Here is a 72,089-nt window from a genome sequence, read left to right as displayed (position 1 = left end):
TCCGTTAAATGGTAGTTATTCATACAGTTAGGGAATTATGGTGGTAGTAATTTTCCTTACTATATATATATATATATATATATATATATATATATATATATATATATATATATATATATATATATATATATATATATATATATATATATATATATATATATATATATTGTTAGTTTATAATAGTATTAGTTAAGAATAATTTGTGTAGTATGTATGTGAGTAATTGGTGCATGACTGGTATGATATTTGACGTACAGTGTTGTCTTATCATTTTTTCATTTTTATTTGGACCAACTCTATTTCTTGAAACCAAGTTGTGCGTGAACTTGGAGGGTGAGCATTTGATAATGTAAAGAGTTAGGAGTTAATTAATAGTTTGTGCCTAACCTTTGGATGCCTTAACCCCTCACTTTATTTAACTAATTACCGTATTAATGGTCATTCACTTCCTATTCTTATAAACTATCCAAGTTCCCTCCATCCAACTTCTTACTTCATCTATAGATTATGGTAGTATGTCGTGAGTATTGGCTGCCAAATATTTCTATTTTTCCTCACAAAATTCCACTCGCAATTCACCTATTGTATTCAAGGGAAGGAGATTGACAGGGGAGCATTGTTCTTTAATTGGTCTTTCTTGTGTAACTTTTACTCTACCATAAGGTAACTAGCACAATCTCTTAAACTTAGAATTTCATAGTTATGGATGTCAGATTACGAATTAGAGTGGGATAAGTTGTATTTTTCTAAATATAATCATATACCTTACTGGTCCTATCGTATCTTATGTACATGTTAATTATATATGTGACGGTTTAGTTGGTTTTGTATGATGGGTTTGCGTGAGAATGAATGATTAATTTGTAAACTCGGTGGTTTGTATACTTGACTCACCTCACCTAATATCATGCCAAGTTGTTAGTCTAATATGTAGCCTAGTCCTAACTTCTAGCCACGTAGAATTATTAGGCAAATCATGTTAGTGGAATGCTTGAAACATACTTCCTTTAATTTTGTCATGCTTTTAGATTATAGGTAAGTAAGGAATTGAAATGTTAGCTCCAATCGTATGAATTGTTTTCTCTTAATTAATTACATGACTCATGTCACCTATAATCTTTCCATGTTGTGAGCCTATGATGTAGATTAATTCTAGTTGTTAGGGAAATGTTAGCCACGTGTTTATTCAGTTGGTGGAAGTGCACCCAAACATGCTGCTTTAATTTTTTTTATATATACTACTTGTATTGTATATGCTATTAAGAGATGATTAAAATACTACTACCATCAATTTGTTTCATTTGCTAATGGAATTATTTGAGTAATCATGGTTATTAAAACGAAATGAATGTTATTGGAGTGTTACTTGTTTTACGCATGCATAATCGTTAAATGTAAATAGTTAATATAATCATGCTGTGACGACTATGTGTAAAATGGGTGGAGTTTGCTTTGGTTCTTAAATGGGTACCATGTATAGCTGATCATTACTTAATTTGATTGATGATCACGAGTGTAAGGCCGTTTGGCTTCTCTACTATTTTTGAGTAAAGTATATTATTATTATTTCTCTTAAATTATTGAGTGTAAGAAGCCATTGGGCTGCGGGATTCAATGGTTAAAACATGCCAACTACTTGGGCCGCGGGATTCAAGTAGTATCACCTGGGTTAATTGTTGTCGTCCGGGAGTTTGGCCATTCTTAGACACAGACAGCTGGGGATCGTCTGGAGGTTCGCCCTGACAAACCTTAGAAAGTGGGCTGCGGGATCCACTAGCGTTCATTTCTACCTCAATTCACATTTGTTTGAATAATCACTTTAAATTTTATTTCTATGATTTGGGCTATCTTAAACTATGAATCTTAAATAATAACTCGTGTTATTTCTCTTAGGAAGCTTAATTGTTATGTTATGAATTGCCATGTTTCTTGGTTGCATTCTAATGGCATAATCTTTCATGTATGCTTTGTGATTCTTTGTTTTAGGGAGAACTGCTAGTTACTCCCTACTGATTGTGGAATTTTTGTTGTTGTTACAGATGCCGAGTGATTGTAGGATTATCAACATCTGGCTGGGTCAGTGAGGATTGGCTTTAGAACCTACCCTCTTTTGTTGGCCATCATAGACTTTTATGAGGACGGCGTTAGAGAGTCCTTCTATGTTATAGTATTTCTCTAGATCCTTTTTGGTTTGGTTGATGGAGGTTGTTACTAAAAAGACTTGATGTACCCCATATGATGTTTTGAGTGTAATAAGGCTTTATAGGCCGTGTTTGAACCTATTATTGTCTGTTTTGTTATGGAACACTAAATTTAGGTCTTTCTTTTGTAAATCTCTTTTTGTCTCTTGAGTGGCATTTCCGTCCTGATGTTATTTTCCGCTGGCATCTTTTCGTTGATAAGGACGGGGTGTTACACATGGTCTGGGTAGAAGGCTACTTCATTTTGAGGTGGCTCCATTAGGTACTACAAACTAGATAGGTGGAAGGGTTTGAAAAATGAAAATGGCTTAGTGTAGTGTTCATGAGAAGCCACAAACTTCCATTTTATAGCCAACAAATGTCTTAATAACATTAATTACAAATATCCAACTTTTATTTTTAAATACTTTTTTAAACATTTTAGTTACCAAGTAAATCGTTATTACAAATTTGTTTTTGGTTTATAATATAATTGGTTCATTTCTAATTAATTATATTTTTGGACAATGTTGTGTTATTCAACGATGAATAATCTCTTCATTTTACTTGTATACAAAACTCCAAACAAAATGTTTTTTTTTTTTCTAATACACAATAAAGTAATAATTTCTTCAATAAAAATGACTAAATAAATCTACAAAGTTATTGATAAACATATTTGTTTCAAAATTAAAAAAAATAAAATAAAATACCTATATACCTATATACATACAATACAAATTTGTTTTCATCTAAAGAGTAAATAGTTTATGGCTTACTAATTCGAGCACACTGCTTCTGGTGAAAATAAAAAATAATTGTTTTTAACGCCCCATTATTAATAGTGGTGCACCACTGAACACGTAATTATGTACAACATATTTAAGAAGAATGCAACATACTCATATAAATTAAGTAATTTTTTTTCCAAAATTGTAAGGAGATCTATGACTAGTCTTCATTTTATTAATCATTTTCCATCTTTATTAGCATCAATAACATGTTTTACTATTTATGCAAACTATTATACATAATTCAAATATTAATTTATTATATAAAGATACTAAACCAAAGATTGTCCAAATTTTAATATAATTGAATCGCATGAAAAACATCACACTTATAACGAACACAGGAATCGAAGTTGAACCAAAGTTTTTTTTTTTTTTGGGACAACATCACACGCTGTTTTTTGTAAACTATAATAAATGTATCCAATCCTATTTAAAACCTTATTGTTACTAAATAACAAACAAACCTTTAATTGTATCGGTATTAAGAAAGTTGAAAATTATTATTATTATTATTATTATTATTATTATTATTATTATTATTATTATTATTATTATTATTATTATTATTATTATTATTATTATTATTTGAAGACAAAGTTGAAAATTATTGCACAAAATATATTTTTATTTCAATATGGATTAACATATTAATGGACATCAATTGTTTCAAAGATTGAAAAGCATGATGTTTTTATTTAAATTGAAATAGTAGTTGATAGAATTCAAAACCTTGTTGGTATACAAACACACTATGATAATTGTCGATATTGACACGGTATTCCCCCAATACACAGCTTTCCCCAAGTAAATCCACCTTAATTGTACACCGTGAAATACATGAAGTTTGAAATGGTAACAATTAAGTAATTCATTCAGTATTCGTTAGCATTATTATTATGATTTTCATTATTGCATAATAACACATATTTATTATTAATAACTCGTCAACAATAGATTTTCATTATTGCATAATAACAAATATTTTTATATTTAGTGTCTAATTGTTGAAAACAAACTTATAAGTGTTATAGGGATATACATACTTATAGACTAATCTTAAAAGTTTAGGAAAAGAGGTAGTTATCATTAATGTGAACATGAAAGTTTATCAACGTTTAAAAATTGTCAAACACAATATCCATAAGGGGTACCTCATACATTTTAAAAGGGAGGGATATAATTACTAATTATTGACCAATTGTTTAACCAAATGCGTATATATTAATACCAAAAATATATATTTTTTCAAAGTAAAGACAAAACTTAACATAGAGGACTAAAGTTAGTTGTGAAGGGTTATAATTAAAACAGATGTAATTCAATAAAATAGGTTATCCGCTACTAATAATTATAGAATTTTGTCAACAATGAAATCAATGAAGTAAATTTTTTTTACAAATTGTAAGGATATCTCTAACTAGTCTTCATTTGATTATCATTTTCCATCTTCATTAGCATCTAGAATATTTTTAATAGGACGTTGTTATCTGCAAACTATTATATAGCATTCCAATATTAATAAAATACATAATGTTACTAAAATAATTGTGTCCGAAATTTAATCAAGCACTAGAGGGTTACAATTAAAACAAATTTAATTCAATAAAATAGGCTATCAACTGCTAATAATTATAGAATTTTGTCAACAATGATATAAAGATGGTAAATGTTTGTACAAATTGTAAGGAGATTTCTAACTAGTCTTTATTTCATTATCATTTTCCATCTTCAGTAGCATCAATAACATGATCTAAGATATTTATAATACAACGTTGTTAATTGCAAACTATTATATAGAATTCCAATATTAATAAAATACATAATGCTACTAAACCATTATGTTCACAATTTATACTATTTGATAATTGTGAAAAAAAGGGGTGTTATGACGAACCCAGGATTCGAACCAGGGACCTAATTGCACTGAGAACATACTAAATAATCAAAGTTGTAACCAAGATTGCGAGATATTCACCGTGTCAACAAGTATATTTTTTAAATGAATATAGCACACGCCGCTATTATTCGCAAACTATAATAAAGCTTGCCAATACTATTTAAAATCATATTGTTACTAAATCACAAACAAACCTTGAATTGTTTCGTTACTATTATAGTTGACAATTATTGCATGATATATGTTTAAATTTCAATATGGATTATAACACGTACACAGGGGCGGATCTAGCGGGGGTTCAAGGGTTCAACTGAACCCTGTTAGATCCGGGAAAAAAAATGGGAATATTATTTTCTTAAAAAAAAAACTGTAAAACTATATAAATAATATTCAGAACAAAGATATATAATTGAGAAAATCTTCGTTCATAAGAGGTTATGAGCGTCATTTCGCTGATAAGCCTAAGGTTAAAGTCGTCAAAATGTGTTTCTGTCTCTTAACTTCAAACTAGCGGCGTTATCGTATGGGATTTTGACATCCCGTTATTAATTTCCATCCCATTGCACCCCACCCTACTACAATAACGAGCTTCTGCATCTGGATGGCACTGTGAAATCAACAAAGCTAAGGGTTTGTCTGAAAGCTCTTGGCCTTTACACTATTGCTGTATACGGATGATAAATTATGGAGGAGGTGATGGCGGTGAGTCGAATTGGCGGCGACTATAATCTCATGAACTGAAGTTGTCCGCGAATGAGGAATGCAACACTAAGGTTTCAAAAGGTATGTCTCATAAACGAATTGTTGATATGCAATTTGTGGTTTATGGTTCGTGTTTATGTTTGCAATTTATTGTTTGTCTTCTATAAATTGTGGTAAGTAGTTAGTTTAACTTAATTGATATGTGTGTAATTGTGTTTTCATCGTTTTTGAAACTGTGGTTTTTATTCAATTAATACAGCCTATGTAATTGTTGCCGGTGATTCGTTCCCTTTGTTTGAACTGTATGATGATTGCGTATGCAATATATGGTTTATCGTTCGTGTCTGTGTTTGCAATTTATTGTTGTTTTGTATAAATTGTGGTGATTTAGTTTGTTTAATTTAATTGATATGTGTGTAGTTGTGTTTTGATCGTTTTGAAACTGTGGGTTGTATTCAATTAATACCGGCTGTGTAATTGTTGCTGGTGATTCATTCCCTTTTTTTGAAGTGTATGATGATTGCTAGACTGATTGTTCTGGTGTTTCAATCGAATTCATTTATATTGACTGATTGTGTCAAATAGTTTCTATATGGACTTGTATAATCGTGGACCCATTGTTCCGGTAGTGTGTGATTTATTTGTGCAATTCATAGTTTAGAATGCGCAATTTATAGATATATCATATGGTGCAAACTAATTGAAGTATGAATGATCAATGATATGATTTTTTAGCACTTTTTTGAATGAGAATGGATTCAGTGGACAGAAAAAAACGGAACTGCAAAAGGTGCAGAACTGAAAATAGTTCTGAGGTATATTCATTGAGTATTTTGTTACAACATATTTATCTGATTATACATTGGTCATGTGTGTAATCAACCTATATGTATAAACCTGCCTTCTTAGGATGGTATACCAGGTCACATGAAGAAGATTTATCCAGAGATATTCAAGGTATTTAGAAATGTTGTCGGAATAAGTAAATCGCTAACAAAGTTACAAGTTATTGTAGGATGATTCTTTAAGTGTTGGTGGGGAGGTGAAGAGAAAAGGTGAAGTGTTGGTGCAACATTTGAAGGCGCGATGTAGGGTAAGTTAGTTGATTTATAGTATGTTTGTATGTGGATTAAAAGTGGTAGGATAGAAGTTTGTTTGATTATGTATTCAAGTTTGATTGATTTGTTTTCCTTTAATGTCATTGTTAGCCGGCAAATACAAGCTGTCGGATAGAGTCTTTTGGTAGAATATGCCAAAAGTTTGATGAGCAACGTAGGCGTTGGGTTGGTGAAATGGGGTTTCTGAACTATAAAAATTGGTGGTTATATGAATCTTCCAAGACAGTTGGCGTATTGGTTGATGACTCGAATTGATCACTTTAATTGTACTTTAACTAGCCTAGATGGGAAAGTATTTAAGTTGTCTAAAAATCAGGTTCATTGGGTGTTAGGTATCCCTAATGGGGGTTTACCTATTCCGACGTACAAGTCGTTGGATAATGATATGAGTGACAAAGTCAAATTGATTTTGAAAACTTATGGTAAATCTTGGAATAACAAGTCAATAAAAACTGGCCGGGAGTACATATATGAGGCTATTCCAGTGAATAGTGACCTGATTGGTAGGCTGGAGGGGAAATGGGAGGAAGATCAAGCGGAAGAGTTCAAGACAATTTTTTTGTTGTTGTCACTTGAGATGTTGCTATGCCCTAATCAGTCGTCGAGGTTGGCCGCAGATTTGGTGCCCGCTTTATCGTGTGCTTCAAGAGCTGCTGGATATGATTAGTGTTCCCTTGTGCTGAAAAAGCTCATGGAAAGTGTAGCGATGTTTGCAAGACGTTTTTACGCATCAGGCGTAGCTAGTGGTTGCGCTGGTTGCCTCATTTTTATTGTGGTATGTGATCGGTTATTGTAATATTGTACACCATTTACATAAACTTATTTTACTTTACCCAGTGCATTAAGTATTGCATTATGGTTATACACAGGTTATGTATTTAGATCGGCTTAATAGACATCCGGTATGCTGGGGCTACTTCCCAAGGATGGAGGTTTGGAACATGGAAGAGATACGTTTGGCTATTAGAGAAGATCGTCTTCCAAATGGTGGTGACTTTAGACAGCTTGGGGTAAGATACTATAAAATATTTGTATAGGGTAGTGTTAGGTCTATTAAATCTTAGGTGTTGCTTATTAGTGTATGGTCTACTTAATCTTTGGTTTGGTTATTAGACTCTTGATGTGGCTTATGGTGAAATGCATCCTACGGAGGCAAGGGATACTAATGGGCCTGATGGCACATCCAAGGTGGAGATTGATTAAATCTTTATGTTTACATCCATTTAAGGTGCTAGGTTTATTTACATTTATTTTGACATTTGTAATAACTTACATGTTGAGAGATTGGGCAGTGGTAGTGTTTGTTATAGGGTTAAGGGTGCACGAAAACGGATACCCAGATGTAAGCTTAAGAGGTAAACACAGAAGCAGAAGTTTTAACACATAAATGTGCTGCTAATGTCCTAATTTATTGTTCTTAATCCCCCAACTTGCTTACCAAAGTGATACTGACCTTTATATATCCAGGTTGGAACTTGAATCTGCTATCTACAATGGTGTATCATCCCGCACTGAAATCAACAGCAACGTCATCATAACTAGAGATGTGAAGTGCAGGATAGATTTGAATACATGAAAGTTTGCCAGGTCATTTTTCAATTTGTTGTGAGTTTGGGCTGAATGTAACATTTCATAGTATGTGACTTGTGAGGTGTGAATATTAGGCTTTTTAAAAGACTAATGTAAATGGGCTTTAAAAGCCCAAATAAATTGCATATGTGTATTGGGATATTGGATATTGAAAATGAGTCATATATAATGGGTCATAAATCACGAAAAACAGGACCTCCTATACGGTTGGACCCATTACACAAATGTATTTGGGTGGGTGCAAATGAAATAGTGAAATTAAATAATAATGAATGTGTTTTGATAAAAACTAACACCCTTAATATGTTTGGGTAGTAAATTAAATTGAATCAAATTATCGGTTGGGTAGTAAATTAAATTGAATTGTTTGCCATTAATATTTGGATATCATGAGCAATGAATTATTTAAATATCGTATTAATAAGCCGTATCATGCTAAGTTAATTTGTTGAAGTATTTCATACATCATAGTTTTTGGTGTGGCTGGTATGAAATTATTGTAAGCCATTTATATTTGACTGATAATAGCCATTTTTGGATTAGTTGTATTGTATTTATACAATTTAAATTATTTGTGTATAAAATTTTAAGTTATAATTTCCAACTTATCAAGGCGAATGTAATATACTCCATAAGTCATAGTTTTGGTTATGCAATAAGTGTATGACATATATATAGTATAATTTATAAGGGCTTTGGGCCTAAGTTTCTTCAATTTTTTCTTTAATAGATACTAACATGGTATCAGTTATTTTGCGCACAAAAGAAAAGGTTAAGAAAATAGAATGCATAAAATTTTTCAAATAACTCATAAATTTCTGTTACATTGGGATCCTTAAGCATACCATTTGCAAAAAGAACCATTAATAGATACAACCATTAGCATAATGGCTATATTTTTTAAAACACTTCACTTTAACATCTAAGGCCCAACAATATTATATGCTTTCAATCATTACCAATGGACATATTTTTAAAACAACTTCACTGAACATCTAAGGCCCAACAATAATCATTAGCAAAAGAAGTAACCAACTTCATCTTCATATGCTTGGAGAAGGTGATCATGGCAATACCGCCGACGGTCTCAGTATGTGATACTCCATACACAGCGAATGGTGTCAAATACCCACAAATAAGACGTGCCATATGAACATAAACTCGAGTTTTCGTTAAAATAATCAAATGAGGCATATGCAATTCTATTGTAAACCTCATTTGTGGTAGAAATGATTCCTTTCCCAAATGACGGCAATTCCAAACTAGGCAACGTATGCCATTTTCCCCAACTCCATTCCAAATTCCTAAATGTTAATTTTCATGAACTTGGATTTTGACCTCCACATCTCTCCCATCCAGTACGTTTGAGGAGTAGGTTTTACACTCCATACAAATCTTAGAAAAATACATAGGAAATGGAATAGTAAAAATTTTAACATAATTCCTATAACTTGGGATGCTTAAGTGATGATCCCCATATGACAAATTACAAGTTTCCACAATAGCTGGTATATCTAAGGGAGGATCTACCAAGCTCATCACTGATTTTGGTATGACATGTTCGGAACCGCATCCCTCCTTACCACCTTGGGTAGATATCACCCATCTTACAAATTGCTTAACCCCTAATGGTAGCAAAGCCATATCGGATAAGTCCGGCAAGTGTATTGGCCTTACCCTATTGTTAGGAGTGATCAGTACTAGATCTCCCTTTAGCTTCATATTTCCTGCGATAATTTGTGCCAATGATGCAGCTTTAAGAAAAGTTATCTTGACCTTTCCATCCCCTGAAAGCACTGGTGAATCAATAACCCCTAGGATACCCTTACGTTGCCTTGAATGATTGAATGATATGGGAGGACAAGGTCGTACCATTTTCAAACCCTTTGTTTTAACAATTTGTGAACATGGTAGGAGTAACAAATTTTTGGTAGAGGATTTAGGGTTGAATGGTTTTATCATACTAACATGGATTGCTATATTGTTCTTAACCATTTTTACTGGCTATGCAGCAACTTAAGTGTGATTGAAAAATGAAAGGGAGCATGCTTTGTTATGTGGTTGATGATTTATATATATATATACACATGAAACCTACTACTACTTGGCGGGAAATGTATATTTTTTGGGGGGAAATGAAACAAATCTTGGGACTAAATTTTAATTTAGTTTGGCGGGGTCATGTGCCAAATATGAAATACCGTACTCCTTGTCCACTAGCATTTTGTCCACTACCCAAAGGTGGACAGTGACCTACATACTGAAAAACTACAATCCTTTTTTATCCACTATCAGAGGTGCCTTCTAGGGTTCCATGTGGATTCTATTTTGTCTAGCAGTTGTCATTTTACTTAAAGATTGTACTTATTTATTGTCAGTGGTTAAGAACTAGGGTAGTACTAAGTACCATATACTTAATAGCGTAAAATACCATTTGGAATGTTGTAAATAATGCTGCTTGGAATCAAACAAACAAGTTGTTCAATTATCAGCTATACTAGAATAATTAACATAACAAGTGTAGTTCCCGTGCGATGCACGGTTTAAAAATTAAAATTTTAATTTCATAAAAATGAAACAAAAATAATTCAATTAGTAAAAGTCGACATATTTCCATTACCAAATTAACTATTTTTTATATTGTTATTTAATTAATTGAAAAACGAATGACATGTGAAAAAAAAAAACCGAATAAATTATTATGTCCTAATAAAGAAAATTTATTTTCTATCTCCTTTGGAGGGAAATAAAAGTAAAATTTTCTTGTCATATTAACCGGTTTAGTGTGTGTTTTATTCACCTAATTTGAACCTTTCTCTTTCAATTATTAGACCTTAACATCTTAATAAAACTTATTCTAGTTGTAATTTGTACTTAGGTAACCTTTATTAAAACTTAGTAAAACTAAATTGAATTTATCTGTACAACCTAATATCTATTTTACCCGTCATATTTACTAATTTTTTTTTTACTTTATTTTATAAACAAGAAATACTCAGCTCGATTCCTTAAACAGTCATTTAACGCAACTACTTAGTAAAGAATTAAGAAGAATATAATACATTAATAATACTCTGAAATATGAATAGATGCATTAAGTCATATACAAAATACAGATATAAATAGTGTAATATTTTTATTTTCAATTATTTACTATAATTGAATTTAGTTATTTTATCTTTTGTGCTTCATATATATATATATATTTTTATTGTTTTACTATATTAAGATAAGCGATTCAGAGACAGACATTTGGCAGCTCCACATTTATCCGCTTCTCTTTTTGTATAGTATATAGATAGATAGATAGAAGATATATGGAAGGATTAGAAGCCTGGCTCCATTGATGCCATATTTTATAACTCACTAGGTATAGGTTTGAGTGAATAAGGCCACTCAACACTAATCACGATCGATACTTTGACAAAATCATCAATACATAAAACTGACTATATCTTGATACAATGATCAGAACAAAAAATTCATGGTGCTAGGTTTTTTTACTTATATGTCTTAAAATAACACTTCCTAGGTCATGAGCTACCATGTTATCAACAAACACTATAACACTAAACCACCATGTTATCCACAAACACTATAAGACTTGGAACCATTGTATCCCCTTTACAATTTACATGCCTCCATTATAAAATAATTTTCATACCAAGCCACCACGAGGAATCTTTGCAAATACAGGAGCTCTCAAAATATATTCCAAAATATAGATCATGTCTCAAAATGCAATCACAGGAGCTTCCAATTTAGTAGTATAATAACTTACAATATCAAACTCCATAATATTAATAATAAGTGCAACGGATCATTAACATACTGTCCTATTAGGCCAATGAACAATTTAAAGTCATAGAGTTGCTACTTATATCCAAAATACATACAAAAAACATCTTGTCAACTACGAAGGATCAAGTGAATGTAAGGGTAAATGATGGAGGATATGTACCTTGCATCTCAACCAAAGCCTTTTCATCTTGTAGGACCCCTTCACCCTTAATCATTTCCGCCACTCCTTTCTTGATGTCGCAAGTCTTAATCTTGTGGTTGCTATCAAACCTAATACGCATTGTTGCTTTCCACCAATTTTTCACATGCAATTCAACTTCTGTCGGGTCTTCAAGTTCTTGGAAATGGGCACGGGAAAAGGACACCGGAATGTTCTGATTCACATTACATATAAAAAATGTAAATAGGATAGGTTAAAGACATAATATTAATATCAACCAGAAGCATAATATCAATGACTTTTAAATCGGTGAGGTTAGGATAAACTCACGATTTTAGGTTTGCCCATGTAACCCTTGGAGAAGGTGAATTCGAAAAAAGGTGTGTTAAATAAAACCGCCTGGGGCACATACTCAGTAGAGATGACGTCACTGTCACTAATTGAACCATCATTGTCTATTAGTACAAAAGAGTCCACTACAGTTATTTCTTTATTGTCATGCCAAATCCTAACCATATACAGCATTTTGCAATGGTCTTCTAAGGTTAATACAATGCAGTCTTGCATTCTTAAATTGTTTGAGGTGATGAACTCATTCCATCCCTTCCTTAAATATGTTTCGAACTTCGTTGGACCCATAAACACATGTCTAAAGTGCACACGTGTAATACCCTAAATTTTTTCTATTTTAAGTTTCGGGACGAAACTTGTTTTAAGGAGGGTAGATTGTAATACCCGTATATTTTATGATTTTACAAATTATAAAATTAGAGTTGTATACTTTAAATTTTATTTTCTTATCTTATTTGATAGTATTTATATCCTTTAACCCTACATTATTATTTTATAATAATTAAAAAAAAAAAAAGAAGAGCCGTGTATTCTTTCCTTTGGCTGTGCGTGAAACAAATCAAACCAAGATTTGTTTTTTTTTTTCTTTTTATTCTCATCATCATATCTAATGTTTAATATGATGATGATAATAATTTATATCATTATGGTGAGATCAATAAAAAAGCTACACAAATTGCAACGTTACTTTATATAATTTGCCTTGAATATTGTCATTCTGTTGTACTTTGTCGAAGGTAATCACACAAACTTCATGTTTAATTATTATTTATTATATGTAATCACACAGGTTTATTTTAGAATTGTTTGTATAATTATTACTTTATATTATTATTGTATAATTGGATATTCATATGCTTGAGTGTATGTATAGATGATTGACGTATTTAATTTTATGATATGATCTGATTTAATTGTCTTGCTATTATTGTTATATTGATTGATTGTGTTATTTTTCTAGGGTTTTTAATGTTGTTTCTATAGGGAGTATTGTTTTATCGAGGTTTTAGGGTTGTTGATGCAGAGTATTATTTTTGGGTTGAGAATTAATTAATTTTGGGTACTAGTATTAGCCCTATAAGAGTGGAGATATTTATGAATCGAATTGTTATATTATTTGGGAACATGTGCCATTGTTGAGATATTGTCTATTAGTTTTTGAATGATTATTTGATCGATGTATGAGATCAAAAGGTTGAGAATTATATTTTGTTCTTGGGTTGAGGCTCGGAGTTATATACCTTAGTCCTTGGCATGTTGGTAAGAGGATGATAATCATGAGTTAAGAATGAGGTACAATCTTTATTATTTATTTTTCTATGGTCCCCTACAGTGGGAATTGGCCCGTATGTGGTCTGGTTCAAGGTGTTTTTCTGGTTATTGAGAGTATTCAAGTTTTTATACTTGTTGGTTTGTTATTCGAATTACTCATGTCCAAGGCTAGGTATAGAACAACGAGCATGGCACACTTATTGGGTATGATCGGTTAATTGAGTAAAAGGTTCGTATTATTATTCGAGGTTGAGTCGATAAAGGTTATTTTTCAGAGTACAATGTGTAATGTAGTTTTAAACTACATTATTTAATTGAGCTAGTGTTATCAATCATTCTATTATACTATATATTCTGATATTTGTATGATTACTCAGCTTTTTGCTGACGTGTGTGTTGTTTTGTTATCCTATTTGTGTTTGCGGCCATGTCTTTTTCTTATGGTGGCCCTGCGACGATCTATTTTGGAATTTGTCCTTAATGGTGAGCAGTCAAGATTGTTTAAGCAGGTTGATCAAGTGATCGTAGCTAAAGGAGCTCAAGTGTTTCGATTAGTGTTTTTTTATATCGAGTTTGTAAAGTTGTATAAATAGCTCACCTAGATTTGTTGGGGTGTGATTATTGGGATTTTGCAAGCCTTAACACTTGACATGTTGTCGAGTGTGGCGGTAATACCTCCGATTTAAGTGTATGCTTCCGCAGTTTTATTCAAAGGTTATTTATTTTCCTTTAATTTATTGTTTATTATTAGCTAGTAAATTGGGGGTGTTACAAAATGGTATCAAGAGCCTAACCGCTCATGGGATTTACGCAGGGATCTTCATATCCCAGCGTGGTTTTTGTTTAGGGATGAACCTATTAATTAAGAATTAGGATTAAAATTGACTTAGGTTAAGCCGTTTCAAGAGTGTTTCTTTATGTGCTCGTGCTTGTTATATGTGTTCCTTTTTATGTGACTAACTTTGAGTTCGGTCAAGCCGTTTCAAGAGTGTATGAATTTTGCTTCGGTCAAGCCGCATACTTTAAAAAGAGTGGAGACCCTGCTTTTCTGTAGAACTAGGTAGTGAAAGATGAGTTTTTGTTGTTTTGAATTTCCATGAGAATTTGAGGAGCATAACTTTGGTGGAAAGAGAATAGGGATACAATTCGTGAGACAATTGACTTTCGTTGGGAGAATTTGAAAACCAAGTTGGAGAGAAGAAAATTTTGAGGAGCCCATGGATTCATAAACATGGAAATATAAATCAGGCCTTTTGGGTTAATTAATGTATTAACAATCATTATGGATTTAATGAATCGAGTATTTCCATGAGTACAGTAATTCGATAAATATATGGCTTTATTAATGATATCTTGCTATACTTGAAGAGTGAGGGGAATTATAATAGACATTTGAGGATTCTGTGACATTTTAGGGACGACTTGTAATATGCTCAGTTTTCGAAGTGTGAATTTTTATTAATGAGAGTAAGTTTCATTTTGGGACAAAAAAAAATTCAAGTGATGAGTAAGTGGTCTACACCTAACAATGTGACCGATATAAGGAGTTTATTGGGATTAGATGTTTAAAGAGGGTTGTGAAGGACTTTTGAGGATTGTTGTATATACCTTGATGAAAAAGAGTTAGTTTGAATGGGATGAGAAGTATAAACAAGCCTTTTAACTCTTAAAGAACATTTAATCGTTGCACTTGTATTAGTCTTGCCTAATGGGAGTGGTGGACTTGAAGTTTTTACTTAATGGATGTGTGTTGCAACAAAATGGAAAAATGATAATGCTTCTTTCCAAGACAAATCTTATGAGACCAATTACCCTACCATGATCTTGAGATTGCGTATATATTGTTTACATTGGAGATTCATTCGAAATACAGTGTCACCTGTAAGATTTTTACAGATCTTAATAGCCTTCGGTTGTTAGCTAAGGAGAGCTAAAGGGATTATTGAGTGCCTATGAATTGAACTATTCAAATTTGAGGAAATTATAGAATAACAAGTTATGGATAAATTATTGCAGAAAGAAGAAATGAAAAAGAAATGCCTAGTGATGTTATTGAGGTGAGTTACGGGGGCGTAACTTTTTTCTTTAAGAGGGGTAGAATGCGATGTAATTTCGCGCTTTTTACCTCAATTATGCTATTTATTGCTTGAGTTTGCATTATTTTGCTTATTAATATGCACTATTGTTGTATTTACATGCAATTAAAGTATGTAAACTTTGGCCAAGTACGAGTTTATTAAGCATAAAGTTCAGTTTGTTGAGTGTGCATGTTGAGAATCAATCAATTTACAGCAATATAAAACACAAAAGTTTGAATGGTTTTGGAAAATTTATGGCTTTTGGGTTAAGTTTCGAGGGCGAAACTTCTTTTAAGAGGGGTAGATTGTAATCCCCCGTATTTTTAAATATTTTATAAATGAAATTTTATTTTATTTATAATATTTATTTGTACTTTTTCGGAATTTAATTACAAAAGTTTCAAATTATTAATATTGGTCAAAAATTATTTTAGCACAAACTATTTTATGAACCTATGTTCTACAATTCATGATCATACAAACAACGCCTAGTCCATTTCATTTACCTAATTGACCCAATAATTTTATGAGGCCCAATCTTCTTACTTACCCTACAACATTCTCTCCTATAAATACCCCATTAATCCCCAAAAATTTCCCACACTAAAAGGTTAGTCTTATTTTCTCTCACCTTTGTTTTATTAATTTGTATAATTATAATTATTGATTTATGGATTTTGATTTTATTGTTTGAAAGTAATTTAATTAGTATCAAGTTGTATTTTGATGACTAAACTTTATAATTTCAGATTTTATAAGTATCATAATTTTCAGATTTTGTAAATTTTATAAACTAGGGTTTTTAATTATTGAAAATCATGATTTTAGAGTTTTTATGAACAATTGATTTAGGGCTTTTATAGTAATGATGTTTTGAAATTTTGGTGATTATAACTAATGATTAGTTTAACTTAATTCCATATTATTTTGAACATGTAAATTCGTGTTTTAGTTTTTAGATTTTCGTTCGTTAATATTAATCCTGTTTTAATCCCGATCAGATTCTGAATTCATCCGATTTTGATGAAAAAATAGTGTTTTCCATGTGGAAACAACTTTTTAAGAAAGACTCACTACCTTTGGTAGTGAGCACCACCCTCTCGTAGCCAAATTCAGCCTTTAAATATGATTTTCGGGCAGTTTTTTATTTTAACGAAGTTTTTTTTTACTTAAAATATTATCCTTGAGTTTGATTAATAAAATTAATTATGTTTAAAGTTAATTAAACATAAATATATGTTTTTATTGAAGTTTTAAGTGTTGGAAATAGTTTCTAAGTACTACTTTTAATGTTTTATAAAGAGGGTTTAATCACCCATTAAAAAGGGAGATTTTTAGGGGTTTTTATATAATTTTCAGATTTTTATTAGACTTTGAACTTGCTGTAATTTCATGTATAAGAGTGTATTTTAAGGTTTTTATGAAGAAAATTTAAAGAACTATATATAAGCCTTTAATTTTAATTAAATGGAAGGTTTTAAAGTGTTGTTTGATTTGGATTTTGAAGGTTTTAAAGTAAGTTAGTATTGCTGTAAATTTGATTGATTGGGTATTGATTGAGATGTTATTATTTGGCTTAGGAGAGGAGTTTATTGAAGGTGATTTCTAGTTAGTAAAGTGGCATACCAATTCGTTTGCTCAAGGTACGTACAAGTTACGAAACCTTTCTTTTAGGTGCATGTTTAAGGACGACGGATCGAGAACTTAGTATCATGTATAGGGATGACTGAGTTAAATTGTTTGGTTATACATTGTGAATTTCGTATAACGTGCACTATTTTATATTGCAAGTATTATTTGTGCTCTAATTATGCAAGGTGCGCTTAGAGGCAAAGGTATATTATTGGTGTAATGATTAATTTATTACTCATTCATGATTATGCAAGCAAGATGAGTAAAGGAAGAATTTAAGTCTTCTAAGACGAGGTTAAGGTTTTGGGGTGCCTTATGCACTCAAGGTGTTTATACACCGAGGTAGTAAAGGAATAAATAATAAATGTTGCTTGCCACTAATAAATCAAGAATTGAAATTGAAAAGTTGTTTTACTTGATTGAATTGATATTGGATTGATTGTATTGTTATGCATATGAGTCATCACCAAGTCTAAACATGTAAATCACGTAAAGTGCAAGATGGATGAGCAATAAAACTCTGGATTGGTGCACTTCTGGAGTAATGACAATCAGAGGTTGGGGTACATGGGGTATTAGCCGTGTACTTTTCTCGAGGCCGTCTGATCTACGAGTCTCTTATTTCAAATATTTTTCAAAACTAGGAGTTAGGTGAGATCTCATACTAACTACGGTCACGGAGTCGCGCCCGTGGTCGTTGGATGTTTATTGATGTTTCCGAAAGGAGGCATGGGGTTTTTCTTTTATTGATGTTCCAAATGGAGCATGGGTTGGACAACCTTGTCTATTGCGTAATCCAATGAATAAAAATAATGATTTACCTATTATTAATTAATGGAGTCTTAGTAATATAAATAGTTGAGTCGTGTGTTGAGTCTATAATTTAATGATGCATGATGATTGATTATTAGTAGCATGTTATGGATTTCTTAATTTATTTTGCAGCTTGTATGTACTCAGCTTTGCTGATTGAGTGCTTTGTGTGTCTTTCTTTGGTCATGGCCTTCGCCTTTCAATGACCCTGTGACGATCCAATTTTTACACTTGTAATATTGGGGAGCAGAATTACCACAGGTTCTTACACATGCAGCATTCATCAGGGTTGGGGATCTTGAGTAGAGAGTTGATTGTTTGCATTTTATTTCTTTTGCAAGTTTGAAATTATTTTAATTCGATTTTATTTGACACTAATTCTTTTGGGTTTGAATTTATTCGAACACTGGAATTAATCACTTACTACTTTTATTGGGTTTTGAATAAGGGCCTTAATGGTTCCAAGTTGTATGACTTAATTTGGTTTCATTCGTTGGTTTTGAAACTTATTTATAACTGATTTAGTTTTTCCGCTGCTATTTTCTGATAAAGCCTTAACGTTTGAACACGTGGCAGTAGCACGCCAGTAATTCTCTTGAATGTTGTTCAGGGTCCTCACAAGTTTAAAGAGAGAATTATTGGGGTGTTACAACACGGTACACCTTCCTCTCAGTACCCCGGTGAAGACGTAACACACGATCTGTAATATCAAAATTGTTCCATACTTCTTGCACTTCTCTATTCATTCGCTCTGGAACATGCTATTAACATTTAATATTAGTTCAATACTACCAATGCATAAGGGTACAAAAGAAAGTTCTAATTATTGTAGAGTTAAGAAAATTCTGTTGGCAGACTAACCACTTTTAAAAACTTCTCAGGAGTATCAAGTTTGACTTCAAATCGCCAAAGTGACATTTTGTTTTTTTAGCACTACATTTAAGAATGTACAAATGTTAGGAATTGATAATGTACATAAGTACAAGCAATAACTTATAATGTGTATTAAATAGAGTAAAATTGGAAGGAATAAGGAATATAAATATTACATAGTACAAATTCCCAAATAAATGGCAAAATGGGACAACAGTCCCAACCAATAACCACATCTTTTTTCTAATTTTATCAACAACAGCAAGAACCATATTTTATTATATTCACATATAATCACTAAAACCAATTCTATGCCATATTCATAATAATATACTTCAAGCTTCAAGCGAAGACCTTCCTCACTACGCTATACAACAAAGTGACAATATTATTGCCATAATTTAAAGAATAATAGACCAAATCACCATGACCAAAGCATCATAAAAATGCAAGTGGTACTATTGCACATGTTTGTTAATGGTTCTTCTTTTTTAATAGGGGTCTGGAACTTATTTAGTCATTTGATTCCATAAGACCCACAGCCCAAATTGCCATACGCCGTAGATAAGCCGAGCAAATCAGCATAAAAACTTTGAAAACATAGGAGAGGGATTTGGTTTATCCATGTATATTCAAGGAAACCAAGCGCATCAATTGATTCCATAAGACCCACAAACCAAGCGCAAAACAAAAATTGAACCAATTGTTCAGGCAACAGTTCAGAGACTAAAGTAATTCATCAATTGATAGTCATATTTCAAGGTGAAAGTTGCATGCAATGTAAAAATCATTATCAAACACAAGAATTCAAACTGTTCATCAATCAAACTAAAAATCCGAATAGCTTACAAATTTTCATGAATACTAAGTTTTAAAAATCAAGATTTAACATGATTATGAAGTACAATTCCAAAGGACACTGGGAGACGTACCTGGTCGGAGATGATGTTGCTCGGATCTGCGTTCACTGCCGCCAACGGGGAAGTGGAAGATGAAGAGATTCAGAGAAGTTTGAGTGAATGAGGGTGAAGTTAGGGTTTAGACCGAATGTGACTGAATACAAATTTTAAATTGTGGATTTTTTGCCTTTTCATTCCGCACGTGACACGTATACAAAATGGGTGGATAGGGTCAATTGATTTAGATCCTCTCTTTGCACGTGTCCCAAATGGGTATATAGGGTGAATCGATTTTGTTCAACCGTATATGATAGTTGTGTTTCAATAATCTATCTATGTATCTATATATTAGTATACTAAAAGACAAGCGCCTCAATGTGAGATTAAAAAATGTCTCTTTATGATTCGCTATTTTTTTTAAAAAATGTAATTTTTTATTATACATTTCTGTTTCCATATAAAAAATTATTAGAAATATTTTATTCTAAATAACTCCATATACTATTATAGTAAAATCTAGCAATATTATTTCTAAAATAGTGTTAGGATTGTTTTTGGGAATTGCCTTTATTAACAGCATACTAGCATAGAGTGATATTTATTTGCTCATAAATGATAAAGTAATCAGTTACTATAATAGATGGTGTTGAAAATGGTCAGAGCATCTATTATAATAAAGTCTAGCAATATTATTGTGACATAATGAACAAAAGAAAGAATTATACAAGTATTTCATATTACATAATACGACCATAATGGTCAGAACATCTATTATAGTAAAGTCTAGAAATATTATTTTTTTTAAAAAAAAATCTACAAATGTAATGGTAGAGCATGAAACGGTAAAAATAAAATATTCAAAACATACATTAATAATAAAATATTTCTAAAAATATTCAATTCAAATCATACTATTCAAATAATAAAATAATTTAAGATACAATTTTTTTTTTTTTGTATCATCATCTATATAAATAATAGGCATAGTCATAACATATATGTCTTTATATTTTTCATTTCAAGCCCATATATGTTTTTCAATATGACATTCAGTATGATATTTGACCATACCCCTCTTAAAGAATAAATTAAATTAAGGGTGTGTTCTATTCACCTGATTTTTACATTTGACCATACCCCTCTTAAAGAATCATGGTGAATCGTTAATATACAATATATTGATAATTTTTTTGAGGGGAATACAATTTATTGAAATTAAATTAACTTAGATTAATTTCATGCTAATATTCAAAATTTAAATAATTACAGTATAAGAATACATATCCATTTAAAAAAAATATATTTACATACATGATTGGGTAGTTGATGAAATTTGTCTTCTATTCATAAAAATCTTAATAGATATCTTTTATTGATATAAAAATTTACCAAATCCATATTTATATATTTGTTTTGTATATTCTATCAGCTGTTGATTGGTTGTATGGATATTATGAACACCGTAATTGTTTTTGACACAATGATAGTGTTTCATTTTCATTTGACGTAAATTGATTTGTTAAATTTCTTTGACTTTCATTTTATTCTAAAAGGTTAGTTTGAATGTGTTTGACTTTCATTTGATTGTTAAAGCTTTGTATGAATGTCTTTGACTTTGACTTGACTGATTTAGCTTTGTTAAATGCATTTGATTGCCATTTTACTCAACAAGCTTTATTTGAGTGTTTTTTACTTTCATTTCATTTTAAAATTGTTGTTTGAATGTGTTTGACTTTCACTTGATTCTAAAAGGTACGTATGAATGTGTTTGCCTTTCACTTGACTGGATTAGCTTTGTTAAATGCAATTGACTTTCATTTGATTCTAAAAGCTTTGTTCGAGTGTGTATGTCTTTCATTTGATTATAAAAGCTCTGTTTACATGTGTTTGACTTTCAATCTAAAAACTTTGTATGAATGTGTCTGACTTTCATTTGAGTTAATTAGCTATGATAAATGCGTTTGACTTTCATTAGATTGTAAAAGCTTTTTTGAATGTGTATGACTTTCATTTGATTCCAAAAGCTTTGTTTCACTGTGTTTGATTTCCATTTGATTCTAAAACATGTGTATGAATGTGTTTGACTTTCATTTGACTTAATTAGCCTTGTTAAATTCCTTTGACTTTCAGTTGATTCAAAAAGCTTAGTTTGAATGTGTTTGACTTTCATTTGATTCAAAAAGCTTATTTTCAATGTGTTTGACTTTTATTTGATTCAAAATGCTTTGTATGAATCTCTTTGACTTATAGTAAACGAATACCTTTATTTATCCTTTTACATGTGGTTATGAATGAACTTATAGTAAACGGATACCCAATAGCACACAATAAATTTTCAAAATAGATTTTCTCATCTTAAGAAAGGGACAGATAATTTACCAAATAGTTGACATTTGTATCATAAACCTATTAATAGTGCTCTAACACACACTATTATTGAGTAATAACGGGGACGATATGCAATTGTACTGGCGAGATGCATTGGGAATGATCATCAGTTTGATTGAGTTTGTAACGGTAATTTGATTCTTTTTTTTGGGAAGGTTATAAGGATAGTAGCTATTACTAGATTGAAAATATGATAATTTGAAAAATTATTAAGGTCCCTTTGCGTGTAACAAATAAAAACAATCACTACTACATTTTTACTATTAATGTACTTATATTCTTGAATGTCCTTTAATTAATCTGATACTTATTTGTAAATAATATCTCCAAATTATAAGATTAAGAAATGTTAAGCAGAACCCAAAAATGTGTAACTTAAGAAGTTTATATTACTCGTCCCGAATTCTTATAAAATTGCTAAGGATAAGGATACTTGAGTGTTATTGGAGATCACAATCACCATGCCTTTGACTTTAAGGAAAGCTGCATCGTATTTTTTTGGTACTTTCATTCTCTAAAATCTTCCATAATCTTCCAACAATTCCCACACATGTAAGCAAGCTATCATGCACTAAAAATTTTCACTCTTAAATCTAGTGGTGTCATTTTTAATGCACTAAAAATAGTATAAATGATTTTTTAAATGTATTGTATCAATTTAACCAATTTCATGTAACTAAAAATAATAAATTTTTGTATATATGTATGTATGAATAAATTTTCGTATTGAAGATTAAATTGACAGAACTACTGTATTTGTTTTCCTATATGAAGTAAAAAATTTATTACATTACGAGTGACTTGCATCACAAATTCGTATCACGAAGTTTGTAAATATTAAAATTTAAGTAATAAGATTTAGCAAAATTTTTGACAAACATTCTTAATATCTTTGTATTATTTTAATTAGTTTCTATCAAGTGTTCATTATTTTTTTTTTTTCCGGATAGTAAAATGAGTCAGTTTAATAAGAAAAAATCATGTACCTAATGTTTGGCCTCATAACATATTATGTTATTCTATACAAACCGTCAATCTTAAAATAAATAACAAAATAATATAAAAAATTAAAAAAAAATCACGTTGGATCTTAGGGTTTACAATTGATGAATGTACTCTACTATTTAAACATTCATTATGGATTCCAATCCACATCAAACTCTCTCGTCATTCCTTCTAGCCATAATCCACCGCCATCTACCCCTTCCTTTGATCAACATGCCATTAACAAGATTAGCCTACACAAAAACATGGAACCGTGTTTATCTATATTTCCACCCACCACAAAGCTTAGAAGCCGGACATGATATCAACTCCATGTTCTACCTAAGCCTCGATGAACATAATGCCCCTGCATTTGTTCCGAGACAAACGATTGCACAGATGATAATCCATCCCAGAACACCAACAACTGAAATATCCACTCTGAAAATGAGGCCAATGGACCTTCATCAAGAGACCAGACCTGGTCACATTCCCAGCTTCGAAGACTGCTATGCAATTCGAGGTGAGGGAAAGGTTGTCATCAAATGGTGTTTGGAAAACCTAAACACCATCCCTCGCAACTTGCAACACCTTATTGATCCTAGGCCGGTCTTGGATTTATCCATACCACCAGTTCGGTTGTGCTTTGATACCGTGTATCTTTGCATGGGTACTTACACCGACGCTTTTCAAGTGGTTGATCTCCCACTATATGAGTGCTTGGTCATTATCCAAATCTACAAAGTAAAGGACTCTAAGGAGAGGGGTCCTTTCAACATTGTTGTATTCGATCCTGTCTCGTGCCCCAGCTGGAATCCATTCTTCAACAATCTTCCTTTGGACACCGTATGGTGTGCTGGAATGTGCGAGGAATTGCTAGGGAGTCTTTCTTAGAGAACTTTACAATGATGTATGAGGCTGTCAACCCTTCATTAGTTATCCTCATAGAAACAAGGCACCTTAATGACAATGTGAATGTCGTGCTCTCTAAATTGCCAAGGTTTAGAGTTCTCACCTCTTTCAACCAATCTTGTTCAGTCGGTACGACAATTTTATATAGGATGAACTGATCAAGGCTGTGGATAGTCCCCTACAAAATTTTCAAGTTATGCATTACAAGATGTTGTTATTCAGGTTTGTAAAATATAAATTCAATTTCTATACCATTTTAATTAAATTAGCCAATTTCTAAGCTTGATTTACATGTATGAACGTTATTTGTTTTTATATTTGTAGGGTAGGAAAGATAATCGTAGTAACAAGATGATATTGTCCAATAAGAAGTTGAAGGGAAAAGCGATTCGCGAAGTTGGGGGATGTTGGTGATTTTCCATGTTCACGTGGAAAATGAATGTTATCGGCATATCATCTGTGAAGTTAATCGGCTAGTATTATTAGTTAAATGTATAAGATATTAATTAAGTAATCTATGAAGGAATAGGGTCAACTTTTTAGGTATGTAGTAGTTTGACCCCATGTGTTCAAGTATTTCTATTGTTTTCGCATATGCATGATGTTTAAATTAGCCAGTATGATGTAATCCTTTGTTTTGTAATTTATTTAAGTTATCGTATTTATGTTCTTTTAATTTTTTAAAGACCGTAAAAAATGAAAAAAATAATGACCAAACAAATATTCGAAAAGTATTGTGTTAAAAAGAAACAGAAAAAATTATTAACATTCATTACACGAGTATTAACAAATACTTTACAAAAACAATGTACGTCTTACAATGAAAAACCTAGGATAGAATGGAGTTGTTATAAAAAATTTAACTACTATACAGTACTAAATCACCATAATAAACATAAGTGAACTTATATTGAATAGTTTAAACACAACATGTTTGCTAGAAATATAAAAAAATTAGGGATTCATGTAATTGTGTTAAAAACCGAAAAATTCCCAAAGCCCTAAAAAACCCTAAAACCTATCACAATATAAACCCTGAACCGTAAAGTATAAACCGTACTCCCTACAATCCAAACCATAAACCTTAATTAACCCTAAAATCCAAACACTAAACCCTTGAGCCTATACGCTTAAAAGGCGACCCTGAACCCTAAACCCTAAACTCTGAACATCAAACCAAAAACTCCAAACCAAAAATCAATAAATTTTATTGAAATTGGTATAGAAGAGGTGTCAAAAGCACACCCGACCCAACCCGTTACAAAACTGACACGAAATATACCAGATTCAGAATTGGACTCGCGTGGACAAAATATTTTAGTATATATTATCTTTAAAATTTACTCGACACGATCCGACCATATCAGACCCTAACCGAATATCCGAATTAAACCCTTATTGAACTATTTTGGACATGATGCACATAATAGAGTTGCGAAAACTCCTAATACATTCCCGTTTTTTATATTGTTGGAAAAGTTAAATAAATTATATTAAACTATTACAGTCAAAATATAATTTAGTACAAGACAAATGAAAAATAATGAAAGGAATTGCGTATCCTAAAAAACAAATCTCATGCACCACCCTCTATGTAAAGCTATTGCAGAGTTGATGTACACAGAAAGGGCCTTTGTACAGAGAATCTATGTGAAAAAAATCTTTTCCAAAGCAAATACTTTTGTACTATGGTATTCCATTGAAGATGGGACTACCCTTTCCTACATAGACTTTTGTACTATGAACTTAGTTGTTTACTGCACCCCAATATAAATCAAATGCACTACTACTCCACTCTAATATCATAGGTCACACTTTAGACTGTACATGAAATAGAAGGCATGGACACATCGGGGGTTGTTGTAACCTTTTATTAATTTTAGCATGGCTAACTTACAATAACAAACTTGATGGAATATAAAAAATATATGAAATCAACTAATATAATATCAAATAACTGACATTTTTTAGTCAAATTATTAATCTTAAAACATGATATTAAGTACCGAACTCCCCTCTAAACAAAAAAATATTTACATAATTTAAGATGAACTGCGTCGCAATATAGAATACACACAATTTTAGTATATTTAGATAATTTAAGATGAACTCCAATAGACGAATAATTTTCGTTTGAAAAGTCTATAAAGAAAATATGTATATAATTTAAGGGTAAGTAAAACTCATCTTTTCACAACACATACTGTATATTAGGTGCTACTTACAACGGTAAGGTACATGTAGAAGATCAGATTTCCGATTCTCTATGTTGAGCCAAAATTATGTATCCTTTGTCATATGCATGAAATGATTTGACACCAGATACCCACCATGAACTAAAGCATGCATTGTAAGACACAATCACATTTTTCAGTAGTTGTAAAATCAGAAATCTCATTTTGTTTTTTTTATTCAAATTAAAAGGACTATAAGATAATTGCAGGTTATATGTCTTGAGTCACAACGATCAAATATTTTGTTTGTTCTTAGAATTAATAAAATAAGCCTAATATAATATAATAAGAATAATTCTTTTTATGCTTTTAATTATTCCTACTATGATAGGCTATTATCTTTTCATAAATACCATCTAATGAAATAAGGAAATATTATGTTCTTCAATATTGAATATTTAATGAATAATACAGAATAATTAATAACGATTAGGAGACAAACACACACAAAACCGATTGAAATATACTGCAGTGAAAATGAATAATTTGGCACAATTTCGCAATTTCTAAATAGAGTGCAATGTAAATGAATAATTTGGCACAATTATTCATCAAATCATGTGAATAAATTTAATTAATAAATTATGCATAAAGGGGTGGAAGAAATTTACTGCATAATTACGGACAAAATAATTATACTTGTTTTTTTGAAATTATAATTAAACAAAAAGGCAAAAAAAAAAGAAACAAACCACATCACAACCCTATCTCATAGAGAGTCCTTATGCATTTAATGACTTTTGGATTGTATGACCACAACAATCAGCTTTATGAGGACAAATTTGTACAAGAGGATTTTATGGAGAACAAAGGAAGTAGATTTAACAACTCCTCATACTCATGTGATTGTTGACATTTTAAGAAACTTCAATCAATTACCCTTTGTTATCATTACTATATGTTTAGACTGTACTATTAATGCGTTATACAACACATGTGTAATACTCTTAAATAAGTAGTTTATATCCGTTTTTTTAATTTTACCAATTTTTTTGTTGGAAAAGGGACTTGCAACTGTTTGCTAATATTAAGCTCACATTGTAATATAGTATCCTGTTAATTATTTTTTTAAATAGAAAAAAAATTAATGATAATTTTTGAACTTGTTATAACGATTCTGTATAATTAAAAAGTTTGTTCAAAGATTGCTTAATAGCGCGAGGTTGTTTACTTATATTAGTACGTGGCTATAAAATATTCTAACTAAAAAAAAAATTAAAATCAAACAACCAAAAATATATATAAAAAAAAACAAAAAATATTGAACTATAGTTGTTGGAGTATATATATAGTTGTTGTTAGAATTTTTTTTACATAATAATCGTTTTTTAATAACCTGTTATTGAAGGTCAATACTCAAGTGAGTGAGTGATTTGCAACTTTTGAAAGTTTAGTGAGTGATCTGCAACTTTTGTGCAAAGTTTGGGGAGTAGTTGTGTAGTTTACTCTAGCTTAACACGTGAAAAAGACATTATATATATCAAAAATTGTGGAAGAGTTTGACATATAGGGAAATGATGTACCCTATCAATTATATCACAGCCTACGACCAATATCTTAGCATCCCTATAACTTCAAATGAGCAGCCCTATAACTTCATATGAAAAAAGCAACAACATTTCTTTCATGAAAATAGTAATGGAGTGTGTGATATCCATTGGTCAATAACCACCTATATCCTTAATTTAAGGGCACGCCAACCTTGCATTATAGAAATATGTTACACCAGAAAAAACGCATATCTATCCCAACCAAAAGAGAACTACATGCAGTCTAAACTTCGTCCTATTAAATTTTATAAAGTAGTCGTTGAGTCCAATTGTGCAATACAAATACGAAACATAAGATAATCCATAAACCATTAACATGCGTTTACATGACAAAACCTATCCTCGCATATTTCATGAATTTATATGTCATACATTAAGTAAATCAAGTATGGACCAATTTGATGGATGAATGAATTACATAATCCATTAAATTACATTCGAGTTGGGCCGAGTATTTGAGACCCAAACAAGAAGCGACCTAATATTACACGACTTGTTTCTATCCGGACTCAAATTTCTAACCGACCAGAAATAACCCCGACTTGTTACTATTGAACTGGGAACTGGGAATTGATTCACAAATGAAATCCTTTCTAAATTTGTATTTCTATTGTACACTTTATAATACAATCAAAACTTACAAGGCCAATTGACCATATTGGTATAAAAGTTAACACCCTTATGACAGATTGGTATAAAAGTTATTGCCGGCGACATATTGGTATACAAAATTAACATGTGGTGACATATTGGTATATAAGTCAACAAATTGCGACATTTACCCCTATTTTCTCGTCGGAGGATATGCGTATGAAACACGCGCTTAATTTTAGTGATAATAACTTTTAATTGACATTAAGATTATATATATTTTTTCTTATTATATTGTTGAGTTACATAGTTGTGGGTATAATACAAATGAAGTAATAATGAAACTTAGCGTGTACTAGTAATTGGTTTTGAAATTAAATAACTAATATTGAGATTTTGTTTATGGTTTATTAGTTCTTTGGGGTTTTATCGTTTGATTGATACATCAAAGTTATTGTATTGGAAGGAAAGAGGGAAAAATTATTATTTGGTGCTAAATAAGTATATTATGATAATAAATAAGATTGCAAAAGTAATTAAAATAAAGTTTTGAAGTATACAACACGCTCTTTCATCCGAAGAAAAAATAGGGGTAAATGTGACAATTTGTTAAATATATACCAATATGTCGCCACATGTTAATTTTCATACCAATATGTCGCCGGCAATAATTTATATACCAATATGTCGCCACATGTTAATTTTGTATTGAACCCGACTTGTTCCCGAGAAATAACCCGACTTGTAGCCGAGAACGGCCTGACTTAATATAATACGTGTATAAGTACTATGATTATTAAATGCGCATCAAATTAATTAGATTAAAACTATTTTACATAAAATTACTTGGTGAATAATTTACACATTACTCCAACAATTTCTTGCCACGTGTATCAAGTGATATGATGGTGGCCCTAAATAAGGAAATGATCCTCCTCACCTGTGAACTCCACACCAATTCCTAACCCTAACAACACTGAAACAAATATCAGTCCATGTAAAATGTTGGAGGTCCAAATTCAGTGTTGTTGGTTATTGAATTCACCGGAAAAACTATCGTTGAGTAAATGAATTTGATCTATTTTCTAGGAGGATAACAAAAAGCCTTGAGAAATTCAATTTATAATAAAAAAATATATATTATTATATTTAATATTTAGAAATAAACTGGTGGAAAGCACAATGGAATGCAAGGAGTTTTTCTTTGATTTCTCTTGTTATTATGTGTTGCCTGTTTTTTTTTTAAAAAAAAAAGAAAATGTCTTCTAAATTTATTTTAAAAAGTCTTATAAAAAAAGAAAATGTCTTATAAATTTATTTAAAGAAGTAATTACAATAACCAAAAAAAATAAAAAAATTATTTTGATCTTCTCCGCGTGATATTGGAATACGTGTATTATATCAAATAGTACAATTTTTTTCAGTTTGACACTTTAATTGCCATCAACCTCATTACTTTTCCGCATTGAAAAGCGGTTTAATTTACCTTTCTATCTCCCATTTTCTTTGCCAAGGTATAAGTTCACTGCATAAAAATACTCCTTGCATTCCAAGGTTTAATTTACCTTTCTATCTCCCATTTTCTTTGCCAAGGTATAAGTTCACTGCATAAAAAAACTCCTTGCTTTCCATTGTGCTTTCCACCATTTCATTTCTAAATATCTACATGGCAGGCAACGATGATGATTCCATTTTTGATGAGTGGTATCGCAATTTTCTTATTAAAAGAAAAGATAATCTGAGGGGGCAATGTATTGCAGCGACTGAAACCCGATCGGATGCGATCAAGAAGCTGGATATGTTAATGGAGCAGATGAAGGATATTGATGCTCAAATTGCGAAGTGTGATGAAGTCGCTCGGAACAGGATGAAGGATAAGAAGCCTAAAATTGGGAGTTCTGTTGACTGTCCAATTGAATTTGATAGTGATAAGGAGGAAGAACCAGTGAGATTGGGAAAAGTTGTGGGTTTTAGAGGGCAAACAAGTAAAAGCAAGGGTAGGTGTAGTAAGTTCAATGAGATTCAAGCTGATGGTGTTGAAAGTGGGGAAGCCAACATGGATATAAGTGAGGATGAAACTGTTGAGAAGCAAGTTATTCTGTCTTGCTGGGGTTAGAGAGGTCCAACAACAACCTGCAATTCAAGAAGGTGATGCCAATGTAGTCCAAGGAGGGCAACCACAGCCACAACAAGGAGGGGCAGAGGATGAGGAAGGAAATGAAGAGCAGGAAACTGAAGAGGATACATCGGAAGATGATTTTGGTGTTCCATACCATTATCACTCCCCTGAGGTCTCTGATAGTGATGATGATGCATATGGATTTAATTCAGATTAGAGCAATCAGTTAGATTAAGTTATTAGTAATTTAAGATTATGTAGTAGTTCAAGTACTCTTTATCCTATTTCACTGTTCTAAGTATTGGCTTCAATCCAATTTTGTAATGCTTGTAAGGATTGGATGCCTTGGTTTATATATGGTATATGTTTTGGATGTGTAGTTATATATAAGGTGTATGGATATATTGGTTGGAATAAGCTATTCTGTTTTATAATCTAAAGTATTTTGCTTGAAATATGTTTGCTGGAATTTTGAGTTGATTTGCATGATATATGTTGGTAAAAATTGTATTATAGTTGAAACTTTGGGCATAAATTAACTGTATGGATATATTGTTGAATGTTGAAACTTTGGGCATAAATTTAGGTTGAAGACAACTAAAAAAAATTAAAATAAAAAACTTAAATAAGTTGTTTCCATGATTTTAGAATAAATTCCCTTAATTTTTGATGAGGATAGCGTTATTTGGGAGAGTTTTTAGTTTTTATTTTTTTATTTATTTTGAAAATAGAGAGGTTATTTAGGCAGGCAATTTCTGATATAATCTTTTCATATAATTAATTATGTTAATAAATAAATATAAAAGTAGAAAATAAAAGGATATATATTATTACTAAATGATATCATTGACTAATTGATATTATTTCACCATGATGTATTATCTCAAATATGTATATATTGACTCATATATTTATAATACATTATAAAATAATGTTATATTTTTTTCCCATTAAACATATGTGTTAAAGTTGATGAGCACGGGCCATGTTGAGTCATATCACTCATATAGGCTAATTAGTTTTGGGGTCCAAATGTAGTACATACATTATACATGCATTGGCTATTAGGCTATTATGGCTAACTAGTTTTTTTTTTTTTTTTTTTTTTTTTTTTTTTTTTTTTTTTTTTTTTTTTTAACAACAGCAATTTAAGTGGTTATTACATTTTCAGGTGTATGGTTAATTGGTTATTACATTTACAAAGTACCGAGCAAAAAATGATGCAAAGTAAAATGTTCTAAAAAATATTTAATCTAATGATTAATCTTGTTAAAAATATATAACAACAACTTTGATGAATGATATATAGAATATTTTGTCATCATATAAAATCTTCATAAATAAACCAATCTAATTGATTGACAAAAATGATACTAAAAAAGTGATACGGAGTATATGTTGTGTAATAGGATGAGTTGTAAAATTTTAATTTCTTTAATCATGTTTCCTATTACATATTATACCCTATAATAACTTATTGATATTTCCTCATTTATCTCTCAATACAATTTTATATGAATAACCCGTGCATTGCACGGGCCAGAAGGTTAGTTGTTTTTAACGAATGATCCCATAATAATAAATATAAGTTTTTTTTTCCATTATTCTTTTTGAGACTACCTAGTAATTGTTTGGGACGACCTAATAATAATTGTTGATATGCATTACATATATTTTCTAGATGTGTCCATCTATACATAACATCAAACACTCTACAATTCAAAAACATCGTGATTAGCTTATGAAACAATGGTCAGATGTAAGGACCAATAAGGGACGAACAATATTATTACAATAATAATAAACCGAACCCAAAACTGAACCGAAAAACCCATTGATACCCAAATAGTTCTTTTCAAAAAGAAATACAATAATAATAAGGACAGTGATTAACAATTCATCATAAACTAAGTAATGAATTTATCTACTCCAACTTGACATCATACTAGCTCCCTACTATTACCCCTACACATTCAACACCAGCCTTGATCATAAGTATGGATCACCAAGCTCGGACGTAATCATAATGATCACCTGATTTAACCACCTACACACACCGGAGGAGGAGGGTGAACGCCTGGCTGCATCATTTATTATAACGAAATGATTAAACAATGTAATAACACCGAAAGGGACTTAATTAAAATGTATGGCCTAACCATATCTTTAATTACTTCCTCACAAATTTGTTATGTTTTTTTATAACATGCAAAGGAGTAACATATTTTAAATTGAAAGACTAATTTAATGGAGGATTTTCTCAATTTAACGCATGGTAATTAGTTATGATTTGACATAATTATAAGTAATTGTGGTTAACATCAATACATAATAAATTTACCAAAATTGTTATTCTTACCACAACCTCAACGGCCACAACGAGGCCGGTCAAACAGGAGCACCGGCTTGTGAAATGCGGCTGAGCAGCCTTGGTCCAAAGTAACACAACACCACCTACAACACCATGGCCACTAGATGAGTATTGATAAGTTCCAGGTAGATGTCGGATCAAATCCCAAATTTGAAGATATTTAGGACGAGCTTCAGTGATAATGACTAGAATTGGTACATAACTAAAATACAACATCCGAAAATGGTTGATGAAGGAAGGCCTCAGTAGGTCCTTCGCATTCCATATCAGCACATTTGAACCTTAATGAAACACTTGATTTTTGCCCACCATTTGCAACTTTCCTGAAAGTGAGACACGGTGGTAATGTATCCCCTTGTTTTTGGTTACCCCTGTGAAAATAGAAATGTGTAACGCAGATAAAGCAGATAAATGGGTTACAATCTTCGTCACGTGAATTGAATTGGTACTCGAGTACCAATGAAAATATGTCTTTCCCGAATTGAGTAAGCATAAGTGAAAGTCTTCTCCGCGTCAAATGTTGGAACAAGGTCGAAGATAGGAACAATGTCCTTTGGGACAACTTCACCCTCTTCAAATTGTTCATGCTTATTGTTGTAAAACCACTTTATAAACACCGACACCCCCTTGTGCTGGAGATACCCATGAATATCAGACAGCAGGGTCATGTATGCTGGCTTAGTTTCGCCGTTGGGAAGCTTCATCATACGCGAAACCTTGTTAGCAGCAAACCTATGCACATCATCCATTACAAGCTCATGTCGAATGACGTTCGGGTCCACCTGCTTGTCCTCATTCTGGTCTTGCTGTGTTTCGAAGAACTTAATGCTATTGAAATCAATTTCGTGCCTGATCTGAGGAATGAAGGGTGTGAAGTACATAAGGGGTTGGCCTCGGTGAAGGAGGACTGTGTGATGCACTCTATACGAGTTTTGGCCGTGAGCCATGGCCGTGAGGAACAAACAAAGTCAGGTGGTTCACTTGGTTGACTTGTTTGAATAGGGGGAATAAGAGTTGTGGAGTTCCTTTATAGTGAATACATGGTTATTGTTCTGACAATTTTACAAAAAAAAAATTGTTTAATTGTGAAAAGTTGTTTGTTTGTCAATTAGTAGGGAAATAGCTATGTTTTTAAAAAAAAAAAATAGAAACTTACAAATAATTCTAATTTGATTTTTTGCAAAATTGTAACTTGTCACTAAAAAAAGGTAAGATCTACCGTATATGTTATTATCTTTGATAGCCAAAAGTTGTATAAATTTATTTGAATTTAAAATTTGAATACTAAGGGTATTGATTTTAAATTTTGTAAATTGGCTTAAAATTTTGTAAATTGGCTTAAAATTTTGTAAATTTATGCTTGATTTCAATTATATATTTAATATTACAAGTTTTGAACCATAGCTAATAACACTAAAAAATAAAAATATCAACAATCAGTCTTAAATTGCAAATAAACATGAAAAACAATATGCTTGTCGTGACTAAGTCTAAGGACAACACCTTCATCAATGAGCACATCATATTTAGCAATAAATTTATCAACTCCATTTGTAATAAAACACTTGACTATGTTATTTTGAGAACTTTGTAACTTCAATTTAGCTTCAAATTCAGAATCATTAAGGCACAACAGAATGTTGGTTGTATGTAAAAATGCCGGAAATGTTCTCGCGCAAAATCAACAGGAACATTCTACATCCATATACAACAAGAAACACAAATTATAAATATTAGCGTTATAATATAATATAACTCATAAATTTAAACGTCCTACATTAAAATGTTACAGTAGAAGAGCACATACTATAATTCCTTGTGAATGATATGATTCCAAAAATACAAATTGAAACTTAGGGCCTTTTAACCTAGCACACATTGAGTTCGCCCATGTTTTTTCCTGAGTCATCTTTGAAGAACAACTTAGAATCAAAGGCTTACGACCACGCTTGTTAAAAGCGTTACCACCTAAGTTAGCACCATGACGTCCTAAATTATTACCATTACCACCCATTTTATGTTAATCTTCTTGCAGCTAATTAACACGAGGAGAGTAAATCCTATGAAGCGATGAATTTATAAAGATCTTTGAACGCACAAGTTACAAATTAAGTAAAACAGAAGAGTTAATAATAATAATGTTCACATTAATAGTTGACTAAACTAGGAAGAAAGTAATTTACAATAAAATTTAAGTAAATTAAATCTACTTGACAATGTAATACGGTTTGAAAAAAAAAAATAAGTATATTAGTCGTATTATAACTTACATGACTATGACCACAATTAATTACCAATTCATTATTCTGTATTTATGTGTATAATAAACCTAGCTGCTTCAATTCGTAAGTTGTAACTCGTTTAGTGTGCAATGTTCACCCGGATTATTTTAATGTTTTATTGTTATATCTTACTTTTATAATAAAATTGATATAAACGGCAATTTTTCGCTTGTATCTTGAGACATTATGGAAGTGAAGTATGTAGGACTTGTTTTCACTTGAAACAAGTAGATATGGTATGAATTTTTTTAGGTGTGATCTCAATTTTTCTGATCTTATCTGATTTAAAAATTTGACTACACTTTGACCGCTTTTTAATACTAATCAATAAATAAAAATATTATCAAAATGTTTTAAAATTATGGTTTTTATAAAAAAAATTAATAATACGCCATTAACGATATTTAGCAATAAGTAAATTGATAATTAAAATATGTGTTAAGGTTTGATTTGAATCATTCTGATCTGATCTGAATGTATTAAGCAATTAAGTAATAAGTATCTTAAATAAGTTGAGGAGAATAAGTCCCTAATCCCCTCCATTTCCCGAAAGGCCTAACACTAATTAATCTTTTTACTTAATTAACTGATGGGTAAATTATTTTGGTATAGTTGTTCTTATAATTTTTTTTTCTTCACAAATGGTAATCACAAATTGTAATAGATTTTTAAAAAAAGGTAGAAATTATGACATATATGTTATAATTATGATAAAACTAATTTATAAAGTGTTATGATAAAAAATAAAATTAAAATGAATAAATGTAACTAATAATAGCTTATAGTTCAATATAGTCTCTTTGCCTTTATTTTCAAAAATACACAAATTATGTCATAACTAACTAACTAAATAAAATTATTAAAATAAGAATGTTATTATTATTATTATTATTATTATTATTATTATTATTATTATTATTATTATTATTATTATTATTATTATTATTATTATTATTATTATTATTATTATTATTATTATTATTATTATTATTATTATTATTATTATTATTATTATTATTATTATTATTATTATTATTATTATTATTATTATTATTATTATTATTATTATTATTATTATTATTATTATTATTATATGTTAATAAACGGGACCGGGGGGGGGGGCTAGCCCGCGAAACATATTTCTTGTCCATACTCGCCCATTTATGTTCAAATATCCAAATTTTCCCAAACCGGTTGTCCAAGCCCGTCCTTTTTGCGCGCTGGGTATAGGGCGGGCTTACCGGGCCGTCCCGCCCATGCACAGCTGTACCTTACCGTAAAAACCGTGAACCGTATGAAACCCTACAAGCCAAACCCAATACCCTAAACCCGTATGAAACCCTACAAGCCAAACCCAATAACCAAACAAACCCTAAACCCTATCCCTAAACTCTAAACCCTAAACCCCAATCCCTAAACCCTAAAGTTGAAACCCTAAATACCGAACCACAAACTCCAAACCAGATACGACCTTATCCATTCCTAATTATCTTTAAAAAAAATAGTTTTAAAAATAAAAATTTTAAAAATGAAAAGGTTATCCCAAAAAAATGGTTATTCACTGTGACGAAAAAAATGGTGATCTATTTTAGACGAAAAGGGCCTTTCTTGCAGAGATTCTCTGTGTAAAAAAATCTATTTCAAAGCAAAGTCATTATTTGTACTAAGGTCTTCCATTGCTGATGGGACAAGCCTTTCCTATTTACCAAGCATGTTGTAATATAAAATTAATTATTTATGGAAAACCAATAAAAATCAACTGTACTACTACTAAATCATGCATTGTAAGACACAAATTCGAAGCATTACATTACGAAACTATGACCTAATTAGCTGTAAGAGGACTTGTTGAAAATACAGATAAATTTGATTTTAAAATTTGATTTTATAATATATAAATAAATTTGACGTAAATATAACTGTACGCAGAAGGATGAAAAATTTTCAAACTACTTATTATTATAATAATAGCATTATATAATAAAAATAAGATGTTTAGTATGATACATTTTTATCCTTTCACATATTCTGTGTATTATACGTTATTATCTTTTCAGAACTACCACCTAATGAAATAAAGATTCGTTAAGTTTAAAAATCATATTGTATTGTATGGAAAAAATATATATAATAATTAAAAGGTTAATATGTATTAATCATTAACTAATGAATCGTTAAATTAAAGCCACTAACTAATGAAATAAGAATGGCACAATTATTCATAAAATCATATGTGAATAAAATAATAAAAAAAAAATTAAACCACCACTACCCTATGTCATAGATAGATAACCTTATGCATTTTATGACTTTTGGATTGTATGACCACTTCATTGAGCTTTTTTTGGACAAATCCCTGCAATAAGATTTTGTGGGAGAACAAAGGTACTTACTTTAACAACTGTTCTGACACTTGGACTGAGGACATTTGACTTAATATTTATGAGACTTCAATCACTTACCATTTGTTATCATGAATGTATATTTAGACAGTACTGGGAATGGCTTAGACACCACAGGGGTAATACTCGCAAGTAATTAGTAAAATCCAACATAAATTGTGATATTGTACTTGGTAGTTGTTGTAAGGACTTATGATTACAAATAATTATAAAAAATTCAAGATAATATTAATACTTGTTCTAATGACTATAATTTATACATTTTTGTAGAAACAATACCGTTTTAACGATGAACAGATGGAGTCGGGTCGTAACTGGCTACATCACAATCCGGTCCGTATAGTTAGGGAGTCGGATCCGAAACCAACTGTTAATGGGAAATATTTGACTCCAAATGCGAAAGTCGTAATCTTCGAATCCGAATCAGACTCATAATTTTCGAATCTGAATCCCTCCTATATGGGAAATAGTTTTTTTAATTATATTGTGATATAATTGCTTGTATTAAATTATGAACTACATGAAATGAAAAAAAATTTCCTACAAAAACAACCAAATAATGGCTCCAAAGTATAATGCTTGCACTCTTACAATCTCACTCCTCGGAAATAATTGCTCTAGATTATATAGCATCTGACATTAGATATACTAAATATTGTGGAAGGGTTTGCCTTACACGGAAATGATGTACCCTATAACAAAGATGAAAGCCTATGAACTGCATCTTACCAGGCTATAACTTGAGTCTATAACTTGATACGTCAAAAGCAAAAAGCTTTGATTCATGGAAATAGCAATGGAGTGTGTGATATCCATTGGTCAACAACCACCTCTCTCCTTAAATGAAGGACACGCTTATTGCATTCTAAATGTACGGAACACCAAAATTTACACTTACCTACCCAAGCCAAAACACAACTCCCTGCAGTCTAAACTTCGTCCTATTATAATATGAAAACTAGTCGTTGAGTCAATTATTTGTCAAGTCATAAACTTGCTTTAGAGCACCTAATAAAAGTTTTATAAATTTTTTTGATGTTCTTCAACAATTATAATTAAAATAGGAGTGGGATTGTATCCTTTAAAAGGTTATAAATAAGAAAGGATACATTACGTGACGTTTTTACTTGTTAATCGAACTTATTCAAAATCTACATTGATATAATTATATATTAAATGTCGAGATTAAGTGCATACTACTTACGTTAGTCGTTTGACCTAACATCTCATTAAAGCAGAATTATAATTAATTGCTATATAGTACATTGTTTATAGAATTTAGGAATAATATATAAATAAATGGACACATGGTAATTACTATTTTTGCTAAAAGTAGATTATATATAACTTTTTACTATCATCAATTCAATTAAATGGTCAATTCAAAACTAATACAAAAGATAAGATAATCCATAAAACATGTACATGCGTTTAATTGAAAATAAGCTATACTCTGTTAACCAACTCCTTTATGTGGAAAATTAAGTAAATCAAGTATTGACCGATCAGATGGATGAATGACTTACTTAATCCATTAACAATTTAATCATATACTATACTTTCAAAAGATGATGACATATTGAATGGTAACACGTTGAAGGTTTGGTTTAAATTACTAAGTGAACAATTAAGTTATAAATTACTAGGTATTACTTTAGATTACCATTTCAGTTAGTGGAAACCTAATTATAAAATGTCATACAGAGCTAATGCAATTAAATAATCAAAGTATTAGAAATAGATTACACACCATCCTTATGAAAATATGGCATGTATCCTTGTACACAATAAAATATATACAGGGTTAAAAGGAACAAAGGATACATTACCCGTTTTGAATACTCGTTAAAGTATCTAATTGAAGATCTAATTGGATTTAATTGTATACTTTAATATTTTTTAAATAATTAATAAGGATATTAGTGAACTGACTTCTCATTAAAACAGAATTATAATTATGTAAACAATTTAGAAACTGTACATATAAAACTCATTATTGTGTTTATAACTTTTCAAAAGTTGTGTTATTGAACCAATTCATTTTAATGGTCAAGTTTTATAGTATCCAAATATCATAAGTAGCTATACATCTGTGTACATTATTAATAAAATGAAGTAGTAGTATGATTATCTTTTTATATTATTTTAGTTAGTAGCATATATAATTATGTATATTAGTTACATGGAGTAGCAATTAACTATTCCAATTATAACTCAATCTTTATATAATGTACATAACATTACTTAATCAATAATCAACAAATTCCTCCAACCATTATTGGCCACGTGTAATTAAGTGTCCTAGGCCTATATAAGGACTTGATCCTCAGTTCTGCACTCCACTAAACCCTAACACAACTTAAACAAACTTCAGTCTATGGCAACCCACATTAACCCTAAAAACTCCAATGCCGGTGATGGAGACGACCAAGGTGAAGGTGGTCATCGCCGACCTGGTATCCCTGAGGTAAAATCAAAAAAAGAAATTTCAAAAATGAAGCGTCAACGTGCCTTGCTAGCCAAGATACTTGAGAGTATTCCATTTCGTGTTGAGCACCAACCTTCTATTGAATCGGTGGGGGCTGGATCAAGTGGCGCCATTGCTGGGGTGCCCATGATTGTGGCTATGCTAGCTCCACCCCCTCGTGAACCTAAGAAGACTCGGCTTGAACATCCAAGTGTCATACCCTCTTTTTTGAGAAAAGAACCTCCCGTTGAAGTTAAGGTTGAACCAACTGTGGAGGTTCGAAACAACCAACAACCTGGCCCAAGTGTGGAAGATAACATTACTGCACCCCCTCCTCCACCAATCCCAGAAGTGAAGGACGAAGAGCTGCCAGATGTAGAACTCAACGAGACCATACCCACTGAAAATGGTCAAGCGGTGGTTCTTTCCATCATTGTGAGGAGCTACACACTTGGTGATGTTGGTGTGATGTACAACATTCAAACTGATGAGACCTTCGAAGCTATCTACAAGGATTACGCATCTCGCATTGATGTCAAACCTGAAAATATCAAGATGTATCTTGGCGCTACCTACATTCCATCCTCTGCCTATCCCGAGCCATTCGGTCTTGAAACTGGAAGTGTGCTCTATGTACAAGGAATGGTAACCCCTCATCTCATTGTGTTCATAATTATATGTTCTTTTGCCAAATTATTCAATTGTTCTTACTACCCTGATGAATTATGAACTTAATTATAATTTGCTTTATTTTTATTTTTTGTTACTTATGTGTTATTTATATGCACTAATTAGATGTGTTATTGAAGTAGTATAATTTTTGGTTATTCAAGTACTATAATATGCACTAATTAGATGTGTTATTGAAGTAGTAAAATTTTTGGTTATTCAAGTACTATAATATGCACTAATTAGATGTGTTATTGAAGTAGTAAAATTTTTGGTTATTCAAGTACTATAATATGCACTAATTAGATGTGTTATTGAAGTACTATAATTTTTTGTTATAATTTAGCATTCCTCAATTTAATAATTTTTTGTAATAATTTATCATTCCTCATATAAGTAAGTGTGTAACCATAAAATAAAAGAAAAAAAAAAGGGAAAATTTGAAGTAGAAATATGTTTGATTCCTCTATGATTCGAAATTATAACATGTGTTCAGTAACAATTTCATTACCACCCCTCACTACCTAACTAATCTAATTACTGTAAATTAACCTTAACTTTAATTAATGATTAATTTTTGTGACAAAATTATCTGATATGTATTAAAGCAATGTAATTTAGAAGTTTTGCAATAATATGTATGTGGCACTATGCGCATCACATTGACTTACTTGAACAAATATTTTTACTTTTTTATTGCAAATTTATTAATGAAATGAAGTACTAGTATGATATTACTGTCCCAATTATCAATTGATATAATGTCCACTTTACAATTATATTTGAGTTCATAAATATTCAACCTTTTTTTGAGTAAATAATTTGCTAAACTTATACTGTATTTAGTATTATAGATTGAAATTATTACAAATTATTAATTCTAATATGATATTGTACAAAACAAGAGGTACATGTCATGTAAGTCATGTTATTTATTTTCTTTTTAATTCATTAATCATTGGCTATGCAGAGTGGGGTTGTGAACACCTATACTCGGACCAAGAGGTTCTACCTAAAGAACACTGGACATCGCAACAAGAAGAAGCTGAGAGTTCAAGGAAAGTTGGACTCCCCTCTGTGTCGTCTGTTCCACATTTGGGGGGACAAGTTTGAAGTTGATCCGACGGATTTGGTGTTCTATCATGAGGACAAGATGTTGTGCACTCTTGAAACCATAAGGGAAGTTGGAATTAAGAATGGAGACAAGGTGTATGTAGCTCCACACAAGCTCGAGTGATGTTCAAACCGGTAGGAGATGTGCTTTTGGATGGAAGTATGTGGATTAACAACAACTATGCTTAATGATTTCCATAATTGCCACCACATCTTTGGTTTGTAATATATTCATGAACTTTTATGGTTTTTATGTTATTTGTTAGTGGTTGGCCATTTTGCACATCTTGTAAGGGAGTCACAATGGAGTCGTTTCACAAACTTTCTGGATGAAGCTTTATTAGAATTTATGTTTAAAACTTTTGGTACTATGGATGACTATGACAATGATCATGTTTTATGTGAAGGAGCTTGAAGTTGCTATGTTAATTCACTTTGGTCCTTAAACTTTGGTGACTTTGGTGACTCATCTTGCTTCGTGACAAAGAATGAGGCTGACTATAATCGGAACAATTTTTTCATTTATACGTACTCTTATACGTCACTAGGTTCACTACTTTGCAAAATTCTACAAAACTTCACTTAAATCACCTTGCAAATACAAAAGATACCCCCCAAAAGTACTCCTAACTAAATGACCATTAAAAAAATTTATTTTTACGGTTTTGCTACAAAATTTTTATTTTGTCTTTTAGTAAGACCTCTAAATACTTGAAGAAATGTTCTGCCATCTTTTCTTTGATTTCTGATGTACTATGATAATCACAAAGAATCAATTTATAAGCCTTACTTGCTGTAACCCAAATCTCATTGACAATGACAATTCAACACATTACCACATGGGAAACAAGCAAAGTAATAGTACAAAAATAGACTAACTTAATTGATGAAATTATAAAATAACCCACTACATTAGTAACATTGTTATGATTGGTTAAACGACAATGAAATTAATAAACGAATATTTTTTTTAAAATACATACGGAAATAATATTCTACTTATTTAGATAAAGTATAAATATGTTTACAAATAATAAATCAAAATAACTGTTATGATTATTATTATTAATAAATTTTCAAATAATTTTTCATAATAAACAAAACACTTGAGATAATTAGCAACAATATTGCAACATCAACTTACGCCTGGATGAATATTGCAACAATTGGGATAAATTCACACCACCAAATATCATAAAACAGGAGGCATCAAGTCGTCAACTAATACTTGAATAGGGAAGATTTAAAAATTGCCAATTAGTACAAATTGGCGTGTTATACTACTACTGTGAATCTACTGCATAAAGTTAGATAACTAGGTGAATAGGTTTGGACCTATCTTTGATTTTGTCTTTATCATACCCCAATATAAAAAACAAACCTATTGATAGTCTTTTCCCTCTTATCTCAGTTCTTCCTACCCTTTGCTCTCTGTTTTCCTCAAACCACAAACCTTCACTCTCCATGGAACCTGCTCTAGAAATACCTTACCCTCCTGGTTTTTACGCTGCAACGGGAAATAGTAATGTCAAACATTGTTTCATGTACAACCCAAACCATGAACAAGAAATGAATTTCAACGACTTTGTCTATTTTATTAGTGATAATGGGAATTTGACTGACAAGGTAGTTGAGTACAACGCTCTATGCAAAATTGTTGCCAATCCTAAGGGGGAGCAGCACAAGATGGATAGGATGATGATGGTGAATGAGGATGGTGAGATTTTTCCGGCGCACTTACCAAATATTGCTGATGTCGTTGGGAAGCTGGAGGTTCAAGCTGCGATTCGTGACCTGGAAAAGGAAGATTATGTCGAGTACGAGGGTACAACAAAAATCATTCCGAAGTTATTGGTGAACAAGATGGATCCAAAGCCAAAAATCCCAACGTCTGGACCTATTTACTCCCTCGGCGTGGCTGGCTTCACAACCGAGTTTGGCAGCTACACAGATGATGTTGTTTTCTTGAAGGTATAATATTAAACCACTTGTCATTATTGCTTAATTAATCAGTTAATTGTTACATTATGCCTTTAATTTCAAACCTTTAGCTGAAATCTGTTTTACGGTGTTTTTCTATTGTGAATTGTAGTTGTAACCTATTTCAGTGAGGTAGTCTCAATTTGATAGTAGTATGTTAAGCCATATGAACTTACTTTACTTAATTCAATAATAATTACTGTCCAAATTGTCCTTTGCATATACAGCCTATAAATTTATGATTATTTTGTAACAAACACATAGATTATTTTGATTTATTATGACGAAATTGAATTAATAATAAATTACAATAATTAAATATGTAAATGAAAGGCTGGCTATGAATGTATGATTAATTTTTTTTTGGAAGAATTGTATGTCGTGTAAAGTCATTTACTAACTTGAATTTATGAAAATTGGTTAATATGTTTTGAATTTGTTACTGTGAATCAGTAACAAAACATTTGGGATTTTTTTAAAGCAAAGATAAAATGTTGGACCACTAAATTGTAATTCAATATTTGAAAATATTTAATTTTTGATGCTCTACAGAAGAAGTATGAAGGGGTGACTAGTATAAGGGTGACTAATTGATTTAAGGGAATTGCAATTTTATAAAATGCTCGTTGTAAGACTTAATTCAATAAGGGCCAACTACTTTTCAGGCCCAATGGTTTAGGCGTTAATTCAATAGAAATCAGACCCACAATATTGGAGGCCATAATTACATATTGTTTAAGACTGTATATCAATGTTAATGGCCCAATGATAGTCTTCAAGCAATTGTGATACTTCCAGAATTGTATAAGTTACTTACTAGTGGTAAAAATTGTCTAATTTCATCATATTTTGCATATCATATTTGTATGTAGGTGAGGTCTCCTGTCACGGGGATTAACTACTCGGTGTTTAGGGACCAGTTCATCGAAGACGACTTGACCAGCACGTTACCTAACAAGACAAAAGTGAAGATTGGATCTGCTGTTGTGCTTTGGAATGGTCGAAGGATCACGAGGCCTTCTTTTGTCGAGCACTTTAACCAAATAATTGCAACCCATAACCCGATCATGATGATAGTAACAGAGGTTGGTGCATCATCCACCAACTGTGAAAGGATCCTAGCAAAACTAGGAACAAATCTGTCCTGGCGATTTGATGCGGGTGGAGGTATGCTTGGTGGAACTGTTGTTTTCTATAATCCTCGAAGGATGGATTCAGTGATGTTCATAGCTGCTGATGACGACAATGATAATCGTGTCATGGGCACCTTCACTGCAATTGAGGTTCACCTCCGTTATATTTATGTAATAATTATTAGTATTTGATTGGTTGGACTATACTCATTGATTTTCAATGTTTTCAGGTTTCTGGTGATGACGAAGTCTAGTGGTGGCTGCATGAACAAATGAGGATGGTGGTGTTTGTGTTAATCTATGGAAAATAAACCCTCATTAGGAGGGTATTAATATGTGTACTGGGATTGTAGGAGTTTAGTAGCTTTGTTGTGACAATTTGATCACTTTGCTTATGTTGTTTAGACTTATTTTAACTATTGTATGTGTTGCTTTATGTTTGCTTTAATTATGGAATTATGTGTTGAAAAGAAATTACGATAAGTTCAAGTTCTACGAAACATATTAAAGTAAAATTAAAAGGACGTTCACAATGCAATGAAATTAATTACATTGGGTGGATTATAATAATATTGGGCCACAATGTTGAAGTTTGGCCGCCCTAATAAAAAAAATACGGGCCACCTTGCCCAACCTCAAACAACCCTCAAATAAAAAATTTACGGGCCACCCAGCCCAATATATGGATAATGGCTGGAAGAGTTGTGGAGTCCAGCATATGGGCATCATATTATGCCCAGTCAATGAAGTGTGACAAACCCACACTTAACGAAATTGATTTCCATTAACACCACATACTTAGGGTGTCCATCCGGACTTTGGATTGGACTGAAGCCAATCCAAAATATATTTGGACTCTCATTTTATAGTCCAAATCCATATCCAAAGTCTACAAAATCCAATCCGATCCAATCCAAATTAAAATTTCATCGTCCGAACACTACAAGAAAAACAATTTTGGGCAACAAAAAATTTCGTCGCCCTAACTTGGTTATTCGTCGCCCATTAGTTTGGGCAACGAACTTCAACTCGTCGTGGGCTCGTCGCCATAGGGTTGACGCCCATTCAAGTTTGGGCGACGTGCTTTCATTTAGTTGCACAAAGCAGGGCATGGGCGTCAGATTATGTTGTTGCCGAAGTTATACCTTTGTGCTACGAATCTTGCTTGTCGTTGCCTTTGTTATTGCTTTTTGGGCAACGACTACAGTATTTCGTCGCCCAAACGTTAAATTGTGACATGGCATACATAGATATGGGCAATAATTATGTCGTCGCCCAAACTAATTTGTGCAACGACTTATTATATCTGTTGCCCAATTTTAAAATATAGCGCCAATTTTAAATCTGAATATTCGTTGGATTTTATCCTAAATTTTTTAATGGGCAACGATTTATGTTTGATTATGTTGTTGCCCAAATCATTGCATGGGCAACAAGTTATGTGTGACTTTATTGTTGTTGTCTTACTAATTTTTTACCGTTCTCCTGCACTCTTTCATATAATATATATCAATATAGTATTCATTGGACAATAGTACATAATAGCTCACAATTTCAATACAATTGCATTTCATAGTTCATAAAAACTGAAAGATCATCAAAAAGTACTACGACTTTCTCCAAGTTCAACTGATGGTCCGAAGGTAATCAAAATTACAACTAAATTTAAAATTTTCTACTAAGAAACAAGTACTATGATCGCACTAAGTTAAATTTATCAATCCCTAGAAATTACTACCTGTAATAAGAGAAAATATATTCAAAATATACATCATATTCCTTGGCTTGTCATGAAAATATCACGATCATTTGTTCCTGTAAAACAATATTCCAAAATTAGATACACGATTTAAAAAGATACATTAAAATAGAATTAAAGCTACAAACTATTGCTTCTTTCACCACATAAAAGGGAGGTCATATTTTTACATATCTTTACAAAAATCTTGATAAATGCATTTTGAAATAATATAAACTCACAATTGTGAAATTTGTCAAATTTAGGGGCAATCACCTCTCCATGTATCAAGTCATAATTAGCATTTTTTTTTCTAATGAACGCTAAATGGTTTGATATGTAATGCATGTTTGTTCTTTGTCAATTAGAGAAATTTGACATTAATAATAATGTATGCTTCCTACACTTGCAATGTAAATCATCTACATATCAGATATACACACATCAAGCTTAGTGAATACACTGTTGCACGTGGAAAAAGCTCCTAAAACTATTGCAGCAGAGTTGTGGCAGCAGTGCAGCAGCAACAGCAGCACGTTGTGGCAGCAGTGCAGCAGCGTTGCGGCAGCACTGCAGCAGCAACAGCATCGTTGCGGCAGCACTGCAGCAGCAACGGCAGCGTTGCGGCAGCACTGCAGCCGCAATAGCAGCGTTGCGGCAGCACTGCAGCTGCAACAGCAGCGTTGCGGCAGCACCACAGCAACAACTGCTGCATTGCGTTCCTTCCACAGACAGATGTGTTGCGGCAGCCCCACATCGTTGCAGCAACATCGAGCAGCGTTGAGGCAGCAACCCAAATTTGATCACAGTACATATAAACCAGAAACTATTAAGTCTCCTATACGGAAGACAATGCAACCCAAATTTGATCACAGTACATTATGATCTAACTTTATAACTCATTGGCCTAAATAAATTAAATCATTTGTGAAAAAATTGCATACCTCATTTCCTCAAACATTTTTAGCATATCTTCTCTTAGTTTATTTTCACGTTCAATGGCTTCCTTGTTCATTCTTGAAAATTCTGCTTTGAGCTCCTCATTTGATGCTTTGAGCTCCTCATTTGATGCTTTAAGTTGTTCATTAGATGCTCTGAGCTCTTCATTTGACGCACTTAGTGTGTGAACTTGAGTAGAGAGTTGAACCCTATCCATATCATCTCCTTGGATTCTAACTTTTGTAGGTGGTCGAGCTCCAGGACCAAGTCCTCTCACATATCCAGATTTAGGTTTTAATACCTTCATATAAGCATCTTTTACACTCAGTGTGTCCTCACCATGTTCTGCGATTTCAGTTTCGTGAAGCCTTTTGAGTTCTTCATAGTTCTTTTCATCATTTGGTTCCCAAATAGTACTTCCATCCTTTTTTATATGCCTATTCAATGAAATCAGCCCAAAAAATTATGCATATTAAGTATGAGATAAGGCTAATGTAGGCATAACTATTTAAATAGTAACATGAAAGACAGAACAACAATAATATCCCTGGGCAATTTCCTTGTAATCTCACATACTTTTTTGTCTTCTCATATAATCTCACATAGATGGGATCTTGTTGCACTTCAGCATGTTCAGATGACCCTTTGACTTGATTGGCAACAATTTGTGGCTCGTTAATCTACGTATGAAAAAAATACACACCATATCATAGAATTTACAATAAATAATGTCTAACTTGTACTTTTTGTAGTAAAAGGCCAAAACTACACACCATATCATAGAAAATTCTTGATGTGGACTTTGCACCATTAGCCGGTGTTTCAGTTAACTTCAGTTTATTTGCTGTGTTCACTTTGCTAATGGCCTACAAGTTGAGCCGGCAAGTTAATGTAGTATAATTGCAAAAATATTTAGCAGATTAGCAATAAATTAAACAAAGGAAGCACATTACCTCTTGTTTTGGGGAACTCCAATACTCATAAACCAACCAATCCCACTGTATCGGATCAATAGTAGAAGGTCTATTGTCTCTAGCCTCTGCCTTTGTTTTGCCTCTATAGTATTTTTCTTTGAGTCTAAACCTCCAATGCCTATATAATATAGAACATTGAAAGTTTAATGCATCAGTCGCGTCCGCACCACCAATCTTTTCAACTAAATTGTATTTTGCCTAGTAAATCATCAAGTTAAAAATAAAAATAAATCTGACAGAACATATCATTATTAATAAAAATAAATCTGACAGAACATATCATTATTAAGCTAATTTACAGGAAGTACAACAAGGCTGTGGGGTGTGGTCAGGCAGGGGGACTGACTTCCCGAAGCAGCTGGCTTCGCCCACCTGAAGGTTGCTTGAAGGTAAACATTGATGCAGCTATAATTATAGGGTATGGGGTGGGCCTTGGTGCTGTTATACGTGATGATAGGGGGCGTTTGATTGCTGTTGCAGTGAAGAGATATCAAGGTGATTTTTCTGTCAAGCTGGCCGAGGCCCTTGCTGCTAGGATGGGGCTACTATTAGCTAAGTCTCTATCCCTTACTAAAGTCAAGTTGGAAGGGGATGCAAGTGCTGTTATTACTGTTGTTAAGCAACAGAAGGTTGGCAGATCAACATAAGGTAATGTTGTTGCACATTATGCTGCTATGATCCCTCCCCCTAGTGGGTCGGAGTTTGTTTTTCTTGACTCTTTTCCCCAAGGAATATTAGCCTTGGCGGATGTTGATTTGGTTTGATTAATAATATTCCCGACTTGCTTTTAAAAAAAAGCTAATTTATCTAACTATATATAACTTTTATAATTGAATTATATATACTTTGACTCACCAAAATCTTGTCATATAAACTTTTCTTCGCATCAGGATCCATTTTAGCCCAATTCCTGTGACAAAAAGAAAATATTAAAATCATAATCATCCACATACACATTAAGAAATGGAAATGATAAAAGGTAATTTTATCAAGTGTAATAGGCATACAATGCATTCAAAGGACAAAACTCTTCCACCCAATTGCTACAATCACATATGAACTCATTTGCCTTTTCACCAACCACACGTCGAAGCTCATCCATAAAAGTTAACGTAATCTTTTCTTCTGGATTTCTTGGTCTTTTGGAAGCATATTTTAAACCCCTACCACGCCTCTTACGATCAGGGAATTTTTGTCGAAGCTCAGCTTGGTCAATCCTTCGCTTTTCACGATAAGTCAACCTTGGTGGTGGTTGTTGAATCTCATTTTCTTGTTGATCTTGTTCTGATGAAGTTGGAATGATTGACATTTTCCTATAAAAAAATCAATAATTAAATAAAATATGAGCAACATTAAATGAGATGGTTCTGCATTCAGAGCAACATAAAATGTAGTTCAAAGAAGTGACTTATGAGCATGAAACTAACTGGTAACATTGTAGAGATCATTTCCTCAAAGATAACAAGCACAAATCATGAAAAAATTTGTTAGGAAACATGGTTTATACTTGTCTATATGCATACTATTATGTGAGTTAATGAATACTGCCTTGCAAAAATAAAAAAATTTGGCCAATAAACAAGCAACATTCATGTTAACTCACTGAAAGAGCATTTTAATTCCCACATGTTAAGCTAGAATTGAGGAGAAAACACATATTACCTACTGTTGATCAGAGTACCAGCCCCTTTATACCTTGCAAAAACCAACCAGTTAGTTAACTAAAACAAACTCCTTAATTAGCCACTTCTTCACCTATATCGAATTCAATATATACTATTTAGAATCACCAAGCTCATTGCTTAAATCTTTTATCATTGTAGGGAATATTTTCAAGCTTTAATCCCACTTAGCTTGAACCCCACTGTGATCATACACTAAAGTACGGTGGCGTCCTAAGGGAAAGAAAGATAGAGCAAAAGAGTCGCCAACAAGTTTTAATAACTTGTAAACCGTTCACGAGGTGAAGGTTACACCCCTTAACGATCCAAGAGATCGTCAACTCCATAAGGTCTAGAACCAAATAAGGGTTCGGGGATGAAGGTACAAATCCAACCTAAAAGAGATTGAATCTGCCCTAATAATAGGCCTCTACTTTATTCTGATCGTATTCATGTGCGCTTTCTGATTAACATGCAATCAATAGGATTAACCCTAAACCTGTTTATCTATGTTGGTTGAATATTAATGCACAAATAAACTATTATTGGCGATCACTTGAAATTATAATCATATTAACCCTAACAAGATTATTAATTATCTTATTAAGCGTGATTACAAGTATAGATTCCCTTTAAACATGCAATAAAAAAGGTGATCAAGCAATAACAATAAATATCAAGCAACATAATAAATTAATAAGTATAATCATGACGATAAAATTATAATCATAATAGTAATAATAATAATAATAATAATAATAATAATAATAATAATAATAATAATAATAATAATAATAATAACAACAACAATAATAATAATAATAATAATAATAATAATAATAATAATAATAATCATAATCATCATGAATTATAACAATTATAATCATAATCATGTTCATGTTAATATTAAAGCATAATAATAGCAAGATCCTAGGCATGATACTAACAAGATTAATAACAAACCCTAGCATGTCACTAAGCAATAAAAATCAAATCTTTAACCCTAACATGATACTAACAATAATAAATATTAGGAAGAACATAGGAAGCATCGTACTTTTAATCATACTTAATATTAAAATTACCCTAGACATGATACTAGGAATATCATAATTACGATTTAAACATGAAATCTACATCATAACATCAATTAAAACCATTAAAGCACTTACTTTGATGCCTCGTACCTCTTTCTAATAACAAAATACACACGTTAGTAACTTCAAGGAAAATAATAATCAAAACAATTAAATCAAATAACTGAAAGAGATATTTGGGACCAAACCCTCAGAAATTAAACCTTTCACGTCTAGGGCGAAGGCAACTTCGAATATGGCTAGGTGTATCTAAGTCTTGCGAATGCGGAATTTTGTATTTGAGAAAAGGCTAGTTTATGAAAAGAGAGAGAGAGAGAATAATCAAGAAAATCTTGATGAGAGTCGGAGAATATTCGTTGAAAAGCTGGTTATTGATGAGAATTGGTGAATTCGTGAATGAAAACGGAGTTTTTAATACGATATTTATAGAGAAAATCAGCCAAAAAGATAAATTAAACAAAACAGAGTCTGACGCACAAAAAACAGAGCTGGCGCCAAACCTGGCTAGCTGGCGCCAGGCCTGGGGTTAGGCACCAAGCCTATTTTCAACGCGTTTTCGAAAATCAGATAAGTTTGCCGTACTGGAGGATAAAATCATATAATTTCCTCGAAAATGCTATTTGATTTTGATTAAAACTCTGAAAAGTCAACAAAAGTCAATTTATCAATGCTAATTGAATTAGGAATGAAAAGAACCTTCTAGAAGAATCTAGAAGACTAAAACCATTCCTAATTGCATTAGGAATGATAAATCATATTAGGCCCTCCCCAAGATCATTGGGCCGTATATAAAGCTCAAACCGGGCCCAGTTTGGTAAATTGGCCATAACTTCCTCAATATTCATCGGAATTGGGCTTATAATATATCGTTAGAAAGGTCTTTGCAAGCCTCATCCAACTAAACTACTATTGGACCCATATCATAGACCAACCAAACTGGATTGGCTGTTTTCTTAAAATAAGTTTTCAAAAACAGAGAGAAGAGAAAAGAAATTAAAACTTTCCGCAACACTAGACTTTCCACACTTTCACTTCATTCGATTATGATTCGATGTGAAAGGTACTCATCACTGGGTTTGGTTTTGGGGAGACACATTTGGGTGTCTACAGAAGCCCCCACTTTGACTGAGTTTGGAGAAACGCAAGTTTCGAAAACAAAAGTCAAAGTATCGATAGGGACGGAGAATGATTCAGAACGTTCTGCGATTCTAAATCACTCTTGTAACGCCGATTCCTGCAAAACTAGCGTTAGTTAAACAGATAAAAGAGTTAAGAAACGCGTATCTTGCACCGTCGAGCACACGTCTCTGAAAGTAACCGATTTGCTGTTGTATCCTTGTTTTGATGACCCCCTGCAAGCTAGAGAATTTCATCCCGCTTGAAAACTGCTACGCCCGTAACTGCTTCCAATATAGAAGATTGCTTCGCCTGAAACGATCTTCCTCCGTTATGATAATATTCCACGTTCAAGGGAATACCATCGAAGATTGCTTCTCTTGAAACAATCCTCATCCGCATTGATAATATTCCACGTCCAAGGGAATACTATCGAAGATTATTTCTCTTGAAATCACCTTCAGTTGCCTTTTGACAACTTTCCACAATCTATGGAACGCCATCTTGTTGTTTGTTTTGACGATCTTCCGCAATCTAGGGAACGCCGTCGATCAATGTTGCTACATCTCGAGCCTTTCCTTGAATCATGGTGACAACCTTTCCAATCATAGCAAAAGTCGTCGAAGACCGCCTCATCATGAACCGCTCTTCTCATATCTTGGTGACAACCTCCACAATCTTAGCGAACGCCGTCAAAGACCGCCCATCTCGTGCTATCTTCTCAAATCTTGGGTGACAACCTCCACAATTTTAGCGAATGCCATCGAAGACCGCCCATCTCGTGCTATCTTCTCAAATATTCGGTGACAACCTCCACAATCTTAGCGAATGCCGTCGAAGACCGCCCATCTCGTGCTATCTACTCAAATCTTTGGTGACAACTTCCACAATCTTAGCGAATGTCGTCTTGCTATTTCAATGTTCACTCGTCTCTGAATAAAAGAGCTTTGATGATATGTCCACGCGTCTCTGAACAATAGAGCTTGAATGATATGCCCACGCGTCTCTGGACGAAGAGCTTCGATACTTGAACGTTTGTTGCGATAATATTCTGAAGAAGAAATTTCCGAAGACCAACGTTTGTCGATCTCTAAAGCTCGCCTGAACTTTGCTTCTGCTAAAACCTGTATGTCGGTGTTTCCGTGATGAGCCAATTCTTAGGCGCTTTAAGCTAAGTGAGACGATCTTTCATCAGGTCGACCACTTATTGTGATTGTAATCAAACTGACTACTTAATCATGTCAAGTTGCTTATAGGGGCTAACTGGCGTACCAAGGAACCCGAAATTGTTGTATGAGGTCGAAATCACCTTTCTGAGAGGCTTCGAGCTCTGTCGGTGCTGAGATATCTCTGGCGCCAAGAATTGGAGTAAGGTCTTCCCTGTTCTGCTGCACCTGTATTTATTTTTTACTATAGAACTTTGCCAACTTCTTTAATCATCTTAGGGTTGACCTAAGGTTTAGCATTGCTTGACTCATTGACTTGACACAACTCAAGGTGTAAACTTGACTCGCTGTGATCGACTGACTCGAGGTTGACTCGACTCGAAGTGAAAAGACATGTGTGACTCATGACCCGTGTGTTCATTGTAATGTGATCGTGTGACTCGAAAATGCAAAATTTTTCCGTCATTTTTGTGGAGGGTATCGACTTTCTCCCGAAAAAGAAAGACGCGAAAAAAGAAAGAAGCGAAGTTTTTGAAGGTGCATGTTGAATGAGCTTAGTCAAATGTCATTTGATACTATCTCTCAAGGTGAAAGGATTAATTCATCCTAGGCTATCTCAATGGTTGACTCAATGATGAAAGTATTTTGGTAACTTAGGCACGGAGGCTAAGCACTTCATACTTCGATGCAATGATGATTATGATTGATGAGTGATGTTGATATGACAAGGCATGCTTCAATGTTGTGTTAAGATTTCATGACAAAGGGTTCCTAAGGGAAGTATATTTGGTCATGTATCTGTGCAGTGTGTGAAAGTGACACTAAAGTTAGGCCGCAAGAGCTAAGTCTGTGGGAAAATATTATTTTTAGAAGAGTCAAATGATGGTGACTCTTAGGCTAGGTAAGCTAATGATATAGGGATCAAGCCCCCAAGTCTAGCTCTAAATGAATAGGGATGAGCATAGGGAATCCCTTGCTATGATCATGGTGTAAGTGTGTGAATGTGAATATGAATGCATGTTTATTACGGCCGCACCTCGATGTGAGGTTGCCTACGTATCCGTTAGGAATCAGGCCGAACGTAGCTCTAGCCGAACCTCGCACAAGTGTGTGTATACCTCAAAAAGTTCTTTTTAAGGGTTGTAACGTGGTTAGGCTAAAGGTTTAAAGAAGAAGGGGATAAAGGCTCAAGACCCTAGATAAGCCCCCAAGGTGTGCAACTTTGCTTTTGAATCTTTATATTTATGCTTGAGTTTCTACTCTTGTTTAGCTCTCTTTTTTTTTTTTTGCTTTAGCATCTATTTTATTTTTATAAGTGTGGGCAATCCCGATCATGCGGTCTATCACTCACTTGGCATTCATGTTTCTCAGGCATGGTACCGAGCACTCGATAAGAGACGCAATCTGAGACGTGTTCATATCAAAGATATTTTCATATCAAAGACATTGGAACACTTACCCTTTTGTGCACTTTTATTATTTTTTTTTTGCTTATTTTTGCTATTTTAATCTCTTGAATTTGCTCAAGCTTTCTTTAGAATTGCAAAAGTTGCACATCATCCCATCCCAAGGTTAGGTAGATATGGGTTGAAAAAAGAAAGGTCTTTCGTTAGACGAGGCTCAAAGTGGTTTATGAAGAAAGGATTGTAAATTAGAAAGGTGAAAGGAGATATGATGTGGCTACAAGGGGTGCCTCAAATCATTGGTATACCTTGTGCTTAATTCGATATGGATTTTTTTTTTTTTTTTTTGGCAATAAAATGATCATATATAAGGAAATAAATGCTCATTTTATTAAAGGAAAATAAATAATGATCCTACAAAATAAATCTAAGGAGATTAAAAGGGTGCCTATGCTAGACTTATTGGGGAAAGGGTAAAAAATAAAGAAGAAATAGAAAAAAGAGGTCACGAAATCTTGTCGTTGAAGCTCGCCTCTTGTCTTGTGTTGTTTCCTTTACCATCACTCGCTCTTCTTGTTAACTGGAGGCATGGGAAACTTGTTATTATCAATCAAATGTTGGATAGCCTCCTTTAGCTTCCAACAGCTCTCAGTAGTATGACCCCTACCTTGATGGTACTTGCAGTGTTCGTCTGGATTCCAACTAGGCAATCTCTTTTCAGGTGCGGGATCTTGAATAGGTCCAATGGGAGTAATGAGTCCTTTAGCATTGAGTCGATCGAAGGCAGTATCGTAGCTCATCCCAATGGGGGTGAAGTCTTTCCTTAGTTTCTTCTTAGATCCTTAATTGTCCATGGCTAAGACACCATTATGGTCAAAGGTACTAACATTATTACTAGAGTGGGCGTTTTCAAAAGAAGAAGGATTGTCGTTCCTCTTTCCTTTCCAGCCACCGTGGTTACTATTGTTAGTAGCTTTTTTCTTTGCGAGGTCGTCTTCGATTTCAATTCCGATGTCATAAACGGCCTTGAAAGTATTCAAGTTGTGTTGATATTTTAAGTGCTTTGAATATTTTTCTTGGAGATTCTTGATAAACATCCTCACAGACTCCTTTTCGGTGGGGACCTCAATCATCTTGGCGGAAGTTTCCCTCCATTTATTAAAGAAAGAAGTAAAGCCTTCATTCTCTTTTTGTCTTAGCATCTCAAGTTGTCTATGGTCGGTTTCAACTTGGATATTGCACTTGTACCTATCAACGAAAGCGTTTACTATCGATTCCCAGGTAGAGGTTTTCTCCTTGTCAAGGGAGAAGTACCATTGTTGGCAAACGGTTTCAAGAGATAGTGAGAACAGAGAGGGAAAAACCTTCTTATCGATACCCTTAATACTCATTATGGTTTCAAAAGCTCTTAGATGAAAGTAAGGATTATCTGTTGCCTTGAATTTTGGGATGTCAGTGGCGTTGAACTTATGCGGAAGAAGTTCCTTGTCCAGGGAGACCCCTTGTGAACTCATGCCCTGAAATTTATAGTCACTAGATAGCTTCCTCAAACTTTCTTGCATGAGGTTCATTTGTTGTTGCTTCACGGGATCATCGACCTTAAGGGTGAGAAGCTTCAGTGTTTCAGTCATGGTAACTAGTTGGTTCCTAAGCTCATTGACTTCTTCTTGAGTTGCCATTATCCTTTTAGCCTTCCTTTTTTGACGAATCGGTTTATCGAAAAGTGAAACTTGAATAAAGAGGTTGTCCTTGATTAATCGCCCTTCTCTCCTCGACCAAGTACTGTGGAAAAGGAATTTGGGGATATTCATTGTTAATTATTTAACTCAAACTCTATTCAACATGCAATGGATGGAGGAAGTGAAGAAATATTGGAAGAATGTGAAGAAGATTTAGGTGGAGGGATATGAAGAATTAGGAATAGAATGTACCCCCCAACTCAAATGACGGAAAAGACCGACTCATGCATGAACCTAAGACATGGTCATGGTGTGAAAAGAGTATGTACAAAGTGTGTGCTAATACTAGTGAGTGTAGGTGACATGTTAAGACTCGTGTCATGACCATGTGGCTAGACTATGTGACTAGGCTCAAGCAAAGACTAAGTTAAGACTTCACGTACATGCATTAAACTGGACAGACTGTGGTATTTTAATCATAACTTTTTATCTCTGACTCTGATTTGGATGAAACCAATGCCAAATTAAATATAAAACTCGGGGCTACAGATCCATAGGTTGTACGACTCGTAGTTCTTCCTATAACTCCGGCTATGACCAAAAAACGTTGACGTTTGTGCAGTATACGGGAATAAAAATCCGGGTTGACTTAAAGGAACTATGACTCGATTTTATATTTATTTATTAGCTAAAATTAATTAATTAATTAATTAAACAAAGTCCTTTAGTCATTAATCAGTTTATTTAGTCTTAACACAAATCAAACAAACGGTTAGGAAAAATCACATAGAGTATGCACAACAAATAATGCACAATTAGTCAAGTAGGCACAATATGATGCAATGCGTTTGCAACCTAACCATGGCTCTAGTTCTCTAAAGTTCGGGATATGGTTTAGTCAATAGAGGGTCCATGGTTAATTGTCCAGGTGCACCGCGCGGAAGCCTAACCGTGAAGGGTTGGCGCGAGTGGATGGGACACCGCGAGCTTTAGAAAAAACTCGCTTCCATGGTTTGGTGAATTCAACATCTCGGATGTACCCTTTGTTGCACGGAGCGTTCAATCAGGTAGATGGAGCATGAATTCCCAGAGGGTTATGTCCATATGTAGAACACATATGGGTTTCAGAAAAGTGAGAAAAAATTCAATCAGGAAGTAGGATCGAACAAACAATACGAAAAACCGGTCGAAATTAGAATGCATATTTCTGGCTCGGTATTGGGGGAAATTGGCGCCAGCAAACAGAGACTGGCGCTAGCTTTTAGCTGTAGCGCCTGGCGCCAATACTGGCGTCTGGCGCTACGACTAAAATGCTGGCGCCAAGCTCTGGCCCCTAACGCTACTTCCCACGCTACTTCCCACATGCCTCAGCAGCTTTCTGTGCTCGATAAAATTTTCCAGTTTCGCGCGGTGTTATTTCGGTCCTAGTTGTGAAAGATATTTCTCAAATTTCCTACGTGTAAAATCCTATGTTTTTAACTCATTACGGATGGTCTTTCAAATGAGATCTTTTTTATGCATATGACAATAATGTTAATCAAAATTACGCACATGAAATACTTAGAACGTTTCGAGTCTCATCCACTCATTCTAAATCATTGCCGAAACAAATTAAGGAATTGAAATAGAAATCCTCCCCAGTGGAGTCGCCAAAAACTGTAGGGAATATTTTCAAGCTTTAATCCCACTTAGCTTGAACCCCATTGTGATCATACACTAAAGTACGGTGGCGTCCAAAGGGAAAGAAGATAGAGCAAAAGAGTCGCCAACAAGTTTTAGGAACTTGTAAACCGTTCACGAGGTGAAGGTTACACCCCTTAACGATCCAAGAGATCGTCAACTCCATAAGGTCTAGAACCAAATAAGGGTTCGGGGATGAAGGTACAAATCCAACCTAAAAGAGATTGAATCTGCCCTAATAATAGGCCTCTACTTTATTCTGATCGTATTCATGTGCGCTTTCTGATTAACATGCAATCAATAGGATTAACCCTAAACCTGTTTATCTATGTTGGTTGAATATTAATGCACAAATAAACTATTATTGGCGATCACTTGAAATTATAATCATATTAACCCTAACAAGATTATTAATTATCTTATTAAGCGTGATTACAAGTATAGATTCCCTTTAAACATGCAATAAAAAAGGTGATCAAGCAATAACAATAAATATCAAGCAACATAATAAATTAATAAGTATAATCATGACGATAAAATTATAATCATAATAGTAATAATAATAATAATAATAATAATAATAATAATAATAATAATAATAATAATAATAATAACAATAACAATAACAATAACAATAACAATAACAATAACAATAACAATAACAATAACAATAACAATAACAATAACAATAACAATAATAATAATAATAATAATAATAATAATAATAATAATAATAATAATAATAATAATAATAATAATAATCATAATCATCATGAATTATAACAATTATAATCATAATCATGTTCATGTTAATATTAAAGCATAATAATAGCAAGATCCTAGGCATGATACTAACAAGATTAATAACAAACCCTAGCATGTCACTAAGCAATAAAAATCAAATCTTTAACCCTAACATGATACTAACAATAATAAATATTAGGAAGAACATAGGAAGCATCGTACTTTTAATCATACTTAATATTAAAATTACCCTAGACATGATACTAGGAATATCATAATTACGATTTAAACATGAAATCTACATCATAACATCAATTAAAACCATTAAAGCACTTACTTTGATGCCTCGTACCTCTTTCTAATAACAAAATACACACGTTAGTAACTTTTAGGAAAATAATAATCAAAACAATTAAATCAAATAACTGAAAGAGATATTTGGGACCAAACCCTCAGAAATTAAACCTTTCACGTCTAGGGCGAAGGCAACTTCGAATATGGCTAGGTGTATCTAAGTCTTGCGAATGCGGAATTTTGTATTTGAGAAAAGGCTAGTTTATGAAAAGAGAGAGAGAGAAAGAATAATCAAGAAAATCTTGATGAGAGTTGGTGAATATTCATTGAAAAGCTGGTTATTGATGAGAATCGGTGAATTCGTGAATGAAAACAGAGTTTTTAATACGATATTTATAGAGAAAATCAGCCAAAAAGATAAATTAAACAAAACAGAGTCTGACGCACAAAAAACAGAGCTGGCGCCAACCCTGGCTAGCTGTTGCCAGGCACCAACACTAGCGCTAGGCGCCAATGGCTAGCGCCAGGCGCCAGGCCTGGTTCCAGGCGCCAAGGCCTGGGGTTAGGCGCCAAGCCTATTTTCAACGCGTTTTCGAAAATCAGATAAGTTTGCCGTACTGGAGGATACAATCATATAATTTCCTCGAAAATGCTATTTGATTTTGATTAAAACTCTGAAAAGTCAACAAAAGTCAATTTATCAATGCTAATTGAATTAGGAATGAAAAGAACCTTCTAGAAGAATCTAGAAGACTAAAACTATTCCTAATTGCATTAGGAATAATAAATCATATTAGGCCCTCCCCAAGATCATTGGGCCGTATATAAAGCTCAAACCAGGCCCAGTTTGGTAAATTGGCCATAACTTCCTCAATATTCATCGGAATTGGGCTTATAATATATCGTTGGAAAGGTCTTTGCAAGCCTCATCCAACTACACTACTATTGGACCCATATCATGGACCAACCAAACTGGATTGGCTGTTTTCTTAAAATAAGTTTTCAAAAACAGAGAGAAGAGAAAAGAAATTAAAACTTTCTGCAACACTAGACTTTCCACACTTTCACTTTATTCGATTATGATTCGACGTGAAAGGTACTCATCACTGGGTTTGGTTTTGGGGAGACACATTTGGGTGTCTACAATCATCCATTAGCATAAGTGAACTAAAACATAATCTAAATTATAAAAGCAACAATTAGTTACAGTTAGCTACTACTTACTCTACACAAATACATAAACAAAAACAGAAAATTAGTTAAACCAAGAGGTTATAGACATTATAACTAAAGCAAAAGCTTTGATAAAGCATTTGAGCATATTTAATTATTTAACTAGTTTCAAATATATAAATAAATGACTCTTTCATATGCTAAGTACGTTATTCACTAGAACTATCATTGTCATCATCATTGTCTTCAAGGTCATCGTTAAGAGCCTGCAATGTAGATTCCATATTAGACAATTCTTCCTCCTCCTCTTCTTCTTCTTCTTCTTCCTCCTATTCCTCTTCATCCTCATTAATGAAATCATCTCCTTGGTTGATATTAGCGTACACCACTTCATTTTCAACATCATCCCTAATTATATTAATGTCTTCATCATTTTCATAGTTAGTAACCGGTGGAGCCACATGATCCCATAATGATTCGCTTTCATGAGTATCTTCATCATTAGGGAAATCAAAGAAGTTTCGTGGATTTGCCTTAATTCCATATCTCCAATCTGTTTCATTATGAGCAGTCACATAGAAAACTTGTTCAATTTGAGAAGCTAAAGCGAATGACTCATTGGTTCTTAACCTCCGAGTAACATTGATAAGCACTGCTTCTAAATTGTCTTTTTTTAATCCCTTTCCCGTCACTAAAAACGTCAAACCACTTACATTTAAACAAAACAACTTTGGGACTTGTTCGATTTTTTAAGGCACCATACTCTAACACAATAACCTCCTCTAAAATCCCATAAAAATTCTTTTCTCCACTTTCCTCATCGCCTCTAACCACCACACCACTATTTTGAGTTTTTCGATTTCTTTGCCGTTTTTTGGTGTGAAATCTAAATCCATTAATGATATATCCATCATAAGTCACAACACGTTTCATGGGTCCTCTTGCTAAACAAAATAACTCTTCGGTAATCCTTACATCCCCATCTTTCCACGGCTTAATAATCTGTATTTCACAATAAGTAATAAAGAAAACAATCAAGAAAAGAGAAAAAAATATATAATAGGAAAAAAAAAAAGGGTGTGCTCACTTACCCTATTCTCCAACCACTTGTAAAAGTCAATCTTTGGAAGACTCGTATCATTTAGATACTCACTAACCAAAGAAATTAAGGAACTAATAGTTAGTTAATTGTATATATTTTTAATAAAAAAAATTTCAAATCAATCACATCATAACACTTACTCTAAGAAAGGTTGTGCTTCGTCACAATTTTTTAGAACATAAAGGTGAGCTTCTTTCCATTCATCAAAAGCCAGTTGCTTTATATTTACCTTCCCTAAAGACTTGCCCATTTTAGAAAAAACGGACAGGGTATGGAGTTGTTGATGATCGATATCGTCATTTCGATCTAGACGGTTAAATTGCGTCTCAATCTTAGAAATATATCTTGAGCAAAATGTTAGACATTCCATTTCTATGTACCCATTAGCAATTGAAGCTTCAGGGTGAGCTTTGTTCCGTACATATGATTTAAATGTCCTCATCGCCCTTTTTCAAAAAAAAAGTTAGTTATAATCTATAAGTATTTATTTATATATAAAACCTATTTTTTTATATAAATTAAAACCTTACCTTTCAATACGATACATCCATCGATAATGTACTGGGCCGGCAATCCTAACCTCAGTGGCCAAGTGAATTGGAAGATGTATCATCACATCAAAAAATGCAGGAACGAATATACGTTCTAACTTGCACAAGGTGATTGCGATATTTGATTCCATTTGCTCTAAGTCGGAAACCTTCAAAGTTTTTGAGCATAATTGCTTGAAAAATAAACTGAGCTCCCTTAAAGGCTCCAACACTTTCTCATCTATGACACCCTTAAAGGCAGGGGTAAGCAAATCTTGCATGAAAACATGGAAGTCATGAGTTTTCATTCCCATGATCTTTCCATCTTATAAAGATGTACACCGCGATATATTTGAACCATATGCATCAGGAAAAGCTAAGTTAGACAAAAAGGTGACTATTTTTCTTCGTTCATTCAAAGTTAGGTTGTATGTTGCTGGAGGGATTTTATATTTTTTATCTCCTAAATGCTTGGCACGTAATTGACTATGCATCTTCATATCATCTAAGTCCAATCGCGCATTTATGGTGTCTTTATTCTTCCCTGATAAATCAAGTAGTGTGCCTAATATAATTTCACAAACATTTTTTTCTATATGCATAACATCTAAGTTGTGTCGCACTAAAAGATGTCTCCAATATGGCAATTGAAAGAAAACACTTATTTTTTTCCATTGATGCACAATGTATTGTTCGCCTCTCTTTCGTTTTCTGGTAACACCTTTTCCAAATTCCACATTTGAATAGCCACTCAATTGCTCTAAAACATCATGTCCTGTAAGTGGAGTAGGAGGAGGACCCCGTTCAACTTTTCCACCAAACAAATTCCTATTACGTCTCCCTTTGTGATCTAGCTCTAAAAACACTCTGTTATCCATATAACAATATTTGCGCCCATGTTTTAACCAAGCTGATCTTGTATCTTTATGACAATTAGGGCATGCACGTTCTCCTTTAGTACTCCAACCAGAGAGATTAGGAAAGTCACTAATAGTCCACAACAACACTGCTCGCATATTAAATGTCTCTTTGGCATGAGCATCAAAAGTTTTTACCCCTGTCTCCCACAATTCCTTTAGTTCATCAATTAGAGGTTGCAAAAAAACATCTATATCATTTCCCGGAGATTTGGGACCGGGAATTAGCAAAGATAATATCATGTTATCACTTTTCATGCACATCCAAGGAGGTAAGTTATATGGAACTAACATCACTGGCCAAATGCTATATCTGCTACTCATGTTAGCACCGGGATTAAAGCCATCACTTGCCAAACCCAAGCGTATGTTACGAGCATCAGCAGCAAAGTCTGGATATATTTTATCCAAGGACTTCCATGCTTCTGAATCAGCTGGGTGTCTCATTACCTCATCTTTTGAGCATTCATCCTTATGCCATCGCATGTCCTTTGCTAACTTCGAGGAGACAAAGATCCTTTGCAACCTTGGAATGAGAGGAAAATGACGTAAAACTAATTGAGGAATTCAAGTTTTCTTTTCAGCAACACCCTCGTCTTCGTCACCAGAAGACACATCACCACCTTGCACAACTTTTTCCTTCCATCTAGGAGTCAAGCATTTAGGGCATTTTTCTTCATTTGCAAACTCCTTGCGATACAAAATGCAATGGTTAACACATGCATCGATCTTTACATAATCCAATCCTAATGCTTTTGTATATTTTTTTGATTCATAAGAATTAGATGGAAATTTTTTATCATGATTAAATGCCCTATGTAATGATTCAATAACATTGAAAAAGACTTATCACTCCACTTGTTGCTAACTTTAATGTGTAGTAATGTGATAAGAAACTCTAATCTCTTAAATGTCTTGCACCCTGGATATAATTCGGCCTCCATGTCTTCGAGCAATGTCATTAACTCCTTACTAGGAGTTTCATCATTGCCACTACTAGAACCAAACTCCATGGCGTTACCACCATCACTATGAACCTCATAAGTTGTACTATTATTCCATGCATTTGTGGCATCAAAAACCAATGGAGCCATGTCATCAAATGGTATATCATCATCATCGTCATTATCTGAGGCCTCCATCGTGTTATCATCTTCATTATTAACATCTAGCCCACCACTTTCTCCGTGACTCACCCATGGGTTATAACTACTATCTATACCATATACTAGTAAGTGGCATTGCATAGTTTTTCGATCATGGGCCAAACTCAATCTACAGTTTAAACAAGGACATTTCAACAAGGTGTCATCATTTTTTTCCCTGTAAGCAAACTTTAAAAACTCGCCGACTCCTGCTTTATACTCTGGTTTTCGTCTACCCTTTATACCATTGTGGTTCATCCAAGTTCGATCTCTATTCATTCTTGAAATTTAAAATAAAAGATAGTCCGTAACAGCATAATAGCAAAAAAAATAGTTAGTTAAAAAATCAAGAAAAAGTTTATAGGTTAAAAACAATCAAATTATGCCAATTTAATCACCTCCACTTCCGAAAAAATATCAAAGTATAGCTAATGCTTAGGATTTTTGTGTTATCCTAAAAATCTAAAATACAAAGTACCATTCTTATTTATATTTTCTTTTAGGCCTACTATTTTACATACTGATAGCTTTTTGTAGTCAAAATTTTAATAATAAATTATAAAAACAAAGAACAAAAAAAATTAGTCATCTACAAGTTAATAATAAGAACTATCCATCCACACAAACTAATTATTAATCCATATCCTAAGCACACCAATTAATAAGAACTATCCATCCACATAAACTAATTATTAATCCATATATTAAGCACACCAATTAAGTCAAAAAGTGTATACACAATTACATATATCATATGCAAAGAAGCTTCTTTATTATATCATTTTTCTTGCATTAATTTGGCCAAGGCATACTACTGGATAAATTTCATCAAAACATATCTCTTAAAGCAATAAGTTCAGGTACTATTCAAATCATATAGCTGCACAAAATTGATAATAATTAAGCTAGTACTCATCAAAGAAACATACTCAAAATTCAACCCATATAGATATATATATATATATATATATAAGTATAATACAATCAAAAGCAATCAAATAAAAAAACACCAACTTGAATATTGGTAGCTTGATCAAGAAACACTAATGTTCAGATCTTCTTTGAAGCTCCTAAGCTCCTGAACAAAAGGGGTAATAGAAGGATCTTTACAATTAAGCAAAAAAATTAATTAGTTCGTGGTACATTATAGTCAGGTTCTTATTTGCACATGAGTTAATCAGAATGAAAGTCAATATTTATCATACTCTACTGATTCTGCTCACTCATATTACATGGGTAGTTCAAATAAAGATTCTAGTTTGCCATATTTTAAAATAAGACATGTTCTCTTATAATTGAATCTCTCTATATGTAGTCAATTTACTCATGTAATAATTAGAATGTTAAGTTCTATATTGTAAATCTGTAACAAACTAACAACAACTGAAATTATAAAAAATCAGACCCGATAGAAAACCACTTATCAAAGTAATTAAACTAATATCATTGTCCTTCAACATCCTAAATACAATATAATTCTCACTGAATATTAAGCGAGCTAATATCCTCTAATATGCTCTCTAATAATTGATATTACACGAGCAATTATAATTCAATCAAATTCTGGGTTAATCTTACCCAACTAAGAATCCTTACAATTTCTTGGGACAAATCTGTCATCTAAGCTTCTTACATCACGCCAAACAAAATCAGGGAAATTAACCAAAACTAATAGTGTCATTGATCTAAATTGGGAAAATTAGAAGCATAGAATATTTTCAAGAACAAATTTTGCATTTCATTATTGAAACAAAACTCGAATGTCACTCGATTAATATAGAAAAGAACAATTATTTTGCATCAAAATCTTTTTTTTTACAGAAAACAAAATTCGATTGATATTAACCACTATATAACTGACCCGTTAAGAGGATGCGTTGAAGCCGTTGTTATCGCCTCCCTTAACCACCGCCGGACCACCTATGAAATTAACAAACAAATTAGGGTTTGACAAAATTACAAACTAGAAAGTAATATTGAGAAAGGAAAAACTTGGATTTAGATATTGTATAAAGAAACATAATTGACCAAAAACACGCAAAAACTATAGCTCTTCAATGGCTTTTTCAAGCTCTGGTACAAATAGGGGACAGAGGAAAGGGAAGAACTGAAGTAATGAAACTGATGATGTACGGAGTTTAATATTTGAAGTTTTGGCATATTTGGGATTTTTATTAAGCGGGTTTTATTTCCGCCCAATTTTAATTGATGGGCAACGACATTAAACATCCTTTTCAGCCCAATTTAATTGGTTTGGGCAATGGGTTAAGTTATTTTGTTGCCCCAGTCATATTAATGGGCAACTATCAATAATTTCGTGGCCCATTTATGAATAAGGGCAACGCAAATCTTGGTCGTCGCCTGTTATTGTACACTGGGCGACAAAATTTACCTCGTGGTCCATAATTAGATGTTTGGGCGACGATTATTAATTTTGTCGCCCATAAATTATTAATCCGTTGCCCAAAATTGTTTTTCTTATAGTGGAATCCAGTCCGATCCAATCCAAATTAATAATAATAAAAAAAATTCCTAAGAAATGATTTAGGGTTTGCAGTATATAGTAATGAGGGGATTTGGCAGATTTGGGCTTACTAATGTTATATGGGTTGAAATGTATTATTATTATTTTAATTTATTTATATATATTTGGACTGGATTTGGATTGAATTTCAATCCGAAAATCCGAATTTCAAATTTTTTTTTTAGTTATATAGAGTGCTTAAAAAAGTCCAAATCCAATCCGAAAATCCGAATTTCAAATTTTTTCAGTGAGTCCAAATCCAATCCAAATTTAAAAAAGTCCAATCCAAATAGCTTATTTGGACTGGATTGGATTGGATTTGGATTGAATTTCGGACTGGAGTCCGAATAATGAACACCCCACATGCTCATGAAACCAAAGGTGCTACTTATAAAAAGTCAAATATGTTTGATAGTCCACCAACTAACACCAAGTACCAAACCCGGTAAACATCGAAGAGGGATTACATGAAAATCACATAAGTCTGCGAAAAATGAAACAACCAATTCTAATGTTTAACTTAACATGCTAGCAAACGCGAAGTCAAAATGCTTTCAAAATGTTTAACAACGAATTTTCTTCAAATACAGTTCTTCATATAAATAAAGGGGAAGCCTATACATGACCTCTCTCATAAGGCTTAAGATGGACCTGACCAATCCACCCCATTTCTTTGCAAAATGTCATCATGCGCTCCTATATCTGCAGCATAATCATATGATGCCACATCTCCCACATAATCATAGTAGTCCTCTATTGTGTTCTGATTATGCATAAGTTGAGTATTTTTCCTCTTTGCCTGGGGAATGTGTGAAAATTAATGTATTAAAAAAATGAATGAATACTATCGGTGAATTAATATACAAAAGAATGAATGAATACTATGGTAAAAAACTCAACTGTAAATTAAAAAATTTTCTACTCCAACTTACAAGTAACTTGGTAGGCAACTCAGACTCGCCAACAGATTTGTTTTTGTCCCCTTTTGGTTTACCATCCTTCTTCTTGTACCCAGTCTCTGCCAGGGATTTGGCCCTACCCTTGGGCCGTCCTCGAGGTTTCTTCCAAGACACCGGATCCTTCAACACTGGCTTTGATACAGAGTTTGGAGTTGGGCATGACAAGGGATTGTTTGATCCAATTTCTGATGGGGGTAATATTGTTCTTGGGAGGGATGGAAGAGAGGGTTGGTTTTCAAGGTACTTCTCCCTGCTTTTCTGTACTTCTAAATGGAGCGTTTTCAAATAATTAACAACAAGATCAAATGTTTCCTTATCAGCTAGAACTGATGATCGCCTCCTATCAGTAATCACTTCTTCACTTTTCCCTTCTGGGATAATCCACACCCTATCTTCAAGGAGATATTGAATCAAGTTCCCATCCAAGACACGCTCGTCCCTCCCAGAGCAATGCATTAGTCGAGTACACTCTGTCTGAATCTCCTGAAACTTGGTGTCGGTGTAAATATTCTGGAAGAATTACTCAATGTAGAATCCACTAACAAGACACCGAAGATATTTGCGGCACCTTGCATCAGCTTCTATTTCCGCTTTAACACGCCTCTCCATTGCTCTTTTGTACTTATCCGAGAATTCATATAGCTTTGTTTTCCTGTTTACAAATCCATCAAAGAAACTATTGATGCTTTCCACTCTTTGCGCAGTCTTCATCCCGGCCCAGAAATGCTCTTTCATAAAAGCAGGGACCCACATATGCTGTTCCTCATACAATTCAAATAACCAGTCATTGTCATGCAGATTATACTCCGACAATAACTCAGTCCATCTACGCTCAAACTCTCCAACTGTGAATCTCTCATATATAAGAGTCTTAAGAGGACTCTTAAAATCATGGTACCTGTAACATCAATCATGACTTAACACTTCAAAGGCACCTGACTCTTAGGAGGACCCTCAAAAGGTCAGAAAGGTCAGGCAATATGACATTTACACACAAATCATAGTACAATTGCATTTACACACATGGGGGCAAATGATCAAACACAAATGATCAAACACACATGGGGGCAAATGATCACAACACAAATCATAGTACAATTGCATTTACAATCATGACAAGTGCACATCAGAAAACAAATTCATGACCAGAAAAACTTTCAATGATATGTGTAAGGATAACATCGGAAAACAAATGCATGACCAGAATAACTTTCAATGATATGTGTAAGGATAACATCAGAAAACAAATGCATGACCAGAATAACTTTCAATGATATGTGTAAGGATAACATCAAAAAACACATGCATGTACATATTTGGGAGGAACATGACAATGACATTACTTATCAAAGACATGAATACAATTGAAATTTAGGTTGCACTAATATTAAATTTCAACAATATGTGTACCAAAACTTACTGAACATACATACCATAGTACTTACCCTTCCCATTTTCCAAGCTTATCTGGGAATTTCTTCAATATGTGCCAAATGCACCAACGATGCCGAGCATTAGGCATCACTTGTTGCAAAGGCTTGCGCATAGCAGCGGCTTGATCGGTCAGAATAGCCCCGGGTTGTTTATTGCCCATGCATGACAGCCATTGCCTAAATACCCAACCAAATGTGTCTGAATCCTCGTGTGAAACAAGTGCGCACCCCAACAATATAGATTGCCCGTGATGATTAACCCCTACAAAGTTGGCAAACGGGAGGTCATACTCATTAGTGAGATATGTGGCATCAAAACAAACCACGTCACCAAATTCTTCATAAGCCACTCTACTCCGAGCATCAACCCACAAAACTTCCTTCAAACAACCCTCTTCATCTAAACGGTGTGCTTGATAGAAATTCTGATTATCCTCTTGCATCCGGTTAAAGTACGCCATCATAGCAGCCGCATCACCACCTTCCATTTTCAGCCGCTTTACCTTTTCCTTTTGCACTTCATGTTCAAGGTCCTTAACACTAGGGAGGTTGTCGATCCCGGTCTCAGTACCCATACACCCATGTATTTGCCTTATGGGGACACCTTCATCGTAGTAATTAAACAATTTTTTCCTTACATTTGACGTGTAATTTTTCATTCGATACTCCTTCACCAAATTAGCATCACTATGTATAGGGGTATGATTATCATGTTCTTTTTTCAATTTCCTAATAACCAACAACCCATCACTGTCAACCCCAGCGTATAACATGGCACCACACTCACATTTCTTGGAGGTCCGTTTCGCCTGCTGCAACATATCTTCCCTAACTTCACCATTCACTATTCCACCTGTGCCGCAAGCATCCATAGACTTGGACCTTTTCTTCGCCTCCCTCCTTGCCCTCATATCAGGTGGACCATAACACTCACACCTCCATGTCGCCCCTCTCCGCTCCTTATCCTTCTTAGAATAATTGGATGATACTCTTATACCCCAAAACCTTTCTGCTCGGCATACTCTTTGTAGTAAGTTTCTACATCTTCAAAGGATTTGAAAACCATCCCTAACCTAGGTGATTCCACATAACTGTACATGGTCACCATGTTTGTTGAGACAATAGTCTCCACTGTTTCGATTGTTGTAATTGGAGACATGGCAGCTAATCTCTCAGCGGACTTTGGAACATTCAAAGGCACAAGGTTAAGAAAGGGACCATCAGCACCAACACCGGAAGTTATCACTTTTCCCTCCTCAATATCAATAGAAGAACTCCCAACAAGCTCTCCCATTTTCCCAGGATCACAGTCTGATTCCATATCCAAACTGCATAGTAAACACTTTAATTTCAGACTGAAATCACTTAACAGAACACTGTAATTTCATACCAAAACATAGTCAATGTCACTTCATATTGCAAACTTCTATAACAGATGCAACAACACACCATTGATATAATACCAAACTCACGCAATAGCAGATGCAATATTGGCTATCAAATTTCCAATTCAACATTCCATTTCAAATTATGTTACTGAAAATTGATTATTCATTTTTACAACACAATTAGTAGGAATATCTAGTAATTCCTATTCAAATTCCTAATTAACTCACTCAATTCCTAATCTTCACTGAATTCCAATTACTTCAAGCAATAAAACCCACAATTAACCCCATCAAGCAATTGCATTATCCAGTTATATGTAATAAAATTCATCCAAAAACAACAACAATTCACTACTTTACATGCATATATTTACCAATTGCAACAAACGAGATGACGATTTTTATAAATTAACACCAATTAAACGACTTTCTCCAAACTAGGGTTTTCAATAAACTAGGCAAAACTTACCAATTCAGTTGTACCAATGTCAGATTAAGCTAAGGGACATCAAATCGGAATCTCCCTATCTTCAAAGCTTGGAAAAAATGGAGTGCAGAAGAAGCAAACACAGCTTCACGATCGTCTTCTCTCCAGACTGCTCCCAGGGAATCTTAGGCAAGGCAAGGACAAGATAAAACGGGATGTGAAATGGGGGACTGTTAACCAAAAGCTAACGGCAAAGTTATGTGCCAAGTCAGCAAAACTACCAAAAACAATAAAATAATGAAAGATGTTCAAATAATTTCGAAAGTGCCATCTTATGAACATATTTCGTTCATAAGGCTTATGAACTGGGGGAAGCTCTATATAATTTAATGGTGCGCAGCTTAGTTGGAAAGGTGATAGTCCCAGGTTCGAGGATCATCAAGCGCATTTTGACTGTTTATTTTTTTTCTTTTTAATCTTCTTCTTTTCCCTACTCCTCAGTTAATCCGTTTCTCTTTCTTTTTTCATTGTCGCTGCTCAACTCACTCATGACATCTTCTCATTTGCTGGCTGCGTCGGCAGGTCTACTTCTCTCCTTTTTTTTCTTTCAATTTCTTAAATGTTTTAATATGTTTTATACTTGTT

The 72,089-nt window shown here is 33.0% G+C and overlaps 2 protein-coding genes and 1 long non-coding RNA gene across 7 annotated transcripts; all 3 read right to left on the bottom strand.

Annotated features, from left to right (window-relative positions):
- Positions 1–46,999: 46,999 nt before the first annotated feature.
- On the bottom strand, positions 47,000–50,153 carry LOC145587537 (uncharacterized). Of its 3 annotated transcripts, XM_081644281.1 has the most exons (6): positions 50,014–50,153; positions 49,862–49,916; positions 48,986–49,180; positions 48,609–48,712; positions 48,038–48,469; positions 47,000–47,170 (listed from the first exon to the last, which is right to left on the bottom strand). In XM_081644281.1, exons 1-6 carry the CDS (start codon positions 50,106–50,108, stop codon positions 47,161–47,163), a joined length of 891 nt encoding a protein of 296 aa, XP_081500407.1. In that variant the 5' UTR covers positions 50,109–50,153; the 3' UTR covers positions 47,000–47,160. The 3 variants fall into 3 exon arrangements, with proteins under 3 accessions (XP_081500407.1, XP_081500401.1, XP_081500411.1); XM_081644275.1 differs by lacking the exon at positions 47,000–47,170 and having other exon boundaries at positions 47,859–48,469; XM_081644285.1 differs by lacking the exon at positions 47,000–47,170 and having other exon boundaries at positions 47,859–48,469; positions 48,986–49,124; positions 50,014–50,091.
- Positions 50,154–50,178: 25 nt separating this feature from the next.
- LOC145587524 (uncharacterized) lies at positions 50,179–66,844 on the bottom strand. Of its 3 annotated transcripts, XR_014101293.1 has the most exons (4): positions 66,742–66,844; positions 66,575–66,633; positions 65,728–65,817; positions 50,179–50,319 (listed from the first exon to the last, which is right to left on the bottom strand). It is a non-coding gene; the product is annotated as an uncharacterized LOC145587524 (long non-coding RNA). The 3 variants fall into 3 exon arrangements; XR_014101289.1 differs by having other exon boundaries at positions 66,575–66,833; XR_014101286.1 differs by having other exon boundaries at positions 65,728–65,791; positions 66,575–66,833.
- Positions 66,845–67,632: 788 nt separating this feature from the next.
- LOC145587514 (protein FAR-RED IMPAIRED RESPONSE 1-like) lies at positions 67,633–71,724 on the bottom strand. The gene is made up of 4 exons (XM_081644254.1): positions 71,487–71,724; positions 69,642–70,957; positions 68,170–69,094; positions 67,633–68,036 (listed from the first exon to the last, which is right to left on the bottom strand). The coding sequence occupies exons 2-3, from the start codon at positions 70,538–70,540 to the stop codon at positions 68,716–68,718; spliced, it is 1,278 nt and encodes a 425-aa protein (XP_081500380.1). The 5' UTR covers positions 70,541–70,957; positions 71,487–71,724; the 3' UTR covers positions 67,633–68,036; positions 68,170–68,715.
- Positions 71,725–72,089: the final 365 nt, after the last annotated feature.

This window comes from Chenopodium album, chromosome 2 (genome assembly GCF_948465745.1).
Source record: "Chenopodium album chromosome 2, dcCheAlbu1.1, whole genome shotgun sequence".
In the NCBI taxonomy this organism is placed as follows: Eukaryota; Viridiplantae; Streptophyta; class Magnoliopsida; order Caryophyllales; family Amaranthaceae; genus Chenopodium; species Chenopodium album.
The sequence above is the reverse complement of the archived record's forward strand: the minus strand, read 5'-3'. Positions and strand labels throughout refer to the sequence as shown.

What these genes read in the sequence shown, in the direction of transcription:
- LOC145587537 (XM_081644275.1), bottom strand. Translation starts at nt 50,108, where the DNA reads ATGGATGAGCTTCGACGTGTGGTTGGTGAAAAGGCAAATGAGTTCATA. An exon ending in GGAGTTCCCCAAAACAAGAG is followed by an intron (nt 48,713 to 48,985) that starts GTAATGTGCTTC and finishes TTTCATACGTAG; the next exon opens with ATTAACGAGCCACAAATTGT. An exon ending in TTATATGAGAAGACAAAAAA is followed by an intron (nt 48,470 to 48,608) that starts GTATGTGAGATT and finishes TTCATTGAATAG; the next exon opens with GCATATAAAAAAGGATGGAA.
- LOC145587514 (XM_081644254.1), bottom strand. Translation starts at nt 70,540, where the DNA reads ATGAGGGCAAGGAGGGAGGCGAAGAAAAGGTCCAAGTCTATGGATGCT. An exon ending in AAGCTTGGAAAATGGGAAGG is followed by an intron (nt 69,095 to 69,641) that starts GTAAGTACTATG and finishes TTGATGTTACAG; the next exon opens with GTACCATGATTTTAAGAGTC.